Below are 71,097 nucleotides of genomic sequence, written 5' to 3' on the forward strand. Positions count from 1 at the left end.
GACAACAGAAATCTGCCCAGATTGAAAATGCCAGCCTAGTTCAAAACACAATTCCTGGTTAATAGCTTGTTGCATTTTGAGTTATTTCTACACTTGGGGCTTTTGAATTAAATGGCTAACTGGGAAATGTTACCATTTTGTATGTAAGTTGTAGGAATAAATGGGTACAGACTGCACACAGCTTTAAGTGAAGTATTTTTCTAATACATTTCCAATGTTTGATATCTGTAAGGATTTTCTTTAAGGAACATCAGGATGTAAGACAACATATGTATGAAAGCAACTGTTGGTTTAGAATGTTATTCTAACATGGAAACAAAATTTGTAACACCACACTATAAGGTTAAAAAGAAAATAGTATAATAAAGGAAATACAAAGGCTTTGGCATGGTTTTTACAATCAACAATGGTTAATTTTGATATGTAGTTGTGAACAACTTCAAAACACTTAAGTTTAAAACTCTTGCAAGCACTTTTAATTGATTAGGAATGAATTCTAGATGCACAAAATGATTGGACTGTGAACAGTAATACAACTATATCTAAGAACAATTAACTTCTGACCAAAAAAGAAATGTATGATTGCATGAAAATGTGTATAAAACATCTATAGAGTATTCTTGTCAAATATAAATGAAATTAACTTTATTATAGAAATCATTCTGAGGATTTCTAGGGAAGACAAATACTTACATTTTGACATAAAACAAATTGGATTATATCGAAGACACACTCTACCTTTTAGCTATCAACTTTTTCTTCCTTGAATTTATATCTTACCCTTTTTTGCACATAAACTTCATCTGTTAACAACCTTTGGAAAACCAACAGATATTTCTTACATAAATCTAGTGCATGTTGTTCCAGGTTTAATTATATGCAAAGGAGAATGACACAAACTTGGAACATCAGTCCATAAACTATGAACAGATGGGTAGAAATATTTGATATATCTTGATAAAACTCTTAAATTCGTGGCAAATCTTGTTGATCATGGTTTCCTTTTTTTTTTTTTCTTTAAACAGTTTCATGACCAACAGAGATCAAACATCCATCCAGTCTATGTTGTTCTTTTTTTCATTATAACATACAAATGCCCATTTACAAATAATACACCAAAATGAATAAAAGTTTGGATACCAAAACGAAGATTTGTTCCAAGTGATATGGTGCCTTCTGTATGCAAAGGTCCGTGTTTCAAGTCCATCCCCAGATGTCCAGTACAGGACACAGTTGCTGAATGAAGTGCTTCTAACAGCCATTTTCCTCTCCTGAATGCCCAACTGTTGTGTCCACATAGTCACTGACTCAATCAACACAATTTCCTTTTTTTTTTTTTTTTTTTTTTTTTACTGTAATCTTGGCCAATATTGAGACATATCAGGTTCACTTCCAGGAACTTGAACTGGAACTGACACCCCAGGGGAAATGAGTCCTATAAATGGATGGAAGAAATAGCTGTGTAGGTATTCAAGTCAGGCATGAAGTATGAGTTTATAAACTAATAAGAATCTCTAATACTTGCTGACATTTTTCATCTGTCATAAGCAAAAGCAGCACCTTTGGAAACTAGACAACATGTTGCTTATACACACCTCCTGAATTCCGAGTCCCTCCACCCACAAGAAAACCTCTATTTATATGTATGTTTGGAGCTGTACTCACATATAATCATCTCTGGAAGATGATGGTTGCAATGAAAGGCATAGAGGAACTAGGAGATGGCGACATCTCCAAAAGCACCCATAGTGAGCTCAGAGGGCCCTCGCTGTTGAGCTTCTGCTAATAATCTATCCTCAGAAAACTTAGTCTCACTGGGCACCAGTGGCTCATGCCTATAAACCTAGCTACTCAGGAGGCAGAGATCAAGAGGATTGCAGCTCAAAGCCAGTCCCAGGCAAAATAGTTCCCAAGACCCTATCTCAAAAAAAAAAAACCCTTCACCAAAAAGAGCTGGTGAAGTGGCTCAAAGTATAGGCCCTGAGTTCAAACCCCAGTACCGGGGGAAAAAAAAAAAAAGAAGAAGAAAGAAAACGTAAGTCTCAGGCCTCATCTTCATATATAACTTCTATGACACATTCAGGAAAATTTTTTGTCTGTATGATGTCTAGTTACTAACTACCCTAACTGAATTTCCCTTTTGGTCAGTTTTTCCTAGAAATGAGGGCACACAAGTCCAAGAGGTTTTTAAGTAAATTGTGAGTGCAGTTTGGGAGATAAGCTGGCAGAAGAAGCCGAAAAGGCCTCCCCCATGCAGCCCGCAGAGAGTGAAGCTCACCTGTGGAGGTGGCACCTGAGGTGCCCATGGGTTGACTGTTCATGTGTGTCTGCATGTGCGGGGGTGTGTAGGTGTCGTAACTCCTCCCGTTCACTGAAGGGCTGGTGGGCAGCATGCAGGAGTATGAAGAGGTCTGGCTGGGGACGGGGGGCTGCAGGAGAAAGGCAACGCTGTGGTTACTGAGAAGCACATCATACAACCACATGGCCAGGCTAGGCTCCCTCCTCCCCAGGACCTCTGCCAACAAGACTGGTCATTAACAATGCCTTCGTGAAAGGCACTGAACTTTCGTATGACAGATCTGAGACTGGGCTTCCACCTTCCACAGCCAGAGTAAGACTGTCTAGGCACCAAACATCTACAGCACTGTAAATTCAAACACATCCAGCTAGATGTTGGCACTGTCCATACATTAATAGTACTTTGTCCATTTTCTTCTTTTGCCTCTACCACATCATTAAAGAAACCGTAATGTGAGGGCCTCCATTAGAACACATCCCCTCTCCCTGCAAATCTGGATCAATTTGAGAACCCTGTGACCCCAAATCCCAGATCTCAAGCTTTAAGGCAGAGAGCAGTGGGAGGAACTCTTGGTGTAGGGACCTTGGGAACCCTTCACAGCTGGACTTATGAGATTAAAGATTCTTTTTAGAGGCAGATCCTAATGACCTCAGGTTAAAGTGGTCAGAAGTGTCAGTAAATATAACTCTCATCCACAGTCTGAGAATTAGCTGTGACTTCCTAATAAATTCAGAATCCCTGATTGAGTTTTATCCATAAAATTGGGTTGCTACCCTCTAAGTACTCAGGATGGTAATGTTGAGGAGATAAACCTTTCTAGTAACTAAATAAGAAATATGCAGAACCAGGGGCAAAACCCCTCTTGGAGCTCTCCTGGGGCAGCAAACCTGGGACGATTTAATAGAAGCCAGCAACAAGGGAGGTGACAGCACTACTGTGCAAATGGGAGAAATTTAACATCCCAGACCCCATGAGAGAAGGTTCAGAGGAAGACCCCACCCTTTACAAAATGGTTGAAGATTTTGTTCAACAGGATGAACAGATGGGCAGTTTTCCCCCAATTCCAAAATTCAAAGAGTAGTTTTCTCTGAACAGTAAAATTACTGGTTTGGTTTTCTTTGGATGCATGAACGTTTTTAACTGTATGAATGGCATAATCTTTAAGTCCATGTTTGAAAAAAATTGGTCCAACATACCTGCCTATGTATGGAAACAACCCTAATAAAACAGGAGTGTCTACTTAACCGTTTCAAATTATTCTCTCATATACATATTTTGTCATCTTCACAGAAACCTGGACATTGCTACTATGTATAAAACTGAACAAGACATTCAGTGGCCTTATTAAAGTTAAGTTCAAAGAGGCAAACAGGCCTAGAGGGCCCTGCCAGAATGTCAGCTTGCATTGGTTTCTAATTCCTACAACCATTTCTTCTAGGCAACCTGACTTCTGGAAAATTCCAAGGCAGTTATAGTAACACTAAGGAATGAGCTGTTAATCCCTTTATTTACATCAATTATAGTAAGGCCAAGAATACCCAGATGCAATGAAAATAAATGGAAATAATTCTTCTGAAGCTGCTTATCTAGCTGTTCCTATGTAGTCTGAAGACTGTGAAATAGTTATTTTGCTGTTTTCTGGATTCAAAGCCCAGCAAAAGATGTTCAGTGGAGAATAAACAATCTGGGTAACCCCAGAACTGTTTCCAGCAGGGGCTTATGCTGGCCAGTCCCATACCACACATCATCTCTAATTGTCATACAAATAGGAGACCTAGGAAAGCCACTAAAGAAGGCCCACTACAAGACAGATTGTTTTTTTCCCATCAAGAATCCATTCTCATTAGGCTTATGTCTATAACCTTAACTACTTGGGAGGCTGAGATCAGAAGGATCATAGTTTGAGGCCAGCCTGGGAGAGTAGTTTGCGAGACCCCATCTGCAAAGTAACCAGAGCAAATAGTGGAGGTGTTGCTCAAGCAATAGAGTGCCTGCTTTGCAAGCTTGAAGCCCTGAGTTCAAACCCTGTCCCATTAAAAAAAAAAAAAAAAGAATCTTCCAGCCCCAAAAGTCCAGTCCACCCCTCCTGTCCTAACAACTTACATTACTAAGCGCTAACCTCGTCTTAGATCTGGCAATGCAGAAGCTGCTCAGTACTCTAGGCAAAATTAAGGACGGGCAGGTTATTGCACTGGTGGGTAGCATCAAGCTTTCCAGGCTGCTAGGAATGCCACACACTTATCACTTATGGACAGTACACACTAAGTTTCCAGCTAATACTTCCTATTACATTTTTATTTTCAGATATAAAGAAGGCTGGTAGAGTGACTCAAGTGGTAGAGTGACTGCCTAGCAAGCATGAGGCCCCAGGTTCAAACCCCAATACCACCAAAAAAAAGAGAAAAAAACCTAGCTTTTCTACCATGGTAAGTGTATCTCACTGTGTAAATGCAAACCCCATTTCCAATTCCTTTTTCTTCCGCACTAGCTTATCACATACACCCTAAATAATGCCCAGAGCGCATTTGCAGTCTAGATTTATCAATACTAACATATTCACATAAACGCAGATTGCATAACACTAATCTCTCATTATCTCATAACACACCAGTATTATTTTCACCTTTTTGGCACAAGTTTCACTGGTGGTATCTGAAAAATGCCTCACCACCACATTATCAAGCAGAATAACTTGACAGAGCAGGTCTGATGTTTGTTTTTGAAAGGCATGAATCAATCAAGTGAAGAAGACTGGATTGACTGTCTCAGACTTGACTGGTCAAGCCAATCACTGAGGTGAGACCGGCTCCCAAGAGGCAAGCCCAAGCCATTATCCATTGCTCCCTTCTACCACCCCCTGCATCAGGCAGCTGGCCTCACTTACTTGCATAGGCAGGTTGTTGGCCATGGTGAAGCTGGGCATGGGTGGCAGAGCACTGTATGTGTTTGTGAGGGCGGTGTCTGTTCGGCCCAACATGGAGCCAGATGTGAAGGAGGAAACTGCAGGGAGAGAGAAACAGCAGGTCATCGTGGTGAGAGTCAGAGCCCAGGGCAAACAGGTTTAAGCACATTTCTTGGTAGTGGTAGTATTTCAAGTTACCAGGCGTGCTGGGCTGTGGGATGGGTTGGTAGACACTGGTGCTGAAACTACTGCTGATGGGGATGTGACTAGGGGTGTTGCTAGCCTGTCTTCTCTGATTCCTCAGTTTCTCTTCTCTTCTCCATTTGGCCCGTCGATTAGAAAACCATACCTGGAAATTGATGAAACAGGTTAGCCCTATGCCTGCTTTCCACCTAGCCCCGCCCCTGGCACCTCCACTGCCACCCTTCTGGCCCCCTGGCAGCAGAGTATCAGCAGACCGAACCTGATACTAGTTACATAAATGAAACGCCTTTGTTTCCAGAAAAGCCAAGTGTTCTGAATAACAAAGCATGAAACCACATGGCCCCTGGGTACCTGTATCCTTGCTTCAGGTAGATCTATTTTGGCTGCTAGTCTTTCCCGGGCAAACACATCTGGATAATGGGTTCTCTCAAACTCTGGAAAAGCAAGTTATTGTACACGTTGTGTCAGTACTACACAAAATACGTTGACCAAGCCCTGCATCAAGCTGGTTCCTGTCTCCTATACCACACCCACACCCATCACCTCCAACCAATTCCCTTTAAAACAACTTGACTATGTGTGTTGACTGTGCTTGGAAGAACTTTCCCACCAGAATCAAGTTCAGTTTTCTTTGGAATGACATTCAGTGACCTGAAATAGCCAAATCATCATTTTTCCTTTGTAAATCAGACTTTTAGTCTCTGAATTATTGTTGTATGGAAAGAAGAAGAAAACACGGAAACACACATACACTTATAAAAGATGCCCAGAGTGTGTGTGTGTGGGGGGGGAGACAAAAAGAAAAAAAGAAATCTTTTCAGTCCTCTATGTAAAGGGCCCTAGCTAAATTTAGCTCTTTGTACTGAAGATGTGGCATTTACGCTGATTTACTGCTTCTGTACTTTGAAAAATTCCTCACCTTTCTCCAGGGCCTCAATCTGCTCTTGGGTAAAGGATGTTCTATTTCTTTGCAGCTTCCGCTTCAGCTGAAGTCGCATTTGAGCCTCATCTGAATCTTCTCCGTTGGAACTGATGGAGTTGGTATTCTCTCCCCCTCCTTCCTGCTGCTGGCAGCCATCTGGAACAAAAAGAACAGGACACTAAGAGAAATTTGGACTCACTGGGAGCCTCAAAAAGGGGCCTAGTATAGTCTACACTCCAAGAGCAGGATGGTCTGAGTGTCACCTAAATATTCCCAAGGTAACTGTCAGCCTTCTTTTCATGAATGACAACATTGGTTACCTGACCACCTTCTCCTCTCTCTCGTTTTTTTATGAAGAGATTTGACAACATGCTCAGTAAGTGCCATTTCTTTGAATGACAAAGCAAGCACTAAAGTTTCCAATCAAAATGATCTTTCCTAAGTAACCCTGACTTCTCAAATGCCTTTCCCAGTTCCCTTCCTTCCAGAATGTATCTACCTATGGCCATGTTGGGAAAATAGAAGAGTGATGTTCAAGATTTCAGCTGATCGCTAATCAGTAATTCCTATCTAATCAATTAGATGTTGATAGGTTTGTAGAAAATGCTATTAAGAAACCAAACCAAGCTTGTAATCTTTTTAAAAAAATATTTATCTAGTTTTTATTTGAATTCTGCACAGTCAATTTCATTTTAAAGGTTGTGAATTTAGAAGTGCTTGCATTGTTCCGCAGTTTTATTCAACTATTGTATGAGTGTGCTTTGCCTTGACACCTATTACGAGCACAGCTGTAATTATATCATCACCAAGAACAGGCTATAATTGCTGAAAATGGAATTTTATATTTAGATAAAAGGACTGTCCATTCTTTGTAATGTGTTGCACCAGAGAAAAGTAAGATTTCTTTTAAATTTTTAACGTGTAATTTTAAAAAAGAAATAGTAGAGAGTTCACTAACTAGCTAAATATGCTATGCTGCAGCTGAATCCTTGGCATATCATTTAAGTGGTACATTTTTAATTAGGGCATTTCCACCACTTTTAATGTAATTTCTATCATTAAACAGGGGGAAAGTTTTATTGTTTTTCCTTTGCTGCCTGGAGGGTGAGATGTGCACTTGGGCTAGCTGTCTCTGCCTTGCACCTTGCCTGTGAGGCCACAGCCTATTGGAAGGGAAGGCCTCCTGGCTGGGTTTGGGACCACTGCCAAATGGGCCCTGGGTCCTGAGTCTCAAAGCCCCCAAGGGATATCAACAGGGACTGCTTCCCTTCAAGTCCTAGAAACTTGGCCAGTTGGGGGTGGGGGTGGGGTGGGGGTGGGAGTGGGGCGGGGGAGGGGCAGGGGCCTCTAGGAGGCCTCGGTGGGAATCGACTTGGCCAGGAATATCATTTATAACCAAGAGACAATAGGCAGTGCCTTCAAAGAGTTCAGGGAATTGTGACAGGATCTAGTGGGATCTTTTCAGGAACTTTGAAATGTTTTAAAACCCCAACTTTCTCCCCCATTTAAACAGGCGGATTCATCGGCACTGGCCACCATATGGGCCCTTGGAGATCTATTGAGATGACCACCAACACTTGAATAGCGAGAGACTGCTTTTCAACGCGACACAATGCTCCGCGAGTAAGGGAAACTATTAAACTCCTGGGGCAGGAGCGTTGGCAAACTTTCGTGGGCAGAATTTTGAGGCCACAATGAGCACGGACAACAAAAGGATTCTCTTGAGGCGTGCAGCGGGCCACATTGTGTTACAAGAAGCCCAGTCAACAGACTTTTCAGCGAAGTGTGTTAACCCCTCTGCTCTGCTATCATTAATCACTGTCCGAGGAGCGGGCGCCTCAGTGCTATTTAGGGCGCTTGGCTGGGGGGGGAGCCGAAAGGGGGGGCAGGGCAGGGGGTGGAGGGAGGCAGGGAGGGTGGGTGGGGACCAGGGCTGGGTGTATGAGGAGGACCGAAGGAGGGAGGATGAAGAGGGGGTAGAGAGGGAAGGGAGAGAGTGGGGGACGGGTGGAGGAGAAGCAAAGAGAGATGAAGTAAGGAAGAGGGCTCCAAAGAGATGGAGGACAGAGAAGAATGGGGAGAGGGGAAAAAAGATAGGAGAGTCCAACGAGATAGAGGAAAAGGAAGACGAGGGAGGGTGAATCAGTAAACAGACGCGGTTCGCCTTCCGACTGTCTTGCAGTGCTTCAGAAAGGCGGGGGAGGGGAGGGCCACGGGGCGGCACGCACAAGTGTGTGCTAATTTACTGCCCCAAGCTTCTGGATAACTTTTCACAGTGTTTTTCAGGGGAAGAAATAAAGAGTGATTCCCCTCCCCTTTATTTTCGGCTTGATGAATGAAGAAGATGAGAAACAGCACTTTGGGGCCAACTAGAAGGGTCCATGGGTTATGGCTTTTGGAAAACACAAAAATCAGCGACCATCCCACTTGGGGAGGCGGGGGCCGCTGGGGAGAACACGGTCCCCACCTCCCTGGGATGGTCACTCAAGCCTCAGCCTTCCAGAAGGACTCTCCCCATCCCTTTCTGGCTGATTAAACAAAACTGCGGCGGTGGGGGAGTCTCTCTCAGAACCCAGCAGACAGCATTCTCTGTTCTCCTTTGCTTCTTTCTCTGACAGTCATCTAATTTTAAAGCATGGAGATTTATATTTATATTCTCTTCTCCAACACATACAGCTCACACACACTTACACATGCATACACGTGTTATGCGCCTAGGACCTGCACTGGCTGGAGAACTGACATTTGGGGGAGAAAAGTCAACCGGACAGAGGAACTAGATTTTAAATTTTAAAAAAAGAGGAATTCGAGCCAACTAGAAGAAACCCGTGCCTGTAGGATTCCTCCACGCCCCTACAAAGCGAGTGTGCGCCCCTGAAAATCTGTTTGCTGCTTTCTAAAGGTAGTAACTGTTTGCAGCCAGGCAGTGAGAGTAGAGAGGGCTGGGCACCTTTTCTTCCCCGCCCCCCGCCCCCCGCCCCCCGCAGTGGATTTACCTTCCAACCCTTAAACCTTTTAACAAAATAAAACTAGAAGTCGGATCTCAATCCCCCAATGATAAACCTAAGTGGTAGACAATTAAGATATCTTCTTTAAAAGGCGCCCCCTCGGAGCCGCGCAAAGAAGGCGCCTTCAATGTGGCCGTCCACCTTCAGCCTAATCCGTGAGAAGGCGAGTGAAAGCGCCTCCCATTATCCCAGCCCCGGGACCATCTGACGCTGGGGATAGGATTTGTTTCCTGGAAGAAGGAGAAGAGAGGAGGGGTGGGGGGGGGAGACGCTGGGAAATAAAATCATTCCTTAGTTTCTTAGTGTCTAAATCAGTGAGGCGGAAAACAAGCAAGAAAAGATAGCAACCGGGTTGCGGCACCTTTTCAGCTCCGGAGCGCGGATCAAAACATTGTAGCATCTGTTGAAAGAGAGACTGACTAAATCCTATAGAGGGCCTGGGTATTATGGGGGTGGGGGCGAGGGGAGGAGATAAGAAAAAGTGTCTCCGTGATCCCTAAAACCACCAAATCGCTGGAGAATTGGGGCTGGATAGAGTTGTCTGTTGTTGTTGTCAGCCCACGTCGTCACGATTTTATTCACGGCCGCATGGCACTGATCAGATGGAAACCATATTTGTCTCCCTCTGAGACCTAACCTCGCCTTATGCTTTCGGAGTAATGGACTCTTTAAAACCTAACATCAGCTTCCCGGGACGGGAAAGGGGGCCAGAAAGGGGGCCAGGGAGGGAGAGGGACCTTCTTAGCGCCAAAAGACCGAAGGATTCCCCAGAACGCGAGCCGCAACTCGTCACCGACGCCCGCGGCCCCCACGCCCGCGGCTCTGCTAAGCTCGGTTCGCGCCACGGGTTCTCCCCATGCAACCCGGGCGGTGGCCGGGAGCCTGCGGAAGAATGCACTTGAGCTGGGGGCCATGGGGTGGGGAGAGGACGGCGTGGACGTGCGGGCAGTCGAAGACCCAGAAATCTCTAGCATCTAGGCGCCTAAAAGTTAAGTGCCTGGACTAGCGCCACCTCCTGCCCCAACTGTCACCACCAGGCCCCTGCGGTTATGTTCTCGATTCCCACCCTCCCCTTCTCTGGGACGAATTCTACCCAAATCGGGCGCCACCTCTGGTGGAAGCTACTGCCCCTCGACTTCTGTACCGGCTCCTGGAATCAGGAAGGGGGTGTCCAGTTCCCACGCCCCCAGCAAACGTGAGCCTTCGCGCAGGGAAGCCCTGGGGTAGAGGCTGTGTACTCTGCTCTCCCAGGCCTGGGCAACTGCACCCTGCGCCCTCCCCAGGAACTCTTGGTAGGGGAGGGGTCAGCAAGACTTCAGATTGCTGGGGGCCGAGGGATGGACATGGTGGACGGTCGCTAGTGCGAAGTTCAAGCGTCACTTGGATGTGTCCAATGCGCCCACGTGGGGATCCTACAGTTTCAGAGGTCAAGCGGGGTGGGGTAGTCTAGACCCCGCTGGGTCACTCACTGGTCGAGGCCGCGGGTTCGAGGCCCGCGAGGGCGGGGTCGCGCAGGGGAGCTGGGCCCTGAGCGTCAGGAGGCGTCTGCTCGCCAAGCGGCCGCGCTGGGAAACAAGAAGCGAGAGCTTTGCTCCCTATCTTCCCAGTGTCCGTCCTATATTGTTTTCTGCTCTTAAAACTGACATGTCTAATTGGCAATTGGTGCCGAATCGTGTCCAGAGGTCTCTTGTGGAACATTTCTACAGCTGTCTCCTTCAACTAGACGCTTATTCATGTCGCCTTAATGAGAAACAAAACGTTCTCTAATGAGCAATTACAGAGCGACAGGATTGTTCCCATAACAAATTCTTGCGAGTGACAGAAGCATCCTTTGTACCAGATATTTCGCATACTGTTACCGATTTTCCCTTCTCTAGCCTTGCTCGGTGGAGGCGCGGGACCCGCAGAGCCGATCCGAGCGCACGGACGCGCGGGCAGCCCAGTAGCCATCCCTGCGCGGCCACCCCCGGCCCAGAGCCCCCAGGCTCCGTCGTGCTCCCGGGAGTGAGACGCCACGTCCCATTATCCCGCATATTATCTCCTTGTCACGAGGACAACAAATACCGATTAATCTTCCGAGTAAACTGTTTCCTATTCTTGACCAAGCTACCTCGGTGCGAGGGGAAAGAGGAAAGCTAATGGACCCCCTTCCACCACCCGTTCCTCTTCATCCATCCCTTCTCACAGATCCTGCCTGGGACTTTGTAGGTCCATTCCTCCTTCCTGCCCCAATGCTGGTGGGCACCCTGCAGTCACCCCTTCTAACTAGTCACCACCTACAGAGAGTGAGAACTGGGGTCCCAAAAGGGTGAAGAGGGGATGAGTAAGGGTCTTGAGCCGTGATTTAGCTTGGAGACCACCACTTCCTGCTCCCTATCCTCCACTCGGCCCTGCATGGCTGTCTCAAAGTCACATAATTTGTCAATTACAGCGAAAAGCAAAATGATACAATTATGTTTACCTCGCAGTCTGTCAGTGTGTTAACTTGTCACACTTCTACAGCAAAGGGGCTCTCTGTGCATTTTAATGTCAACTTTGAATAGGGCACCATGCCGGCTTGCTCTTACTTACACACACACACACACACACACACACACCACCTTCATTCTACTCTTGACATACATAGCCCTCACATTCCCAAGATGGTTCAACAAACACCACCTACACCAAAAGCTACATACAACCAAGTCCATGTGGTCCAGGCCTTCCAAGGCAGTCCCCTACTATATCCTCTAGGCACAGAAGAGGGAAATGGTGGGGGTGAAGAGACAGGTATGGCGAACTGGGAGGATGGCGGCTTGGGTTTTACCTTGGGTAGGTTGTCCTGGCACCGAAGTCCCCGGATACCAACCAGGGCGGGTGCCCCAGCTTCCGGTCTGCCCGTTCAACATCCTTAGTTTATCATACATGCCGTCTGCGCCCATCTGTTGCTTTTCGCTAGCCAGGTTGCGAAGAACTCTGTTTATTGATGACACCTGCAAATCAAATCAAAAATCAAACCAAATGGCAGCATCTCCTGAAGACACAGTCACCGGTCTTAAGTCTCCATCTCAGTTTGCCCACCACTTTAAAGAATGGCTCTCAACACGTTAAAAACAAAAACAAAACTTCCAGCCGCCCTGACATAGTGAATGGATTTGCAGCTACATCATGGAAAGAATGGTAGCATCATTTTGGGCAAGGTAACTGAGTTGGGTTATAATGTGGGGCACTTGGGAGGAGAAAGGAGGTCTTTCACCTTTTCTAGGTGTCTCGAGTGACCTAACTCACAGGGTTCCTTTGCTTTGTTTAAAGATTTCCTGCTAAAAGATTTAGTTTAGAGATTTCTTTCATTTTATTTGGTTTTATACTAGAGCATATATGGATGTATGATGTCTGAAAGAAGGTTCAGGCAGGTGCCTTTGGGGAAGCTAGAATCTGGTTTTCATCTCATTTTCCTTCTTGATTCAAGTGCCTTTCTCCAGCACCTCTGCCCTGTGGTTTGCAGCATGCAAATGAAGTGACCAAATCCCCACATTTGACTCCCATTTTCCAGACGGTCAATATCCCCAAGTAGAGAGGAGACACGTGTGAATCTTGAATTGGAGAAGAGACAGTGACAGAGAGACACTGGGAGGGAGGAGAGAGAGAGGAGATGATAAAAGGTAATAAAGATGGGAGGAAGACAGCGTGGATCTTAGCACAGGGGAGACGAATGTTCTCAGTGAACTTACACTGGGTATGTTATCGTTGGTACAGACCCCCTCGGACAATAATCTGTCTCGGATTTCCCAAGCAAAGATGGACGGGCACTCCCGCTTATACTGGGCTATTTTGCTTACAACTTCTGGAGTCGCTACTCTCGGCTTACTACCACCGATTGCCCTGGGTCTGATGGAGCCAGTCTCGTAATACCTGCCCAGAATTTTACTCACACATCCGTTGGACACCTGCATAGGGGAAGTGGACAGAAAATCACATTATTAATAATTTCAAGACAAAAATAAAATTGTTTAAGTATGCATTAAACAATGACAAGCTTACGTTTTGATTGTCCAGCACCTGGACTTTTGCATCTGCATGGGTCTATAACACAAAAATATACCTTCAATGGTACGAGAACTTACTGTAGAGAGCTTTTTTTCTTAAAATTACAATTGGAGCCCTAAAAACTACAAATATGATGACACGTTCAAACATTTTGTACTAAAAAAAAGAATTCAAAAAAATTTTTTAAACTGTTTTTTCCTAAACACTGAAGATGCATCAAAACGAAGTCAGATTAATTGTTTTTGTGCTGACCTTGCTTAAAGTGGTATTGTGTTTTAAAGAGCAAAGGGGAAAAATAAACTGAACTTTAACTTTTTTTCTTAAAAATATGCCCAGATGAGCAAATGTGAGTTAGAGAGGGGTAAATAGCATTTGCCTTTAAAAATCTATATATATTCTTCATAAGTATGAAGAATGCAAACAAATCTCTCAAAATCCGAGATAAGCATGGGATGAGTAGGGAGATGTAACTCAGCTCCCTACAGTTCATAAACTGTTACCACAACGAATGTCTTTATCAAATGAAAACAGATTTTTTAAAAAAATCACACACAATTTTTTTCTTAGCAGATGAATTATCTCATGTAACTGGCTCAGGTTGAAAGAGGTAGGGAAGGATGGTAGAAGGAGAGGGGAAAGCTGGAAGGTAAGGGATTGGGGTGGGTGAGGGTGGGGATCCATAATTAGCAGCGTTTACAGTAAGAGATGTAGAGAGGGCGCTGATAGTGGAGGGCCGCGGGGGGCGGCGAATGGGGCGGCGCCGGGAGGATCACCTGCAGAATTCGTGAAATGTCGCACGGCCGGGCCCCGCTGTGAGCTAGCTCTACGATCTTCTGCCGGGTGGAGTCCGGCAGTGGCCGCCCGTTGACAAAGACACCACCGAGCTGATTCACTCCGCTGTGACCTGAGGAAAGGAAGAGGAGAGGAAAGAAGAAAGGAGAGGACAGAAGAACAGAGAAAAAGGAAGACGAGGAGAGCAAGAAGAAGAAAAAGGAGGGGGGAGGAGAAAGAAGAAGAAGAAAGAGGAGGAGGAGGAGGAGGAGGAGAAGGAGAAAGAAAGAGGAGGAGAAAGAAAAAAGAGAAAGGAGAACCACAATGCATCCTCAGCTCCCTGCCAACCTGTGCCAACTTCAGTGATCAGGTCCTTGGTATCTATCATAAAACCTAAGACAACAGGACCACCAGCGGTGCAAGGCACTGGGCAGCCCAGCCCCAAATACAGTCTGCTCCAGCCACCTGGACTGCTGAAGCTCCAGAGTGAGACCAGGATAAGGAACAAGAACACATGCCCCACTACGCCATCACCCAGCAGTGCCCCCAGCTCACTTCCCTTGTCATAAGCACGCCAGCCGCCTTGGACCCACAAGGTGCAAACAACTGATTCTAAAAGTCTCCTCCCAAAGACTCCCACTGAGTGTCTCCCCAAACCTGGCTTCTACAGTGCCCACACTGAAGTCTCTGCCTTGTTGGAACAGTGAAAGCAAATCCCACAGCCCTGCACAGCTCGGTTGGACTCTGAAGTCCGGAAACATTTGCGTCATGATCTTAAACTCTGGCGAGGGCGCTGGCACACACAGGGTTTTGGTTTTTTGTTTTGTTTTGTTTTTTAATAGAAGGAAAGGGCGAGGAGTAAAGTAGAACCAGAGAACAAATTTATAGCTAGTGAACCCCAGACTGGGTTTCAGCGCCACCACCGCAGGCATTAGGGTCAGAACCCGCGCCCAGCAGAGTGGTCCGCCTGCCGCAAGTGGGGCGGAGAGCCAGAGTCTTCGTACCCGCCACTTCCGCAGCTGAACTCCGCCCTCCCCATCAGCCAAGGACAGATATTAGCAAAAATCAAAACCAGAAAATGAAAAGAAAAGACCCCATCACAGTGTCCACCATCCCTCCTTTATCTTGTAACTCACAACCTCATCCCATTGTCTGGTCTTAGGGAAAAGGGCGAGGGAGTGAGCACCGCCCTGTATCCCCCCCTCCTCAGAAACCAAAGACACACAAATAAAGCCAGTTCCCAATTTCCTCTTCCTCAAAAATCTCCAACCTGCAGCCCGACTCTACAGGGCAGCCCTCCCAGGAGAAGACGTGGCTCCCTGCTCGGCTCTCCTCTCCTCTCCTCTCCTCTCTTCTCTCTTCTCCTTGGAGCCTCCTGATAAATTGACTCCAGGAGCCTCAGCTTCTTAGCAATAAATAAGCTCCAAATATAGAAGAGGGGGGAAAATATGACGAGCCTCTCTGACATTTGTCTTTAAAATAAAACTAGCTGCACGTCAAGTTTGAGCTTAATTTCTGGAAATAGGCGGAAGTCGCTCCGGATCATGCATGGAAGGCTAATTGAAAAGATCAGTCGGGGCGCTTGTGGCAGCCTTGTCACTTTGTGACAGTGCTCCGCTCCGGGAAATTGCATCGTCACGACAAACGGGACCGTGATAAAACGACCCTTTCCGTCCCTATTTGTAGATCACTCAGACGAGATTGAACTGCACTCGTTTCCCCTTCGAGGGGAGCCGCGTTTTCAGGGTAGCCCAGGGCTTGGGACTTGGGGGGGGCTCACCGAGGGAGGGGGCAGAGCCTCAACTCGATGAGAAGTGACAGGCGTTTGGGGATCTGGGCTCCAGCCGGAGCCAGCGCAAGCGAGGACATTGCGGGGGACACAGCTTCTCCAACAGAGCAAGGCCTACCTGCCTACCCCGTGCTTGCGGTCTCTCCTAAATTCCCTTTATTGCCTTGCTTTGCTTCCCAAGTCCCACCTAACCTCTCCAGCTACCGAGTCCCATCCCTGGGGAAAGGGGCTCTCCCAGAAAAAGAAAGGCTGTCCAAACTTCACACATAACATAGCCAGTGCAATTCCCAGCCTACGAATGTCAAGGCGGGAGAAGCCACCTAATCCTAAACCTCCCTTCTTCTCCCCCATCGCAAAAATAACGTGTTCGCCACCTCCGCAGCTACTGCGGACGGGTGCGGGCCCAGGAGACGCCAGGTCCAGGGCGCCTCTGCCAGCATCGAAATGGCAGCGAGGAAGCGCAGCTTTACATTCCCCTTCAGAGGTTAAGCCTCAATCATTGTGTCCCTTCCCTAGGGACGGCTGGCGCTCTCGCCCAGTGGCGATGATTATGCGCCTAGAATTCGACCGCGAAGCATCTAATAGGAAAACATATGGTGTCAATTTGGATGCTCCGCGCCTCGCGCACACCCGGGAATGAGCCGCACAAAGCCCTGCGGGCCGGCCCGCGACCCCGTGCCCCTATGGGCCCGCCAGCCAGGCCGCAGCGGCAATCGCTCAGGGCTGTGCGCCTTGGCCCACCGGAGAACCTGCGGCTGGGGAGGCTGAGCTCCAGGGGGACAACCCAGCCTCCCCAGTCCTGGCCAAAGGCATTCGCCTCGCCAAGGCGGGGCCTCCGGCCAAACCCCGGGGTCTGGCAGGTTCTGCACAGACTTGCCGCAAAGAAAGCTTGCACCTTTGTGCCCTTTCCTGAACTTCGCGCCCACCCACCCACCCACCTCTGCGGCACCAGGTGGCGACCAGCTTCTCCAGAACACATGGGTCTGGCACTGAAGACCCTCTTAAATTTGTGTGAGTGGTCAAGGGCTGGTTGCTAGAAGACCTAGGCCTCTCCACACTCTGAAAAACAGTTGTGCCCTTAAGCTCTGCGCAGACTCCAAACCTCAACTGGGCCTAGTTTCACTGGGCCTTCAGGCTACTAGGCCTGAATTCCAGGCCTAGTCGTGTCACACACCAGCACCCACAGACTGAGCCAGAAAGGTGGGTCAGGCCAGGGCGCCTGGGCAGAGGAAAGAAGGGAGGCACAAACACTGGACAATCAAAGGCACCGTGGGCCTGGGACAACCAGAACCTACGCAGCTGCAGGGCTTTTCCAATTGCTGGGGCAGCCTCCATGCTCTACCTTCACCCAGTGAGCCCTACTCTCTCCCTCGCCCTGTAACAGCTCCACCACGCGGTCTTCACCCCCCACCCCGCTACAGGCCTGGGCATTCGGCTCCCCTTCCCTCCTAGGCCCATAGCTGGGGTGGGGAGGGGAGGAGCTGCCCGAAGAGTAACTAGGGGAGGGAAGCCCCCCCTCCATACCCCCTTCCTCCCTACCCTCACCCCCCGCCCCGCGCCCTGTCGGTGGAGACGTTTCAGTCTTGGCTAAACCCAAAGGGGCCTCCTCCTTCTCCGCGCAACCAGGAGAAGCAGTCGCCCCGCCCTGTGCAGCCCAGCCCCTCTCCCTGGGGTCAGAGCCCGGGCAGGGGCGGGGAGGGGGGTGTGAGTTACAGGATTTGGGGGGATGGGGTTTCTCTACCGCTGCAAGGAAGACTCCGGCGGGCTGTTCTGTAGGGCCCAGCCCCCGAGCTTCTAGGATCGAGTACAGCAGAACCCCTCTTGGGCTATTACTTGGCGCCGGGGGGGACAGGGGGTGCAGCCGCCGCAGGTGCCCGGGCCTTTTTCCTCCGGCCAGGCGACCTGGCCAGCGCGGGTGCCCAGAGCCTCTGCGCCCTCCCCTGACCCGTGGTTCCTCGCTGCTTCCAGCCCGAAGTCAGCAAAAGACCTGAAGCACTTACTGTTCTGCATGGTGGCGCTGGCTGGGGGCCGCGGGGTCCCACGGGGTTCGAATATGGGGCTCTGTTAGCAAGAAAACAGGAGTTAATCCCGGGCGCTGCCTAACTCCCACCAAGGAGGACCTGGGGCCTGGACAAGAGAATCCTCCCTTTTTTAAAGAAAGTGATCCAGTCAACCGCTTGGGGCGATCTGAGGGTCATCTAGCTCTACCCTCCAGTGCAAGCAAAATCAACCCTTTGGGCTTCAAATAAGGTATTACAATATTCCCAATCAGTTTATATCCAACCATTTAGTAGTTAACCCTTTAATCGGAAGAAATGATGACCCGGTTTTGATTTTTTCCATCTGAACTACAGTGAAGTATCCTGAAATAGTTTGTTGCAGTTCTTTTAGGTTTTGAAACCCAAAAGCAACATCGCAGAACTTGCCTGAAATCTGTGATGTCTGTCCACTCTTAGAATAAAAGGCCTCACACATCTGCGCGCCCCTAGTTAAAGTCTTCCCCCTAAGACAAAACAGAGGGAGAGAAAGGTTTGTCAATGTGGCTCAGAAGCACAGGAAGATGAGCTCTGTGAGGCCCTCTCAGTGCAAGACATGCATTTAGGGCTCATTCTGCCATGAAACCCTAAGTCCCCGCATGGCACCCACGCTTCCAGGGCCCCTCCCACAGCAATCTCAACTCTTTGGGAAAGGCTGCTCTGGCCTGGCTTGGGAGAGTTGGAGAATCTGCCCAGTTGGAGTCCCACTTTGCAAAAATCAAGAACCAGGGAAAAGGGAAAGGATAACTAGGGAACCACCAGTGGAAAAAGGAACAGAGTCAGGAACTGGGATAAGGAAAAGCCTAATACCTGAAGTTTAGAGGTAAGAGACTGCCAAAAACTTAGTGGTGCCCAAGGGCAGGTTGGACAGTCTGGGGGAGCTGCCTCCTTTGGAAAGGAATTTCACCCCCTCCGTTGTCCAAAGGCTCCTAGAACTTGTCTGGTTATTCCTTTAGCCTTCATTCCCCCCAAAACCTTCCCAGTCAACACCCCCCTCTCTATCTCCCAGACCTTCTGGGACTTTGCAAGTGGTGAGCCCAACTTTTTTCCCCAAACCTCATTTATTGTGATTAACTTCTCTTTTGGCGTTTAGATCTTCCCCCCTTTCACTGTACTGTGACACACGCTATCTACCTCGCCTCACTGCTTTAAAAAGTATGAACAGGAGGGGGTGAGCGTGGTCGACAAAGCCTACAGACAGTGAACAATGGCTTCTATTCTCTGGCTTTCCCCGAACCCAAAGAGCAAAACCAAGACTCCCTAACCAGCAACATAGCTTCCAACCAAACCTACCAACAACTCACCAACTCACAAAGGGAACAGGACTCTTCCCATTTTGTAAGTCCTGACCCAGTGCAGGTCCCCCAAGGCTCATCCTCCACCACCCCCTCCCTACCTTCCCCTAAAATGAAGGTTCTTGGGAGGTGAAGAAAATAGAAAAGTAATTTCTTGTTACAAATATCTGGAGGTAATTGTGTTACTGGTGTGAGTTGTTAGGGGCTGTAAAAAGATACAAGGGCACCGTGGGGCGCTCAATTGGGAAGGGAGAGTTACAATAAAGAGCTCATTCAAGAGGTTTGCTCCCCAAAAAAGAGGTAAAATAAAATAGTCACAGCATCTCTCTCATCATCATCATCATTCTTTTTTCCTGTTTTGTCTGTGATGGTTATTAATTTTGCCTGTCTGCAAGCAAAGCCTCCTAACAAGTACATTTTCCCCTCAAGGCCTTTTATGATCTAATTTTTAACTAGCAGGGAGGCAACTTAAATCCATTAAAATGAACCTAAGATGAGAACTTTTTCTCAGCATCAATTGTGACCTAGTAAATACTGGCCACAGCAGAGGGTTGGCTCTTTAACACCTCCCTCCTGTCTCTCAGTCCCCAACTCCACAGCCATGCCGGGAGCAGGCAGAACTCCCAACTCCAACGGGAATATCCCTCCCTCCTATGTGAGACTCAAGCAGCAAAAGGTAGCAGGTGGGGAGAGAGGGAGTGGAATTCTGCTCGGAGGGGTAAAACTTCCTGAACTGCACTCTGAAACCCACCCTGCACACAATCACAATCGCATGCCCCATCGAAGCTAGTACCTTCCTGATGCCATTTTTTAAAATTGCCTAGCTTATCCCTGAAAGGCCTAGCTGATTAATTTTCCAAGCAGCTGGGAAGGTGATAGCATTTCAAGTTCCGGTTCTGCTCCATTCCCACCCCCCACTCGGCTAAGAAGCTATCTAATTACTTAAGTAATCGTTAACACTTAGTGCAAAAGCAACCCTGGAAGCCCGGCACACCGACTCCCGGAAGCAGTGCTGTTCTCAGAGAGGCCAGACCCCAGGCCTCAGTCCAAGGCCCCCAGCCCCGCCTGGACCTTTGTAAGGCCTTGGCGGAGCCACAGACCCACATCTAGAATGAGGGAGTCTTCAGAAGTCTTAACGTCCACAGACCACTGGACCACTGCCCCCTCCCCCCATAACCTCAGCTTTCAAATACTGCTGTTGTTTTAACGACTCAATTCTCAAAATTCATTCCCAAACTCCTTAGCTGGAGTGAAGGGGAGAACTCACTTATGGCCCTCCTGACCCCCCCTCCCACCGCCATCGAGTAATTAGCAATTAGGATGACAAAATTTTACTCTCTAGGGCCAAATAAGATAACAACAAATCAAACTGCCTTCAGACATATGCAAAGGTCACCAACTATTAAAAAAAAAAAAAGTCATGTCAACGGCAACAGCTATTATTTCTCCTCGGTAAACTTGCCAGGCTTTTGAGCGCTTTGCTTTTTATTCCATTTTCTGCTCCTACCCCCTCTTCCACCTTCCCAAGTTCTACTTAAACATCCAAAATGGCTTAGAAAGTTTGAGAGAGCATGCGGGAAAGAGAAAGAAAGAAAATCACGTTCACTTTGTTTTTAAACTTTCCAGAAATCATCATGACTGAAGGGCCAGGTTTTAGCACTCGAAAAAGAAAGCATTTCCACTTGAAATTCAACTCCGTTTCCTCCAATTACACTTGCTAAAATTCAGGGCTATTATGGCGCAAGGAGACTGAGAAAAATCTGCACAGGGAAAGAGGCAACAACTTTACGAACTTTGAAAAGGCACCTTTCCTCCTGGGGTCTTAGAATCCAAAAGCTCTTAAACTACTCAGACTAATTAGTTGGGAGAGGATGTGATCAGACGAGAAAAAAAAACCAATGCTTTCATATAGATTTTTTTTTAAGGCCACACAAAGAAAAAATCAGGGAATTCAGAGTACAAAAAAAAAGCAAACTATCTAGCTCGAAACTTGTTGAAATGGCAGTACCCAAAGACAAGGACAAATACCCACCGATTGCTGGGGCGCCGAGGGACAGGGTACACCCTAACTTTGGCAGGGCGGGGAGGGGGGGCGGGGAGAGGGTTGGGGAAAGCCCCGGTAGCGGAGAGTTTGCAAGTCCGAGCTCGGCGCTCAAGTTGAGCTGGAGGCGACAGCCTGGGGGCTTGATGGCAGCTGACAGTCCTCCAGCTCGGCTCCGAGCTCCCTCGGAGCGCGCGTCCCACGGCCTCGGCCTGGTGGCTTCCTTCCCGGCTGGCTCGCGCTCGCTCGCGGCTTTTCTCTGTCGCCAGCCTCGCCGATGGAATCCGTTCCGGCCGGCGGCGGGCGTGATGCCCCCTTGGCGCTCGAGTGCCACGGGCTCTTCGGTGCTAGAGCCGAAAGCCGCACAAAGCCTGAGGGCGGGAGGGCAGCGGCGCGGCGATCCGGCTCCCTCGGCGCTCCCTCGCCGCGCCCGCTCTCTGCGCGTTCGCTGGGCCCCCGGCTGGACAAAGCAGCGGCGGTAGCTGGTCTCTGCGGCCGTCTCCTGGCCTTGGGTACCACAGAGCCTCTTGATCCTCTCCCGCCGGCCGGGAGCATTCGGCGATGCTGGGGCCGAGAGCCGCGCCTGGAGCCTCGGTTCTTCCTGCGAGCTCAACCCGCACTGGCGCTGGTGCTGAGCCGGTCGCCCGGCCCGATTCCTGCGTGGCTCCCGCTCGCGGGCAGTCGCCCTCCGACACGGGCTTTCGCTGGAAGTAGAAAGTTTGGGCTCCTGCGTGGAAACTTCTCTGGCCCAACTCTCCCGGCGTAGCAGTGGGGGAGGGGACCGGCGAGAGGGGAGGAAGGAAGGGGGGAGGTAGAGGGAGACCTGCCTGAATATTGCAATCAAAATAAAGCGAGAAGAAAGAAGCGGACTCACCTTGATGAGGCATCCTCGCTCGTTGTCAAAGCTCCTGTCAAGAGTTTTGTTTGGTTGGGGTTTTTTTGGTTTTTGGTTTTTGGGGGGTTTGTTTTTCTGTTGTTGTTACTTAAAGACCACAACGGTTTGAAATGACGGTGTTTTAAAGGAGTTGCTCGTATGAGTTTGGTCCACGCACGCTGCTGGGTTGGTGTGTAAGAGCAATTCTCAGATCCCTGGGAAGGAGACAGAGATTGACAATAAAATGGACTGTCAGCGGCTGGAGAGAGAGAGATAAAGAGTGTGGGTGAGGGAAGTGGCTGCAGCCAGCACACCTATGCTGATTGGTGATGGCTCAAGTGTGTTAATGTGTGTGTGCCGGCGCCCGGCCTCGCCTCCACCGCTCCTCACTGGCCCATTAGCGAAGCCTGACCTCTGTCATCATCCTCCAGCAAAACACTTCCTCCTGCGCCTGAACCAGAGCGGGAAATGAGGCCGAGCCACGGTTCGCTTTTCAAACCCACTAATCACTCCGCAACATGCAAATGCACCGCTCGCTCCCACACAAAATATTGCTTTATGCAAAGCAGCGCCGGGGCCTCGCGCCAGCCGATTGGATGCTCCCTCTCCCTGCCTGGTGCAATTGGTCCGTTTGTTTGAATATGAATACACTTGTTTTCGGCTCCGCGGGTGGGTCCCGGCTCCTCTCCCCGGCGCTGGGCCCCCGCTCCCGGGCTCTGGCGCTCGCCTACATCTCCCAGTTCCGCGCGCACCGGGAGCAAACACCTCCAGCATTGCGGCCGTGAACTTGATCGGTCGAGTGGAGGCCTCTGGGCTGGGAGTCGAGCTCCCCCTGGGTCACCCCAAGCTGGGCTCAGGACTCCCAGCCCACGGAGGTAGCAAGTTTCTGCAGCTCTGCTCTGTCCTTTCTTGCCAAATCCAGTGCACTGTGGCCTCCTGCCCCGCCCCCGTCCACCTTCCCCTCCAGAGCCTACCCCATCCTGGCCTTGGTCTCAGGACACACAGCACCCAAGCCCACCTGGCCTCTAGGAATAGACAAGGGGCGGGAGCCTCCCTGGGTCCTGGCTGCCCCACTCCAGCCGCGGTGGCTCAGCGAAGCCTAGGCCCGAAGGAGGCCTTCAGGCCCAGAACTCAGCGACATCGGCGGCCTCCCCAGCCCAGGCCTCCCTGGCCTGCCCGTCTCCCCTCCCCACCCCCGCTCCCCTCGCCCTTTCTTCTCTTCTTTCTCCTTTCGGAAGCCGCGGTGCGCAGCGAAGCGGAGGCGCAGCCCGGGCTGGAGAGGCCCGAGTAAACACGCCACTTACTTTGTGTACAGAGGATTCTTGTGAAAAGCCCTGAAGAGTCCTCACCAAACACTCACCAACTTCTCCCACGTGCCATTTGTTGACTAAGTGCGGCTGCTTTTCCAGGCGCCGGAAAGGAGGGGAAGCGAGGGGAAGATAAGAGAGGAGGGGGAGTGGTGGAAGCCTGGGGGGTGGGGGGCGACCAATGCTGGGAGAGATTCTGCTGTGTGTGTCCCCGCCGGCGCTCTTGGTATATCTGCGTGTGTCACCGGTTATCTGGGTGGTGCGGTGTCCGCACCACGACTCCCTCTCCTGGGACAGTCCAGTCCACGGAGGTTGCTCCCGTTCAGCTGTTGCCAGAAAACCAGGGAGGAAAGTAAGTAAATGGCTTTTCTCTTCTGACCACACACCAGAAGTCCATTTGTTGAATGCCGGACGATTAGGATACACCTCAGTACACTCCAAAGGCGTCCCTCGGAGCCCGCAGTTTAGGTGACAGAGGAGAGAGCGGCTGCCTTGAGCTGCACTGTCCGGAGCTCCTTTGAAGCGTGTGGGCCTTGGAGCGGGAAGATGAAGGCCTGGGATTGGGGGACACACCCCAGAAACTGGCAAAGGGAAATGGGGTTGGGAAAGCTGAGGAAAGGAGGACGAAAATGAAGCTGCCGCCTGGGACACTTGGCTCTTCCTGACTTAGGACAAGTGCTGAAAGTCAGAGCTCATCAATAAAGTCTGAGCATCCTGATCTGGCCTCTGACAGGCCATGCCACCGAAGCCCCTTGGGAGCCTTAACGGTGCGGACGCTGCAGACTGCCTAGGGCCTCTGGGCCTGGTGTGTGCCTCGCACGCTTGGCCCTGCCTGGGACCCAGCAACGCAGCTACCAAGGAGCCTTGGCAGAGTTCCGGGGGAGCAGAGGCCTCCCCCGCCCGAGCCAGAGTTGGATTCGCACAACCGGGCGGCCTGGAGAGGGTGGCCGGCTCTTGTCCTTTCTGGAGGCCCAGGAGCACTCGCGTAGAGCGGGGAGGAAACCCGGGGCCAGAGGCGAAGGAGGTGGTACGGTGCCGGGTCCGCGGCCTCCTGGATGAGATTTCGTAGGACCGCGACTTTCGGAGGATCCGTGGAAGTGGGGCAGTTGGGTCCCGATGCCAGACCAGCGACAGTCTGCGTGCTCTTCCTCTCCCTTTTTGCTTCTCAAGCGAGCGTTAAAGAAGCATGAGCGGAGAAGGGGGAAAAAGGTCCAGTGACTCTGTCCGAACAGGAGGCGAATATCATTTTTACAACCTCTCAATTAGCAACCGAGTGGATTAGCACCTTCTTAAGCTTTGCCTAAGAAAGAAGCAGCCATAATCTTTTTGCTATTTTCCCCTAGGGCACTGGCTCTTTGAATCAGCTCCTTCTCCCACCCCCCAACCCCCACCTCATCTCGGAGAAAAGTTTTAACAAAAAATCAGAAGAGGCGAGGAGCGGGGAGTGAATACCACTGACGTCATTGGGTGGGATGTGGGCTCAGGGAAAGACTCTTGGAAACTCCTCTGCACAAACAAGAAACAAAAAGGACTTGGCTGCTTCCAATGTGTCAATATTTGGGGGAGGGGGTGAGCTCAGCCCCCGAAGGAGGCAGAGTTTTCAAAGTTTAAGGAGAAAGGGGTGAGAGCGAGATTTCCTTGCTCTTTCTGGGTTGGTCTCTAGGAGGAGGGGAAGCTGTTCTGCCCTGTGAGGATCCTCACTCCCAGTTTCAACTACCTGCTGTGGGTGCGACTTGACCTGGGAGAAGGGGGGCGGGGGTTGCGGCTGGGACGGAGGTGCCGGGCGCCCTGTCCAGAGGTGTCCACAAAATTGAGATCATTTGCAGGTCGCCATTTTAATTGCGGCTTCCAACTCGACCGAGGCCCACTTGCTGCCCTCCAAGGCCGGGGTGGAGGTGGGGGGAGTTACGCTTTAGGTTTCTTTCTCGCCTTTCCCCTCCACTCTGCGTTTTCTTCTCCCCTCTCCGCCCCCTGGCGCTGGAGAAGGATCTCTCTTCCGCCAGCCACAGTATTCCAGCTGGGGCCGCCGAGTTGTCCCACCCGGTAACCTGGGGCTGTCGGTGCTGAGAAATCACGCTGAGGACTGTGGTTCGCCAGAGTGCTCAGAGCCTCTGACCAGTATTGAGGCATGTTGTGAGGTCCCCCGCAGCACCTCGCCCCCAACAGTCCCTGGCATTCGCCTGTGCCCACACCATCAGGTCTCCGTCCCGAGGGCGGCCTCTGGCGAGGCAAGGAAGTGTCCAGCTCCCGGGAAGAATATGCATTCGGCTTCCAGCTTCGGAAACAAGTGTCCCACCCGGTGTTCCAACACCTCTCAACTTCTGCTTTCCCTGGGCCCAGCCGAAGCGCTATGCTGGCGCACTGGGAAGGGTGAAGACGTATTTCTTTGGAGGAAGAAAGTCTCAAGAGACACCTGCGTCACTTTGCAGAGCCCCAACGTCTTTCTCTGCAGGCCTGGGAAGTTGGGCTCCCTGGATTGAGGAGCTGACAAATGGGTCAAAGGATCACGAAAGGCAAAGGCCTCCCACCCCAGCTGCTTAGTTCTGAGTGTCTCCCCTTCTTGGGGCCTTTCTCCCTCTCATTTCTCCAGCAACCTGCCGGGCTCCCGCTCACCCCGCAGCCTCGCTAAACCCAGAGCGTAGGGAAGCCGAGGAGAGCCTGCCCAGCGGCGCCTCCAAGCTGTGGCCACGCTTGGCTGGAGGAAGCCACCGTGCCCTCGCCTTTCCTCGCCTCCTGCCAAATGGTTAGTGCGTCAGGGCGCTCTGGGTTGGTTTCTCCTCCATTGATACTGGGCAGTAAACGTCTCTCTCTCTCTCTCTCTCTCTCTCTCTCTCTCTCTCTCTCTCTCTCTCTCTCTCTCTCTCTCTTCCTCCCCCAACCTCCCGAAAAATGCTTAAAACCGACATTGTCCAGCTAGGTCTCCTAGCGAAGAGATTTCTTGCAGCGGGAGGGTCGAAGTCCCTAGACTGCCTCCCAGGCTGTACGTGCTGTTGTCTACATAGGAGCCAGATTTAAAGCTCCTAACGTGTACTGCTGCACTCCCGGATTCTTGCAAATAGGGTTCCTAGGAAAGTTCGCTGTCCATTTCACCTGGGAACAATCCCTCATCTCTCCTTCCACTATAACTTCCACCCCCAAAAGCCACGAATTCAGCTTCAAAGGAAAAGCTAGCCAAGACCACCTTAGTCCCTTCTCCCTAAGGATCCCTTCTTTAAATAGCTGCCAGTTCTAAAGGCCAGGGACCAAGTCCGGCAAATTGTCCTGTCCAGAAGTTAGAAACACCCCAGCCGGGAACTGGGGGCTTTGAAATTGGGGAGGAGGAGGAGGAGGAGGAGGGAGCAAATGTCATGGCTGGCTCGCTCCAGCAGCCGGGGAACCGGAGCTAAGCGCATCCTGACGGGCTTTTAAAATGACATTGATTGGGACAAGCTGTTCCCAACCCCAGTAAGAGTTAATCTGCCTGTTAATCAAAGCACTAAGGGGCTCAATGCGAGTTTTATTAGCAACTGGAGAACAGAGGCGGCAGCGAGGGATCAAAAGCTGGGATCCCAGATATTTTGTCAGAGTGCTCTCTTCCCAAAAAAAATGTATTTTCAATTAGAGAACAATTCAGCGGTTTTCATCATTTCCTAACTCCTCTCACAAATGGTGACTTACAAACCTGGCTAGCAAAGGAAAGCCTAGGAGCGGTGTGTGTGTGTGTGCGCGCGCGGGGCGGGGTGGGGGGGGCAGGAGAGCCGGGGAACCCAAGGGCTGATAAGGAGTTGTGGGTTGCCTCATCCAAGTTCGGTCCAGGGACAATTTAGGAACCCTCAAGCCTGGGGCCCTAAGCCTCTGGATCCTCCCAAGAGGAAAAAGAATGATAAATGAAGCAACAAAGAATACCACCAATATCAGCCTCCATCCCTCCTGGTCAGTCCCCCACCCCCACAGCCGTGAGTGGAGTTCGATCCCCGGCATGCGGCGGCCGAGGGAACCGCAAAGTTTGCCGGGCCTATAGGACTGTCCTTCCCTCTCCCCCGCGCTATCCCCCTCTGCTCCGCGGGACCTCGGCTTGCCTTTCAAATTCATAAATAAATAAACTCTTGGGCCTGAAAAATTCGAATAGTAATTCCTATAATAATCCAAATTATACGAGAAGATGTGGGGGAGACAAGCCAACCACATATACCCTTTGATCAAGGAGGGCACTGGCGTGAGAAGGCAGCTAAGGAGGTCCCTGGCTCGCCCAGGGCGCCGGGCGAGGACTCTGGTCAGAGGTAATTTATGTCACCGCGTTTTCTCGCAGTGACAGCCGAATAAACACAATCTCCAATAAACATCTCTAATGAGGGGGGAGGCCCGAGGATGGCTGGGTTTGATTTATGACTGGAGGAGAAGGTCCATTTCCCACTGCAAAGCAGGCAACCTGCTCATCGCCCCGGCTCCGGGGAAAGGAAACCGCGGAAGAGGACTCTCGTCCAGGTAAGGTACGAGGCCGGTGGCCACTTCGCTCGTTGCCTCGCTTCCGGGCCGGGTGGGCAGAGAGGCTACCGCCTCTCAGAGTTGGAAGGGGATCCCAGGCACCTGTCATAGGTGTCCGAGATCCAAGCGTCCTCCAAAAGTGTCGCCAGAAGGTCTAGAGAGGGGGCGCCAGGAGCGCGAATGGGAGTGGGGGAGGGCGAGCCCGGCCTGGGCTAGAGGCCTCCCCAGCCTCCAGGGTGGGGTGCTCCCGTGCCCTTCCTAGGCTGGCCTGGGCGCCTCCATTAGCTCAGGGTTGGGATCCCGGGACTTTCGCCCTGCGGAACCATGAGTTAAAGTTTGAGGCCATCCCTTCCTTGAGCCACTTCGGGAAACTTCAACACCGGACTACGGCCATCCCGGAGAGGGAGGGTGGCAGGGCGACGCTCCGCCCGGCAGTCAGCAGCCGAGCTCCCCAGGCGCCCGCACGCTTCCCGCCGAGGCCGAGAGCGCTGCACCGGCCGTAACCCGAGCCCGCGTTCTAGCTCAGTGAGAATCGCTAATTATTAGGTCTTCCGAAGTGAGGCTCAAATCACACGCTGGGGGCTTTTACACGCTGCCCAGCTCTGAGGGCCGCATTCTTTCGTCCTCCGCTCATTTCGGGGAAACGAACTCCATCTCTCAGACTTTGTTACGGTCCAACCATCTACAGTTTGCAACCGCAGGAAACTTCTGTTACACCTCGTCCGCCTTTCGGCAGGGGTGCTTCCGCGGGCTTTCGGCGAAGCTAGAGTTGAATGTCAGGAATTGCTCTGCGGGAAAGATCTGGGTGCAAACTGCATCCCCACCTCCCGCATTTCTCACGATCGCAAGCGACTTCCTTAGACAGCAGCGACAGACACCCCCTCGCTCCCACCCTCGGATCATGGCCAGACTGGAAGTCCAATCTTGGGACTAGAACGTTTTGCTACTTTTGCAGAAAAACATGCTCCGCAAAGACAAGTCCTCCTCCACCCACTTCCTCTCCCGCCCTGGGTAACTCCCTTCCATTTTTGTATACCTCCTTTTAAAAGCAAAACTCAAGCCCGGGGGTCACTTGGGGGGGCTACGACTTGGGGGGATACCCGTCGCCGGCAACAGAGAGGCGCCGCGGGCTGCGGGGTGGGTCGGGGCCGGAGCCTGGGCGGTTACCTGGGAGCAGAGGGCGGGGTGGCAGGTGAGCCTGGCCGCGCGGGTTCCCACACTTCTCACCGCCGCTCGGCAGGGGAAGTGGCAGATCTGACAGCCTCGTTCTACGCGAGGACCTGCCCCAGAGTTTAAATGTCAAAGATAAGAAAAGAGGGTGCTCAGGCAGGCGCTAACTTTCCTTAATATCCACGCCAGCGCCGTCCTCATTGGCTGCCCGGCCCTCGTGACGTCATGGCGACCAGAGTTGGGTTCAGCTCCGCTGCAGACTAGCCTTCCAGCGCGGCGGGAGCCTCCCTCTCCCCACCCAGGGTCTGACCCGCTGCATCCCCTACTCTGGCTTTCCCTTGTCTGGCCGGTGACTGCACGCGCCCGGCCAAGGCCAGTCTTGTCTTCCTTTAGGGAGTAGATCCCCCCACCCCCCGGTAAACTGAACCTGTTCCGTGCGCCCGGATCCCATGGTCCTTGTCCCGAGGCTGGTCAGCTATCTCTCTGAGTAACTATCCTGTCCCCTCCTGGATTCTCTAAGGAGTCACTTCATCAGAGGGACACGAAGGACATGATGGGTTTGAAAGGGACTTTCCGGCAGCACTGGTTTCTGGAGGAGTTCGAAGCGTGAAGGGTAACTCAACCTGGACCCCGCGCCCAAAGGTCACCAGCTGGGCACAGACAGGGGCTCTGGAGAGAGGACAAGCAGTCCCTTCCCACAAAGTAGGCCAAATCGAAGCCCACTAAGTTTTCATGAGGGAAATCCCTATGGGATCTGCCTGGACTAAAACTGAAAGTCTCCAGCTGCGTAGAAAGTGTGGGTGATTGCATTTATCTTTGATGTGAGGGTTAATTGTGTTTTGTGGTCTAGAGGAGAAAAATGGGGGAATCGCACGTTCTGAGGTCAAGCTTTTGGCCTGCAGGTGCTCAGTAAATGACCGAAATTGGGGCGAGGTCCGCAGCATGCTGACCTCGCGGTCTTCGCACCCTTTGTGGTCTTCGAGACGGCTTAGAGAGCTGAGCCAGTCCATCTTGGAAAGGATACCCTGTCGCTCCCTCCCTTCCCCTCAAGAGAGGGGGCTGCTCAACTTCCAATCTCCTCCCCTCCGCTTGCATCCGGCTTTTGAATTTGGAAGTGACTGAAGTCGGGCCTGGAGGGGAAGGGGGCGCTTGTGGAATTAGTGGGAGGGGAAAGGAAGGGGCGTGGAATTGCCTTTAAGCAACTTCTGGGACACTATGCCCGGGTGGAACCAAACTTGCATATGTTGAGGCCAGGAGAGGGGCGTTTGGACAGCAGGAGGGTCCCGGGGTCAGATTCTGCGCTCATTGGTCGGGTGGGGGCAGCGAGGGGAAAGCCTTGTACAGATGGCACCACAGTGCAAGGTCGAGAGGTTTCCACTCTGCCCCCAGCACACCTTGACAGGTGTGGAACTTCGCAACGACTGGGGGTAGGCTCCAGGCAGTCAGCCTGCCCTCCTCTTGACCTGGCCAGCTCAGATTTTTTGTCTTGCTCCAAGAGTGGAGCCCGAGGTAGGAGTGGGGTGGAGAGGCTAAAGGGAGACTGTTGGAGAGGTGTGTGGGGGGAGTTGTTATTATTTACAAATGTTCCTCCCCCCGGTTCTTTTCTTTAGCCCAACTCCTTGGTCAGGGGCAAGGAGCATCTACTCCCCACTGGCCACTCTAACCTGGGTCTGGACCCTGGTGGTCCGGTCGCCCCAAGTCCTGTTCGGCTGGGAAATGACGCTCACTCCTTTGCTTTGGTTTCTTCGCCGCCATTGGCCATCTCTCCTGACCTAGTTTCTCGGTAAGCCCCTAGCTCCACTCCAGGACCTGGTCCAGCCCGGGCCCCAAATATCCTGAGGTCTATTCTATCCACCAGTTTCTTTGGGGTGGGGGCAACAAGTAGGCCACAGGCCTGGGTAGGCCTTCTCCGCTCTGCAGTTTCTGTCCGAGCCTCTTCCCTCACCCTCCCCTTGTCCCAACCGGAGGCAGCCTAGAGGGCTGCTCGGGGCTTGTTTGGAGTCTAGGCCATTAAGTGTGCGCGGATCCCTGCAACCCAGCAGGGTGCTCAAGAGCGACGCTGGAAACGCCACGGCCGCCGCCTGCTTATCTGCCTGTCAATAAAGGGCGCGCTCAGGCCGAGCCGCAGCTCAGGCTGCCGAGGCGAGGCCAGACCTCGGCCCTTCCGAGCTCCAGGCCAACGCAGGAGCCGCTCTCAAGTCGCCCCCGGCACTGACGGTGGGGCAGGAGGGAGCCGGTGCTGGGGTCGCCACCCCCGCTAGTTTAAGTTTAGCGGTAGCCTAAGCTTGACTCTCTGGATAGCTGGTGACCTTGGAGAACTCTGGAGACCCCAGCCGAAGCCGAATGGTGAGACCTTGCCTTAGGGGCAGTCAGGCAAGCCCTGTGTAGTGCCCAATCACCCAATCCTGGGCAGAGGCAGCCCCTCTAGGCTACATCGGCACACCAGGTGGGCCCAAAGACACCGCAGGTAGCTCGGGAGGCATGGTCAACGACTCAAGTGCCCCGGATGCCAAATGCTACTGGAGGAAGACTGTAGATAGGGTGCAAAGGGAAAGAAACTTTTTTTCCAAGCTTCCCCCAAGTCCGGGCTAGTCCACACTGCAATTCTCTGACAATTAGGGCAGCCCAAGCTCTGATTCTCCACAGCAGGAGTGAGAGAGCTCGGCAGCCGCCCATCTGTGGAGGCTCCTGGGCCAGCCCCAGCCCAGGACTGCCAGGAAGCCCAGAGCTTCCCCTCTAGGCAGCAGAAGTGAGACGTGGAGAGGGGGTGGAGAAAGGGGGCAAAGGAAAGAGTAGAATTCGTCTTGTGTGTTGGGAGGGTGAGAGGATGGACATGGGTCCTTGACTTGAATTATGGTTGAGATCTCTTGTTCCTGTCCAAGGTATGTTCCCCCACCCCCTCCTCCTTGTCTGTCTCTCTCCCCTAAGCTACTTTATACAAATAAAGCATCTTCCAGATTAATGGAGCCCCTCCCACTGGATCTGGGTTACAGAGTGAGTGACAAATATTGACTCAATATTTGTCTTTTCATTGAGAATAGGCAGTGACTCTCCCAACAATTGAAAAGTAGAAATAGACTTTTCCACTTAAACATTCCAATTTCATTTTACTAAGTCTGGACAATGCATTCTGTTACCTTCTATTTTAAAAAGTAGTATGCCTGGGCAGGTGCTAATTCCTAAAGGGGCTTAACAAAGGGTTTCCATTATGAAAATTAACAGGAGGAGAGTGAAAAGTCCCCACATATTTGGAAAAAAATACTGTGTATACTTTTGGGTCATTTCAAATAGCTAGACAAGCCAGTAATGCTAAGATCCTGGAAGGAATCAAATGAACTGGAGAGCATTTGTGGTTCTTGCTCTTCTTCCTTCTCCTCCACTTCCTCTTCTTTAAACAGCAAACTTGTTTTAACAAGATTTTTATTTTAAGTCAAAACTGGAAGAATATTTTGTGAATTCAAGCATCAAAAAAGAGAATAGTTAGCAAAGATAATATTTTCCATCTCTTCACCCTCATCTAAAGGACCAATTATATGCAATTCTGTAGTTTCTCTGCTACTCAATTACTTTCCTGCTCTCATACAAAGAAATGTCTTCAGTTTCTTCTGTCTGTCCTACCACACCATGAAAAGTTTTCTAAAACCTCTGAGAAAATCTGCAATCCTGCCAGTTTTCTTTTCTACTAAGAAAATCTCTACTACAATCAATTCAAGAAAACTCTGCTGTCTTCTCCTTTTAAACATTTTCATATTAAGTCACTTTGCGGCACCATGTTAGATTTCTTTCTCTTCCTTGTCCTGGTAGAGATGGAGACATTAGCTGAATTCCCTGGGGGTGATTGGATGCAATTCACTGAAAGTAGACAGGCACGTCCTGGATGTTAGAAATTCACTTTTTCTCAACGTGACAAGGCCGGCTTCGATCTACAATTGTATTTGAATGGGCAATGAGCGGAAAGATCTCTCATCATTAAGTCTGCTTCTACGTTAGCAAAATAAGGAGAGCCTTCATTTGCACACAAATGCTCATAAAACTCGGGTTCTCTGCAACCCTTTAATGAAAAGGGTTGGCTGCATAATTTAAACTGGAGGTGAAGCGAAGACAGAGAGAAGGAAGATGGGGGGTTTCAACTGCACACTCCCTTTCCCCCAAAAGGTCCATGTGATCGAGTTGACTTTTTTACTTTAAATCTTAAATAAGATGTGAGTTGTAACAAGAGGATTGGCACTTACTCCGTGACCCTTATAATTGGATTAAATATAGACTGAGACTTACAAAAACACACCAAGATTGACACCTGCCAACTGGACTTCCTTATGATTGATTGTGATGCTTCGTGCTGGCAACAATAATGAAATAAATTGTACGGATAAAACAGCACATTTGTCATTTCCGTGCCATGAGTGAGGAAGTCAACGAGTTAGGCAAGCTGTTAGCTGACAGGCGTGAGCGGGAGGCAAGCTAAAGAGATAAATAAGGATTCCAGGCATTGACAGGACAAATTATAACTTGTCACAACCTTTTTAAATTCAGAAGTTTTCAATTAACATATATATTGCTGTTACATATAAGATAAAGGGGTGCGGAGGTAAACACTAGCGGGGTGCAGGGATTCCACCCACCCCACAATCAGCGCCAAAGGCTTGGAAACCGGAACCTCTCTAGCTGCTTTTGAGGGTGATCACCAGTCCTGGCAAGCCAGGAGGGCACCCTCTGGTCAAGCTGCATGACCTGTTGGCCGGCCCTGGGCTCAGTAATGAGGTTAGGAGTTTGTGGGGGCTGAAGGGCGGCTCCTTCTTTTACTCAGACCCGCAGTTCAGGGTTCCAGGAGCACCCTGTCCGCACAGAAGCTAAGCTCCCATTTCGACAGAGAGCCTGGGCAAGGCCTGTGCCCAGGTCTGGCCCCAGAAGCCTTGCTCTCTGTCCACGTTTGGAGGTGTATGGAGCAAGAGGCCCAGAGCAGAGGGTTCCCCCTTTCACACTCCAAAATCTCCTTCTCAGGAGAGATTCTGAGCTTCTGGACCCAAAGTCTTAGCAAGGACCATGTCCTGAGGCCAGGCTTCCACCGCTGAAACCTGATGTGGCCCAAGGACCTCCTGGCTCTGGCCTCTTCTGATTTCCAGGCCCAGTGCCACCCTGGAGGAGGTCACAGAACTAGCTCTTTGTCCCACCCAAGAAGAGCTGCGAGTCCTTCCTCAGCCCTTGGTTACTGGACATAGTTTTAGGAGCTCTTCCTTGGTCTATGGGACTTGGGAAGAGAGGACACGCGGTCCCCTCCCCCCACCTCTGCTGTGGAGTTACCCCGTAGGGCTACAAGTTAGGCAGGACTTGGTGTGGTCTAGACTTGGTGGATGTCAGCAAAAACTTCTGTGGGTGGAGTTTGACAAGCTTGTAAGGGAATGTAAATTCAGTAACCATCCCCATGCCAAAGGAGGCTAACTTCTTAGTTTTAAAGCTTATCCCCATCCCAAACTGAAATACGGGTTTTGAGGTGCTTCTCTGAATGCTGGTCCCAGCCTCCTGCCAAACTCCAGCTAGAATGGAAAGGTCTGAGGCTGTGGCCAGTAGGCCTGGTCATGGTTGGGCAAGGGAGCTCGAGGCCGAAGGAAGGCAAAAGGACACCGATCCCGGCAGAAGGGGCAGTGGTACAGGCACAGCCCAAGTCATGAGGCCGCCCAAAGCCAAAAGCAGGAGTCCGGGAGGACTCCTCACTTCTTCTGGTGCTGCTGTCCGCTTCAGCTGTCCCTGATACCTAGCCAGGCGAAGCAGTGCTCAGGGAGCCCGCGCCTTCTGGTCCTTATAGGGAAGAGACCAGTCTTGCTGGCGAGGCCACAACAGGTCACTACAAACACTCCCAAAAAAGCCGCGTCCACCCCAAGCCCCACAGCTTCGAGTCTTAACCTCCCACAGCCTGCCACCAAATTAAACACCACGAAGGCTCTGATTCCTTGCAAAGATGGAGCCCAGGAAGAAAGGGAGGGAGGACAAAAAAGAAAGAAAGAAAGAAAGAAGATGAAAAAAGAAAACCCAAGTTACATGGAATTAGTTGGAAGCGACCGAATTCCCCAGCGACCGCAGCCATTAACATTATAATCTCAAACGCCATTTTTTATGTAACACTATTGTTAGTAAATCAACTCCTTAGGTCCTCCGAGACGCTGACCCCTGGCAATTCAGTGAAAGTGTAATTATCTCCCCAATCTTGGACAGATTTAAGAGATTACATTTCAACTAAATCTGTATCAATGCAATTCCCTCTTCCCCCAGCCTGCAGGTGCTAGGCACGGGAAATGGCGTCAGGCCCCAGCAGAACGCTTCACAAAGAGGAAAGGGCTTGCTGCGTACAGGGCCAAAAGAAATGAAGCCCCACATAAAATTACACCTATTTTTTTTTTTTGCCACGAAACCTGGTTCTTATATAGCAAAGTTAAACAAAGCAGCTATGCTAAATTAGCGTTACATAAAGGCGAGTTTAATGCTCGGTTACAGTCAACTGGTGTATCTCTGATGGCTAATTGTCTATCAAAATTAAAGAGAAAAGAACAAATGATTCGTTATAAGAAGGTGTTAAAAGCTTCAACAAAAGGACATTTCACAAATATAATATCGGCAGCTCAGGGATTGCCCGCGGGGTTGTTCAGGCCCCGGCCCTGCTCAGCTATGAGAAGTGGGGAGAAGCGGAGTGCTATTTGCCTGGCAAGAGCTCATTTCCTCCCAAATGAGTATAATAAAAACCTGAGAGGCGATGTTAGTGTAAAGATCGGGATTAATCCTAATCCGCACGATTGGACGTGGGCTTCAAAGGCGACCCCCTTACTCTCTCTGCCCAGGCTGGGAGTGGAGGGCGCTTTGCCATCCCCCCCAGGGACATCGCATCCAACTCGCCACTGCCCGGTGTTCAAGGACAAGAGGGAGCTAGCACCGAGCACCGGGCCTCAGTTTCAACAAAGGAGAGCGGGTTGCGGCGATCCTGGCTCTTCCCGGCTTTTACTGGGCTGGAAGGACACCATTCCGAGTCTCTCAGTGATCTCGGAGGTCCCGGCACAATCCCGCACGTGCCTCTCCGACGCTCAGCCGCGGCCTGAGGGTGGGGGGAGTGCTGAACAACCAGCCCACACCCCCACCCCCGCCTCAGGCTAGGAAGGACACAGAATATAATGTGACGGCCCCCTTCCCTAAAGCGACACCAGATCCAGAAACTCCTGGCATATTTGTTGTTCAAAGTTAATTAAACCTGAAATCAACTAAAACGCGCGCGCCAGGCGCACGGAGGCCGATTTTCCGACCGGTGTAGCCTGTCCGCAGCGCCAGAGATGCGGCGAGGGCCGCCGAGGTTCGCTCAATCCAGCGAAGTCTCTGTAAAACAATCTGAGGCTGGGGAATAAAAGCCAAAACCAAATCAGGCAGCAAGAGTAACAAACCGTCCGGAAAATGGATCCACGGAGCCGCAAGAATGTACTTTTTTTTTTTTATCTTTGACAACTTGTGTCCTAAAGAAAGTGTATTGAAGATAATTGAAATGATTACAATTCATTGCTGCCTGACTTTGAATATGAACAGTCACATAATGACATCTCGCCATACAACAACAGTTTAATTTCCATTATCCGACTTCGGAATCCTTGCGCCAGCCGCCGGGGCAACGCAGCGCTAATGCAGAAATCTTGGCTCCCGCCTGCATTATTCATTTCAGGGGCGTGCGGGTGGGGTAGGAGTGGAGAGTGGGTGCCCCCGACACACACACACACACACACACACACACACACACACACACACACACACGTTTTGAAAATTCCAAGGACCAACGGACACCGAGGAGCCCAGAACCGTGAGAATCGCCATCAAGGGGCCACTTTGCCCGACGGGGCTGCGGGTGACCGCGAGTTCTAGGGGTCTTCTTATCCTCCAGGGTTCTCAGACCCTCACTAGACGCATCCTTCAGCTCCTGCCCTAGTCGGGTGGGCTCCAGGGAGGGCCGAGGCTGGGGTCCTCTCGCGGGACACCCCTCCTTCCTTCATCCTTTCCTCTTCTTTCCAGCCCTCATGTCCTTTCCTTCTTTGAACTTCAGAGCTCCCAGGCTCGTGTGCAGGGCCGGACGGGTTTAGCTCCGGGGGTCCCTTCTCGGATTTGCCAGTTGCTCTGCCTTGACCCTGTTCCAGCCCCCGCCAGCCCCACCCCGCGGCATCCCCCACTCTCCGACCACCTAGAAAGAGCTAAGAAAGAGTGGCTTTGCATGGGGCGGACGCTGGCGCTCACCTTAGGGCACGGCCTCAGGGGAGCCTCAAGGCCGTGGGGGAGGGGGGAAGTGCGCGCTGGGCCAAGGCCTCTGCAGTGCGCGGGCGCTGGTTGGGCCCGGCGCCCCCTCCCCAGGCACGCTGTCTTGGGGACAGACCCTCACCCCCTCCAAGGAACTACCGCCTCTTTAAAAAAAGACCATCTGGTAATTGTCTTTCTTTAGATCTTCCCTTAATTATGCTTTTAATTAAAGATGGTTCAAGGCACCGGACCACATGAAGGGTAGTAATTACAAATTACATTACAAACCCGACAGATGTAGTGGGATCTGCTGGGAAAAAGGTACTGGAATAAAAATTTGACTAAACTTTGGGATAAATTAATCGGCGGCTTGGAGAACAGAAGCACAGTTCTGATTATGTAGACTCCAGCCAGGATTTAAGTTTTGTGTCATGATTGTTTTCATATTTCTTTGACGTCTATTGATTTGGAGGCAGCTGCAAGCCTTTGTCACAGGAGAGAAGAGCAGTCACAATATATTAGCTTGATGGCATAACTCGAGCCTGAGAGGCGAGCGGAGCCAGAGTGACGGGGGCGCACGTGACCCCTTGCCCGCAGCCTTTGGGCCCAGCCCTCACTTCTAACTTGTTCTAACAGGAATAATGGAGTGTTACTACAATTGCACGGTCAGAAGGTTCTTTTCTTTCTAGAACGAGACGCGACTGGCAGGAGTTCCGTGGCGGAAGTGTCTCCACGCCCCGCACCCCGCGGCCAGGGCGCCCACGCCGGGCTCAGTGGCCATTTCAGGCCCCGGCTCCTGGACTGCGACGGACGCTGGGTTGGAAGAAGTTCCGGAGATCCGATCTTGGCCTCCAGGCCCCTGGCCAAGTTCTCGCTCCCGCCCCTTTTTTGGGGGGACGGGGGGAAGGGGCTCTCGCCCGGGACGAGCGGCTGTAGGACTCCGGACCCGGAAGGCGACTGCCAGGCGGTGCGCGGCCGGCCGCTCGTCCGCAGCGTGACGCAGATTGTGGGCCTAGAAGGGAGGAAACTGGATCATTTCCTTCGCTAATCGTCGCCCCAGTTTCTCTTCCCCTCACCCCCACCGCGTCCCCGCCATCGCCCAGCCTCGAACACGCTTCCAAGCCGGAGTCTGACTCACTTTGAGCCTCTGGCTGCACTTTATGGAAGAACTATACGTGCCCATCACTCACCCATCTATTTGCCTCGGGGGAGCCAGCATGGACAATTAAACACACCCGCTTGGGGTGAGATGATCGAGACTTTCTCCGAACCACAGGCGTTCGGAAATTGACGCAACCCTAATTTTAGCACCTTGCTGTAGATGAGCGTTCTTCGCAAAGGTGTGTGATCCACGCCTGATCTAAACCGAGAGAAAGAAACAGGGCTGTCGTTGCAGAAGACGCAGCCTTCTTGACACTTCTTGCTTCCCGGGGAAGGAAAGTTTTTCTTTTGATTCGTCCTCTCACTGTGCTTCTCTTTTCCTTCCGTTACAGTTTCTGAGAGGAATGTAAATATTTTGACTGGACCTCTGCATGGGGCTTTTTTAACACCAGGCACAATCATCTGTGAATACTGTAGTCCATAGTTTCAAAACTTGGGTGTAAGAGTCTGTGTTACTGAGGAATCCCACAGAATTGATGGCGACCTCTTAACTCCTCACTTGTGCAATAAAGTGAAGAATTCCCTAGAGAGTGTCCAAATTTTAAGACTGCTACTTTCCTGTTGTTGTCAATGAACAAAAAGCAATGGAAAAACTATACGTGCCCATCATTCACCCATCTATTTGCCTCGGGGGAGCCAGCATGGACAATTAAACCTTTGATGAGGTTGTGGCAAGATCAAATCTCACTGTTTCCCTCTTCCACCCTTTCCTGCTAAGTCTTAGGTATAGGAAGTATGTAAAAGTCATAGAAATAACACTTTTAAAAATTAAAAATCCTGTCTGGCTCCTCTGTGTATTTGAAGTGTGAATTTCTTTTCCTGTTTTGGTACTTATACAAAGCAGATATGTTCAAACAGATAGGCAAAGTTCAGATAAACTAAAATTCAGAAGAAAATAGTGCTAAGGTTTCCATACTTTCTGTGTCCAACACAAACTGCATAACATTTTTTCCATCTAAAATGAAGCATAATGCATCACTCACTCAATTTGTGTTTTTAAAAACTAAATGTTCCCCAATATTGATGTATCCATGTTTTCACAGTCTGAAAATATTTCTAAATACAGCTATGACATAAAAATATTAACTGCAACTCTTTTGTTGGCATTAGTGACCGTACCTTATTCTTGATTTTTAAATACCCTCGCTGTTCATGCTGATTGTGGCCAATCTAGGTTCTAGATGGCTTGTTTAGGAAGATTATGTATTCTGTGTTTATTTATATCCAGTTCTTGTGTAATGTAATGAGTATTTTAAATAAAACATCTTGTTCACCTCTAAATCACTTTTAAAAAAATTAAATACCCTATATTTATGACAAATAAAGCTGATAACTTTTGTTTCCTCTATAACAATTTAAAATGTATAAAACACAACAATGAGAATTTAACAGTCCTATATGATGCCGAAAAAATGCTTCAGAGTAGAAAAAAAGGACAATGTTGTTAGAACTGTCTGTAATATTACTTGTGGTCCTAATTTCTTTTTAAGGTAAAGAATCTGAATTCTTCAGCTAATATTATTCAGTTTTCTCATCTTATATTTCTAATGGAATTCTGACCAGTGCTCTGTCTTCCTTTACTGTCTTCCCATAGCTAATGAGTGCACTATGGAAGTTCAGTAAATATAAATTACTGCTCTAAAGAGTAAGAGATGGCTATTTTGTGTCTCAGTGTTCTTTCCCCACAATCTGTTCAAAAATCTTTTTTTTTTTAAACAAATCCCATTGTAGCTATTTCCCCTCAATTCCATGATGAAAGTGAATGGCAAATGCCATTCAATTTAGAGGAACTCAAGCACAAGAATATAAAGGTTTTCGTCAAAGTCTCCTTCAAATCTATTTTTGGACCTGGAAACAGAACTAGACTGGAGGCAAAATCAGTACACATCTCTGATTCTATATGAGGCTACTTGAAGCAGGTGGTTTTGGGGGTTCATCTTAGAAACAGAAAACATGCATGGAAGTATGTGTTCTTTAGAGATTGACAGCTCCAGCAGATCCCAGGGGGATACAACAACTCATGCTTGTAGCACCTCAGCTTGCAGACCAAGAAGACTCCCCCCACTACCTCTCTGTTTTCTTTTTCTTCCCCCACCCCACCCCCACCTAGCCTTTTCTGTGTTTGTCAGCTAAACCAGAGAGCAGCCTCCAACATCTTGCCTTTAGGGATTTCCTCTGACTTTGTCACATTCCCTGGAGAAATTTGAAATCCTGGAGTCGATGGAGGGATTACAGAGAGCCACAAACATTATTCTCCCTCTAATCCATCTGGGGCAGATGCAGTATTGATAACAACCTTTCTGTTACTTGACAGTTTCAGACCATTCAAATGAGAACAAATGATAGGAATTTGGTGGTGGAGGTGGGACAGGAAGGACAATTGGTAGAGTCTTTTTTTTCTAGGCACATGGTAGAGTCTTTCGACTTCTGTTCTTTCAATACAAACTCTATTCCAAAATCATGGAATCAAGTGCAAAATTAAATACTTCTCACTCAGTTCTCTTGAAGTGATTTATTTTCTCTTTTAGTTATGGGAGTGCACTTTGATTGGGGAGTTGACACATTTATGTCCCAAGAAACTTACTTTGTTCCTAGCACTAGACAGCGCTCAGTTGTTTGAATTTTGTGGCTTCAGTTTGCTTGGCTCTCCCTTCTTGAAGCTACTCTGTTAAGCAATAAGGAAGCCTATTTGCATTAGATAATAAGAATCAGGGACAAGACAGACACAATGCTGATTAAATAAGGGCTCAGATCCCACTTTGAGAGCTCCCTGATAACCACAGCCACAATCATATTGGGAGGTCAAGCAAAAATCTGAAGATAAAATCAATGTCAGTTTTCTGTTGTGGCAACAGACAGGCCCATCAAAATCATATTAGTAAATCCTGTCATCAGGCACCTCACTGTCATTGATGAATTCAGTTATGCTGTGGGTCAAATATCTCCTCACCTATAAGAGAATGTTTATAGCATCCGTCACTCCGGCACAGACTTGCACAGAAAATATGCTAACAATTATAGTGCCCAGCAGCAGACCGGGCTGCTTTGTATGGTAAGGTGAACGGAGATGTTGGGGATGTCCAAGTAGAATCTGGAGTGTGGAAAGGGCTAAACTATTAGGCATGAAGGAGGGGTTAGGAAAGTCAGGAGTTAGTTACTCCCCAATTAGAGCTTTATGGGGATCACTCCAGGAATATTCATTTTATCTGTTGGTTAATTTACTAAATAATTTTAATATGATTTTTTTTAGTATAATTATGAATTCATATGGTTCAGGATTCTAAAGTTTAAAATATATTTTGTGAATGTTTTCCTTCCTACTCTTTCATCCTGCTGCCCAATTCTTACCCTACAGAAGCAACCTGTATTAATAATTTCTTGTGTATGGAGGAGTTTTAAAAATACAAAACCTAAGGTCTACTTAATGAGGCTCTTTGAGATGGTGGCTTTAATAAGTGTGTTTTAATTTTTTTCCAGCCAGGTATGCTGGTGCGTGTTTATAATCCCAGCACTTGGGAGACTGAGGCAGCAGGATCGAGTGTTAGAGGCCAGCCTGGGCTACAGGCTCAAAAAAATAAAGCAAAACAAAACAAAACAAAGTCTTTTCATATAATTTTGCTGGGTTGGGAACTTCATTGACTTTTAGACTCCCTTCAAACAGTGAGATTCTGTGGAAAGCTATATTGTATGTAATAGCATTTGTTCCATCCATTCCTATAATTTATGTAAAGTCGTTCCTAAACCAGTCCTATAATTTATGTAACTCAGCTAGTAAATAGAGTCAGTAATTTTGAGGCTATACCTCATATCACATCTAACAGCAAAATGCACCCATACTTTGACAGAATTGTTACAAACTGTTTTGAAATAATTTTGAATTTTGATAGAAATGAATTATTGTTTTTTATGATTTAAACTTTGTTACGTCTATGGGTTGGATTGCAGCTGGTGTGTTGATATAATGTAGACTTTTTTAGTCAAGTGAATACTTATTAATGCTTACTTTCCAGGTTTTTTTTTTTTTTTTTAAAGTTTGGCACCATTGGTATTTGAACTTAGGACCTCACACTTGCTAGGCAGGTGCTCTTACTGCTTGAGCCACTCCACCAGGTCAAACATTTTTCAAGCCCTTGAAGAGTCTGTAGATTTTAGGTACTATCCTTGGGGTACCTGTTTTAGTTGTAACTGTAATAAAGACTTCTAGTAGCAATTCAGTGGGTTAAAGAAGATGGAAGTGTATTTCTCTCTTATCAATGTCTTGTGTTTCAGGGACTTTTTTGTTTTTTTTGTTTTTGCTTTTGTTTTTGTTTTTTTTGGCAAAACCCTGGTTTGAACTCAGGGTCTACACCCTGAGCCACTCCACCAGCCCTTTTTTGTGATTGGGTTTTTCAAGATAAGATCTCACAAGCTATTTCCACCAGCTGGGTTCCAACCACAATCTTTCTGTAGCAAGGATTACAGGTGTGAGTCATGGGTGCCTGACTCAGGGAAATTTTTGATGTGATCAAAAATGTAAGAACCTGTATTTCTTAGGTCATTACTTTTTTTCTAGGCCACAGATGGAAAAAGAGTGAGGAGGCATGTCTGTGGTCTGTAGGTCTCCTTTGGAACCGTCACACATCCCTTATATTCTCATTCCTTTCTCTAGAACATAGTCCCCTGGCCAAGACAGGCTACAAGTAAAAGTGATCAACCCACCTGCAAAGAGAAGAAAAGATAACAGATTGTGGTGAGCAACCAGCAGCATCTGAAATAATGTATAATGCAGTTTAGGGACTGTCACAGTAATCCAGTTAAGAGCTAGTGATGGTGGCAGTGATAGTTGTGAGAGAGGCTAGGTAGAGTTTAAAGTTTTTTCTAATGGATTGGACAGGATGTGAAAGAAAGCCAAGTCAAAGATGCTTTCAAGGTCTTGGCCTGAGAAACTGGAAAGAATGGATTTGCCATTTATAGAGATAGGAAGACTATTGAGGAGGTATAGGATAAATAATGAATTTGGTATTGGACAAATTGGATTTGAGATGACTATTGAATGCTAAGTAGAAATGTCATATAAGGGTTGGATATATGAGTTCTTCTGTGAGACTGAAGTAAATCAGCAAGGGAGTCAAGAGAAGTGGTCTAAGGGACATGCCAATGTTTAGGGGTTGGGAGATGAGGAGAAACCAGTTAACAAGATTGAATGGAGCATCCAGCAAGGCAGGAACATAACCAAGGAAAGGTGGTGCACAAGAGGCTAGTGGGGAAAGGAATTTAGGAGGGAGGCTATGATCGATTGCCAATCTATTATTGTAAAATCTCAAATGCTGTAAACAGGTCAGGTTGGATGAGGACTGAAAATTGACTGTTGGATTTATCAATGTGGAGGTTATTGGTGAATAAAAGGAAAAAAAAAAACAGAAGAAAAAAAACAAATAAATAAAATTTGATAGACACTGCCAAGTTGTCCCCTCCCCAAATCATATACCAATTTACACTTCCCCAGCAGTATGAGTGCCCCTTTTGTTCCAGACCATATCCATTTGCCTCTTCTGGAGGTCTGCAAAGAAGCAATCTGTTGGACAGAGGAAGAGGGAAAGGAGAGTATGTGTACATTGAATACACTTGACACCCTGTTGAGTCCTGGGCTTGTTCTGCTGATCTGGTTGCTTTGGGGGGGGTCCCCCTTCTCTCTGGGAACCTTGGGGATCTCAGCTGAGAGACTGTTGGTGAGGGGCACTAGGGCACTCTCCTTCAGTTTGGCTTAATGTCTGCTTGTCAGTCCACTGCTACCCAGGCACAACATGTCCTGATGGCTGATAATACACATTTTGTGTGTTCTAGCTGGTTCTCGGTCGTAAAGTCAAGTGTTTATTTGTTCACATCAGTGACAGTCTTCAGGCTCTGGGAGCTCACCTTGATCTTTAATTGTAATCACAAAATCAGAGCCCCACTGTCATCTCAATGGCCTTCTCAGACTCCAAATTTTAGAAGGCCTATTGGCCGTGTTCCAGATGTGTAGGACATGTGGACACTTCCATGGAAAAGCAACCTTCCCATCGCCTTCCCCTGATTTAAAATAAAGTACAGAGGAAGAGAAAGCCGTGTTCCCTGAGGCTCTGGACCCTGCAGAGCACCAATAATTTGCATAAACCATGGTACCCACTTTTGGTTTTAAGGCCACTTAATGGGCTTCATTTCTTAATCCCAAACCACAGATTAATCTTTCCAGAATGAGTCCATGGAGGAGAACAGCTACACATTTATTCCGAGGGCTATCAGCAGTTGAAAACAATGTGCAATTCATTGTAATAGGTAGAAAAACCCAAGAAAAATGAGTCTTTCCATGTGTATGGTAGACATTTCCAAGGGCAACTCACTTTTCTCTTCATTTTTTTTTTTAAAGAAGAGTGTTTCAGTTTTTATAAAAATTGACACATTTAAAGTAAAAATGAGACCAGAGATGGTAGTTCACCCTGTAATCCCAGCACTCAGGAGGCTGCTGCAGAGGATTGTGAGTAGGAGGCCAGCTTGGGCTACATAGCAAAACCTTGTCTCAAAATAAATGAATAAATAATAATTTAAATTAAAAAGTCAAATAATGCAGAAAAACATAATGAAAAAAGTTTTTAAATAAATTTTTGTTAGGATATATTGAAGAAGGTTTTTGTTTTGTTTTGTTTTAAACCATGACATATGAGATCCTATAGTCTAGAAAAAGAAAACTTTGCATTTTGGTGGAACTAATTTCCAGAAACATTCTATCCATTTACGCATATATATGAGCCATACTCTTTTTAACAGCCTTTTTCCCAATAAAAATGCAATTACCATCCCCTTGTCACATTGTTGATACATGTATGTATTATATATGTATATATTTATTTAAATATTCTTTGGGTAGCATTGGGGATTGAAACCAAAGCCTTTTGAATAATAGGCAAGCCCTCTACCACAGAGCTATACCCCAGCCCTACGATGCTGTAATGTCGCTAAACATTTTATTCTTTTAGTGCATCACTGTTGAATTAGCCAGCTCTGATAAGGAGGGACAGTTAGGATTTTTCCAAGTTTTTTTAAGTTGTGTGTGTGATTGCAAACAATATTGCTAGAACTACCTTCACAGCTTCCATTTTCCTTGTTATATGTTCTAGAAAGTAAAACTAAAGGATTGAAAGAGTTTATACTATTTAAAGTGTCTTATTTTATTGATATTTTGAATTTATTTTTGAGATGAGGTCTTGCTCTGTTGTCCTTGCTGGCTTCAAACTCTTGGATGTAAGCACTCCTTCTGCCTCATCCCCTGAGTAGCTGGGATTATAGATACATGCCACTGTGCCCAGCTCCTAAACTATTCTAGAAAGACATAGAACTGCAGTTCCATAGCAAATTATGAGAGTACCTATCTCTCCATATAGTAGCAGACATGGCAAAATAGCATTAATATTTATGTTTCCAATTTGATAGATGAAATTATATTGATTTTAATTTGCACTTTTTTTGTAGGACTGGAGGACCTGCTTTGCAAATGCTCTACCACTTGAGCCACACCTCCAGTCCATTTTGCTCTGGTTATTTTGGAGATGAGTGTCTCATGAACTATTTGCCTGGGCTGGTCTTGAACCCTGATCTTCCCAATCTCAGCTTCCCAAGTAGCTAGGATTATAGGCGTGAGCCACTGGCACCTGGCTGGATTTCTTTATTAATGAAATTTGACCCTTTTATCATATCAAGAGCAAGTTTGTATCCTTTGCTCATTAAAATAAAAAAAAGGAGTAAAGCCCAAGAGTTGTGGAAGCCTTAGGGTAACTCAGGAATTCCCTGTCAGAAAAACATGATCCTTTGTATAAATTCTTCAGCCTTGATTTAGGAGAGTTGTAATGAGCCAGGTAAATATATAAGGCAGGGTTCATGCTAACTGTATGTGAAGTCAGTGATAGAACTTGTCCTTCAGTTAGTATCAAAGTACAGTGTGCTCTGAATTCTCAATGTGCATTTAATAAGTTTTTAAAAAGTGATTACTCTTATTCTATTGTGTGTGTGTGTGTGTGTGTGTGTGTGTGTGTGTGTGTATGTGTTGGGTATTTTTGAGACAGGGTTTGGAGAACTATTTGCCTGGGCTTGTCTTGAACCTCAATCCTCCTGATCATTGCCTCTTGAGTAGCTAGGATTGTAGGCATGAGCCACCAGCACCCAGCATTACTGTTACTTTAAAATAAGTAATAGAACACAATGGAATTTTATGCAGCCATGAAGAAGAACGAAATGTTATCATTCGCTGGTAAATGGATGGAATTGGAGAACATCATTCTGAATGAGGTTAGCCTGGCCCAAAAGACCAAAAATCGTATGTTCTCCCTCATATGTGGACATTAGATCAAGGGCAAACACAACAAGGGGATTGGACTTTGAGTACATGATAAAAGCTTTAGCACACAGGGAGGTGTGAGGATAGGTAAGACACCTAAAAAATTAGTTAGCATTTGTTGCCCTCAACGCTGAGAAACTAAAGCAGATACCTTAAAAGCAACTGAGGCCAATAGAAAAAGGGGACCAGGAACTAGAGAAAAGGTGAGATCAAAAAGAATTAACCTAGAAGGTAACACACACGCACAGAAAATTAATGTAAGTCAATGCCCTGTATAGCTATCCTTATCTCAAACAGCAACAACCCTTGTCCCTTCCTGTTATTGCTTATACTCTCTCTTCAACAAAACTAGAAATAAGGGCAAAATAGTTTCTGCTGGGTATTGAGGGGGTAGGGGGGAGAGGGAGGGGGCGGAGTGGATGGTAAGGGAGGGGGTGGGGGCAGGGGGAGAAATGACCCAAGCTTTGTATGCACATATGAATAATAATAAAAATAAATAAATAAAATAAAATAAGAAATAGATGCACGTTGTTGAAAGATAAGTCTTCCCTTTCTTGTACCACCTAGTTCCCCTCTCAAAGGCAACCATTCTTGTCTTATATATGTGCCTAGAAATACTGTGCATATTCACGTAATTATATTCTCTCTCTCTGTCATCCTTCCTCCTCATGGAAATGAAAAGATACCATTCACTTAATACTATATCTTTTACCTAACACTATATCTTAGAGACTCATTATTCCATTCCACTGTCTTGCTGTGCCAAATTTATTTACTGATTTAAAAAGTCTTTTGCTGTTACAAATCAAAGTGGCAATGAATGTTCTTACACATGAGTCATTTTTTCATGAGTGTGGGTGTATATTTGTTGGGCAAATTGTCAAGAAGTGGAATCACTGAGTCACAGGGCTTCCTTTTTTCTTTTCTTTCTTACTTTTTTTTTTGGCAACACTGGGGTTTGAACTCAGGGCCTCATACTTGCTAGTCAGACACTTTTTCACTTGAGCCCTTTTTGTGTTGTTTTTTTTTTTTTTGAGATAAGGTCCCATGAACTATTTGCCTGGGACTGGCTTGGAAACACCATCCTCTTGATCTCTGCCTCCTAAGTAGCTAGGATTACAGGTGTGAGCCACCAGTGCCTGGCTAGAGCTTATGTATTTTTAATCTTAAAAGAAAATCTGGCTACGTGATTAAGTACAACTATTTTATAGCTCTTATTTAAACATATCAGCAGTGTCTCTGTTGGAAGGAACTCCAAAGTTTCTTTCTGGAAATGTCACAGCTAGGTGCAAACTATAAATCCTTGGAATGTATGAACAAGGTATCAGACTTGGAGACGTGGGTCTCACCTGTCAAAAGTAATGTCACAGTAAACCCACAAACCTTGGAGGGTTTGAAGTGTTTCCTACTCATGCTGTCAACATTGCACAATGTAGGTGACACTACCTGTTTTTGTTTTTTTAATACTTTTGAGGCGGAATCTCACTGTATATCCCAGGCTGGCTTCAAACTCTCAATCCTCCTGCCTCAGAGTCCTGAGTGCTGAGATTGCAGACATGTGTCATCATGCCCAGCCGCTATTTATAATTAATTAAGCTAAATAATATGGAATTACATGGGAGTCTATAGATTAAAGTCATTTTTAGCCTCAAAATGGCAATTTTTCATTCACATTTTGTTAACATTTCAACTAATATTAAGTTTATTTCTTGGTATCTTAGGGACAGTTCCTTAGGGAACTGCTGAAGTTTTATAGGGAAAGTGTATCTGGGACCTGGGAAGCAGAGAGATGGGCATGAAGACGGAAAAGACAGACATGAGTATCCTAAGACAAGGGTGTAGGAGACCACGGGGAAGGGAATGGACAGGTCTCTGAAGACAAAACTGTGCAGAAAGGAACGATGTCTCATTTCTATAAATTTTCATGAACTGAGTGGGTCTCCCAGCTCCCTGTGTGAAGCAGAAAACTTCAGCAGCAAGAATAATTGGGACAGGAATGACCCACATCCCCAAATATATGCATCTGGATTAGGGTTGTGACCTTAAAAGAGAAGCTGATGGGGATTGGAATTTTGGTACATTTTGGGACTTGGTGCTGAAACATTAGTTGACCTTAGGGCCTAAATCTGCCCCATTGGCACACACTTTAAAATGGCCTTGAATTTCATTAGGTTAATTGCTAAGGGGATGGTTATAGGGTTTTCGCCACTCTTGGAGAAAAGTTATTCTAGAACACTGGGATAAATACACAGTGAGAGAAATTGTGGGTTTTTAAAAAATTATAGATACAACATAGCAACACTACAGTTCAGAAATTAAGGGGAAACCCCCCCTATAATCACTACCCTAGCAAAACAGCTCAGAGTGTTTACCTAATGCTTCTGCTCCTTGACAATTTGCTTTCATATTTTTACACTGTTGCAGTCTCAAGCTTTTCCACTTTACATCTCAGTTTTGCTAATTATCATCTGAAGTGCCTGCATGCAGCCCGTGGAGTGCTTGAACTATAATTCGCCTATTTATTCCTCCATTCTCAGATATTCCAGGTTACTTCCAATTTTATGCTGTTGGAGGGTAAGGGGGAAAGCATGTTTTTGATCTCTGGGCCTGAAAAAAGGGTCACATGTTAGTTTTTTTTCTTAAGGTAAGTTGCTCTGACACATAGCTTCCTTCTGTCAGCAGAGAATATTTTACTAGAACTAAAGAAGATTCTATACTATAGAATAGCAAAGCTCTGACAGCAGTTTTTGGTGAATAATGAGTTGACAGCAACACGAGCTATTATTATTACTGGTCAGGGCTCTTGGTCATCCATACCAGAAAGAGACCCACAAAAAGAATCTATTGGGAAGGTGTTGAATCACCCACAGAGAATTAGGATCAACAAAGGGAGACTGGCAACAGAACTGTAGCCCTACTTGAGCTGTAGGACTTGTCTGGTTTCTGGACACTTCTGCTGATGTCACCGCCATCTACATCCCTGGGCCTGGTTGGCAGTACTGATCCTTACCAGGAATAATTCTAGATAGCCCTTGCTGTCTAGAATTCTAGATCTGAAGGGAGGAGGTTCTGAACCTAACTTATGGTTCCTAAATCATACAATTATAGTGGGAGACAGAGCCCTGCCTCCCACCAAGACTCTTACTTCAGGGAGAGCAGTCCCAAATGGGAAGGCTGTCCCAGTGCTGGAGGGTGGAGGGAGTGGATTGGTAAGTTTTCATTTGCTCAGACTCCTCCTCAGGCACAAGACGGCTCCGTTAATACAGGGGATTTCAACCCAGCTCAGTGCCTGAAGGTGAAAATGGGACAAACAGTAAGTCCCCTATACCAGCAAAAGTGCCCCTGGGAAACCTTCTGTTGCCATTTTCCCCCTCTCAAAGAGTCTCAAAAACTCAACTTGAGACTATGACTCACATCAGGAGAGGATTACTTTGTTTCCTTGGCTATTGAGTCCTGGTATAATTAGCTAAATGTCTCTTCCCTTCTGCATTCTTAAAATAGGAATTAAAGATGGAGATGGGGTCCGGAGTGGGGGTGGGGAAAAACCCAACACTACCTATATTTCTTATGAAAGGTCACTAACAGTTAGGAAATTTAACTCAAACCCAAACATGAACAGTATTTATTTAAGCTAGGAAATACACAAATCAAGGAAAATTGATTGCAACTTAATTGCATAATTTACTTAAGCTCTCCTATGGTTTCTCTTTATTTAGGATGAAATCCAGAATCTTTTCCCTGACCTATAAGACCCTGCATGATCTTGACTCCTGCCATCTCATCCAGGTACTGTTCTCTACTCTCAAGCCCAGTTTTAGCTTTCTTCTTGATCCTTCTGTTCTTGTCATGCTGCTCCTTCTTCCTGGAAGCCCAAACATCACTGGCCCATCTATCACTGTACTTCTGGTCTCAGCTAAAACATTCGCTTTAGGGAAACTGCCTTCCCTGACCCCAGACCAGGTTTGGTACCCTGTTATGTATTCCCTCCCATAGCAACTTGCCTTTTGGATCACTCTTTATGCCTGTTACACCTGTGAATTCTATGAGCATGGAGACTTTGATCAAACTTTGCACTGTTTCTCCACTACCTGGAACAGTACCTGGAAGAGAGCTGGCACTCAATAAACAAGAGAGAACAAACCAAGTGAAAGGATGAAAGAGTTATAGTTTTGCCTGTGCCTACATTAACCATGCCCCAAAGTGTGCAGGCTACTTTGTTTTTCTTTTTGCACAGTTTTAGATTTAAAGAAGAGTTGCAAAGATTGTAGAGTTCTTATAAATGCTTCATTCAGCTTCCTCTAATGTTAACTAGTCTGTCTTAACACAGCACATTGAACCAAAACTAAGTCTAATTATAGTTTTCTTGGTCTTCTATCATTATTTACTGTCCTCTGTCAGTCTGTCTTTCATGACTTTGATACTGTTCAGAAATCCTGTAGAGGTCAGCTATTTTATGAAATGTCACTTGACTTGGGTTAATCGTATTGTCACATGATTTCTAGGGCTACAAATTTAGGAGACGAATACCATGGGATGCCTTTCAAATCTCACCAAATCAGAGGATTACATGATGCTGACGTGTCAAGTACCTGGCTTATTCGGTGTCTACCAGATTTTGCCAGGTAAAGTTACAACTTTTCTCTTTCCCTACTTTAGTTGGCAGAAGCAAGTCACTAAGTTTAGTTTCTACTTTGGGAGAGGAGCTTCAGTTTTATCTCCTGGAGAAAAGAGAATCAAACAATTTGTAGACACAGGTTGAAACCACCATAGTAATTTATTTTGTGGGAGAAACTTCAAGGTTATGCAACCATCCTGACTTTTTAAAAATAAATTTAAAAATTAGGATATATTCATTATGCAGGGGAGATTCATAGTGACATTTCTGATTACCCCATTGTCTCTCCCCTCAGAACCCTCCTCCCCACTAAAAGCAGTTGCAAGAGGTTCTTAGTTCTGTTTCATATAAGTATATGAAGTCCATCTCCCATATACCATCACCTTCACCCTCTCCCTCCCACTAGTACCCCCTCTACTGTACCTATTCTACAGTTCTGTTTTTCACTATTAATATTTAATTTGATATTAAAAGGGGTGTCTCAGTGTATGCCTACTGTGGGTATACTTTACTTTGGTCAGTTCAACCCCTTCCATTACTCTCCCTTACCCCTTTACCTCCCACTCCCCATTTTCCAACAGCTTTTAATTCACATCCTTCTATCCTCTACATTCACATCTTATTAAAGTTTCACCAACAAATATTAACACTGATCAGTTAATCAATGGCCTTCTATGTAGCAACTATTGTTCTTGTTTGTATAAAGAATATAAATTCATGCTTATAAAGACTTATGAGGGCTGAGCATGGTGTTGCTAACCCATAATCCCAGCTATTTGGGAGGCAGAGATAGGGAAGATTGAGGTTTGAGGCCAAGCAGGGCAAAAAGTTAGCAAGACCCCATCTCAACCAGAAAAGCTGCATGTGGCAGTGCACATCTGTCGTTCCAGCTGCACAGGAGACATAAGTAGGAAGATTGTGCTCCAGGCCAGCCCTGGAGGTGGAAGTAAGGGAGGGGAAACAGGACTCTACCTGAAAAATAACTAAAGGAAAAAGGACTGGGATGTGGCTAGAGTGGCAGAGCACCTGCCTAACAAGTGCAGGGCCCTAAGTTCAAACTACAGCACCACCAATAAACAAACAAACAAATACATGCACACTTTTGGAATTTGCAGTTTGGTTTTCATAGCAACAGAACCATTATTTTTATGGTAAAGAGTACCCATCCTGGAAGAATGAAAATTAAGGATTTTCTCCCTTTTTCTAGTCCTGAGTTTGAAGTCAAACCATAATATTTAAATTATCAGAATATTTCTAATTTTCCAGCTCAGATAGTTCTTAGGAAAATTAAGACAGGAGAGTTAAAATAACAGAAGAGACGACATCAATAGAGTAGGGGTGGTTAAGTTCTAAGGCAGAATCATTAAGACATAGAGAAGCTTGTTGTGTTTTCAGTTTCCCTGGCAAATTTCATAGTTTGTAAAGTCTTGATGTTGCTTAAAATACAAAGTCACTCTCCCTCTGCCTGTCCTCTTTGACATTTTGAAATGCCTTTCATTGTCAACTCTCCCAAGAGGGACCAGTTTGGTGAGAGGAGGGAGGCACAGGAACTTCATAAATGGCGAAGTGCCTACGAGAGGGATAGGTTGGTATTTATTATTTTTCTAATTGCTTAGTTTTTTTTTTTTTTAAGGCCCAAATTTGGCCACATGGCATTGATTTGCTTGTTGGAGCAAAAGTGGGAAATAATTTTGTCTCCATCTGCTAGGGACACCAAAAACATGCCGACTCCTTACTACAAGTGTAATCTCCATGGGATGTGGGATAGAAAAAAGTGGAAACCACACAAGAAAGAACCCGAGTTCTACATTTTAATGACTGGCAGGGGCTCTGGAATAGCTTCAAAACAAAGAAAAAAACCTATTATGCCTGAACATTGAAGTGGGATGGTTACGTATTTGGAAGATAAAAAATGTGCAGATAAGGAGACGTTCAAAGGATCAAGGGAAAAGTTCTTTTGGAGCTAATTTTTTAAAAACAAAATTAAAATACTTTCTCTCCCCCAGGAACAACACTATGGAATCTTGACTCTGCTGTACCTTGCATTCCAGATGACTTGTAAAGCAATGATTTATTGGTTCCCGAGCCAGTGAGCTTGGGAGCAGTTCAATAAGACAGTGTGGTGTGTGGGTCCTGAATCATTATTCTATCTGGCAACCTTATGACAGCTGCTGAATCTTGGAGGGGCCGCGAGGAGATGATGTTGATTTATAGAGGGAGTGGAGTTTTGTCAATGAAAATATAACTGTGTTTCTTCCAGGCTCAGACAACTACAGGAAACCAAACTGGCCTTCTGATGATTTAACAGAGACCAAAATTGGAAAAGGGAGTATTGCCTTGCATTTTATGAAAACCTTGTTCTTTTGTTCGTGGTTTCACTGTAACTCTATAGACATACTTTCTACAAGATAATTGGCACAAGCTACTCCTGGATACTTTATAACATTCTATAATTTTTTTTTGGTGTACTGCAGTTTGATTTCAGGACATTGCATTTGCCAAGCAGATAGTCTACTACTTGAGCCACACCCCCAGCCCTTTTTGCTTTAGTTATTTTTCAAATAGGGTCTCACATTGAAGCCCAGGCCAGTTTGGACTGCATTCTTCCTATTTACACCTCCCATGTAGCTGCGATGACAGGCATTCGCCATCATGCCCAGCTCTTTTTGTTGAGATGGGGTCTCAATAACTTTTTGCCCAGGCTGGCTTGGAACTACAATCTTCCCGATCTCCTCCTCCTGAGTAGCTAGGATTATAGGCATGACTCACCACGCCTGGCTATAGTTCATAACATTCTATATGATGTAAGTGGTGTTCTTGTGGGTATAATGCACACTATACATATTTTTCCAAAAAATAGGTTTGTAGTTTCTGAGCAATCATATTACAGTCTATACATTTATTATTCACATAGTTTTACTTGCTCTTTATAACAACCATGTGATAAGCACATTTAGAATGGTGAAGAAACTGAGTGTCATAGGCTTTAAGTAACTTGGATAAGGCTAACCAGGTAGTCACAGAGCTAGTAGCAGGTACAGTGGAACATGGTCCCTTGTCCTGTCTTCTCCCTGTACTGGCTCCTCTGCATACGTCTTCATGCTGCCAGCTTCCTATGACCTGTTGTACAATAAGAGAGATACACATATCACAGAGTTTGGCTGGATCAACAAAAGCAATTCTATTTTCTCTACATTAAGCATTGAAAAATTAAAAGCTATTCAGGCTTAAATCTAAGATAGACATGTAATAAGCCATGAGGATCTTAGGTAGAGCCCTCAGGAAAAGGTTTAAAACCTGTGAGACAGACACATGAATAAATAGTCAAACCTATCATAAGAATAATTCTGCCTAGGATTTGGAAAGGAGTTGCTCAGAGAAGATTGGCAATGATTCTGCAACAGACTCGAGTCCAGAAGTTCAAAACCAGAGCTAGGAGAGCTATGTGTGGGGCATAGTAGCTTGGGAGAAGATTCAATAAGTAGATTTTCACATCCTTGTAGCAGATCTTAAACTCCAAATGTTGTAACTTGGACTGCAATTTTAAAAAAATCCTACTATTGGGTATGTATATCCCAAATCTATATAATGGATTGGGTATTAATGACCTCTTATTTGGTAAATTAATGTCAGTAGAACTAATCTTCAAGACACCAATTTCATTTTAATTAAGCCTGAAGTCTGAAGTTGCTTGTAAGTAGAAATAATGAAAAGATTGAAGCAATTTCAGTCAAACAGTTCTCAATAAGAATAGCAGTAAGTGATGTAATCAAATGCCAATAAGAACGGAAATTGCAGCTCATTTTAGAACAAGCTGAGGATGTCTTGTGGTACAGGGCACTGTGCAGTTCAGTATTTGTTATGTTGGCCTTCCAAGCATTTCCTAATGTCCAAAATTCTGTATTGAAGGCCTTTACTAAAGATGAATCTGAGATACCGATATAACACATGACTTGTTTTTAAAAATGTGAACATTTAGCATCCCACAGTAATAAAGTAGATATCAGGGATCAGCCACGCAGGTTCCAGAGGTTGGAGCTATGGCTCAAGTGGTAGAGCACCTAACTAGCAAGGATGAAGCCCTGAGTTCAAACCTCACTATTGCCCAAAACAAACAAACAAAAACAGGACCGAAAATCACTCTCTGACTTTATGCTGTATGTTGTGGTAGCATAAAGCATTTGCTTCTTGCTCCTGGTTTAGATTCTTTTCCTTAGGGACTTGCCAGTCCCTAGCAGGGTGCGAGTGAAATTCCTGAATGCTAGTCACAGGCCACCTGACCCTCCGACTGTACTTCTTTGGGAAGTAGAAGGACCAAGATGGACCAAGACCTTTGTTAAGCTTCATGGGGGAACAAAGAGAACATAGGACCAATCATGTCAACTCTGGGACCTTGCTTTCTCCTCTTGCACAAATATTAAAGAATGGAAGAGGTTATTAGAGGCAAATGCAGCATTGAATTGTGCTGAATGGTTGGGGTAGTTCTAAAGTCACTCAGTAGATGAGAACATAAGCATTTCAGCAGAAAAGGAAAATGCATCCCGTTGTCTTCACGTTTTTTTCTTTGAGCCCTTCTTGCGTCTCTATCACCAGGATTTATTGAGTATTTGTGGTTAGCACTAAGTGAGAAGCAGGATGGGCCCTCGATTCAAAAGTGAGGTTTGCAGAGCTGCACAGTGCCCTGTAATCTAAGATATCCTCAGCCTGTTCTAAAATGTCACTCAAAGCCGGCACAACACCATACTGCTGGCCTTGGTGCTTTGGAAGGGAAAATGGACTCAAAACAAAGATTCCCATTAAATCCAAAACCATGGAAATATCCCAGAAAACCTCATTTTGAGCAAGGTTTAATGTTAAAGTCTTTTTTCCTGCTCCCTGAGACTTGCACAGATTGTTTCCCATTGTCCTACCATAGTGGAACATCATGGTTCTTCTTGTCCTTCGTGAATAATAATGGGTGAGCTAGCTGTGTCTCCAATTGGTTCTGATTCTGCATTTTCAGCAGCATAAAGAAAAGCATCTTGATCCTTTTATAGAAATGCAGTCCCCTGAGGTTGTCCCTTAAAAGCTGTTTTGATCCATGGATGTGTCTCTGCCAAATTATTTAAGTCCCAGAGTACCACTATGCATTTTCTTGTGGACAGAGAATTTTAGGATCATCCCATCTGGCCCCATAATAAAGCCATTTATTTCTCCTTGAGATCGAAGATTCATTTATTTGTTCCTTGTTTCTCTTTCACAATTATCTCTATTACTACCTATAATCTGCCCAATCTTTTCACTAAAATCTTTTGATTAAAGCCAACTAGCTCATGTTGAAAGTGAGAGGAAGATTAACCAGGCACACAACTATCACCCTTGCATTAAGAAGGCCAGCTTTCAGTGGGTTAGGGCTTGAGAGATTTTTTTGATGGGAAGAGTGAATGCTGACCTGACACTAACATTTAGTACTGTTTAGGGACAAAAAAATTACAAAGTACACACACTCAAAATATGGTAGGGCTGAGTAATATATGGTAGTTCCTTACAGCTGACCAAAGGCCAGATTTAACGGCAAATGAGGTTAAAGGATTTCTTGTGGATTTTCAATTATTTTCCCAATTGTTGCATTGGGCAGCATTTCAGAAGACTGGAACCAAAGAACCTTACCAATAACAATAAAAACAGTAGCAGCTGTCAATCATTTAGCTGTCTCATTTGCATGTATCAGCTCATTTTATTCTTCCCATACCCTTTAGTGTAGACATCATTATGCTCATTTTATAAGAAAGTCTGAAGGATTTACTCAAGGGAACCCAGCTGGTAAGTAGCATGGCAAGGATTTGAACTTGAATGTGAATGCACAATTCATTCTTTTTTGGTTTTGGCAGTGCTGGGTTTGAACTCAGGACCTGGTGCTTGCTAGATGCCCAATTTATTTTATGCGTGGGATTGTGTTTGGCATTGTAGATTATGAGACAAGCACGAACACTTTTCTTGCCCTTGAATTAACTGTCTGACTTGGGATAGATAGTACCCCAGGAACTCCTATAGAGCAATGAACAATCATATGCAATTCAACCCCTCACTACTTAATCCCCTGTTACCAGTTAATATATATATATTTTTACATTTGATAATCCCTGTTCAAGTTATGAGTGTGGCTTCTGTCTCCTGATTGGATCTGTGCCAGGCAGTGCATACACTCACAGGAGCTCAGCCATGACACAGGCAAGGCGTGTGGGGGCCAGTGTTTAGAGCCTGAGGCCACTGCTTATTAGCTGTCAAACCTTGGGCAAATCACTCATCACCAAATTCTCATCTAAAAGATATAAATAGTATCTACCTCAAAGGAGTGTTGGTGAAAGTGAACTAGTGAGAGGAAGGTGGCTTGTAAACAGCGAGATCTTTAACAACAAAAACAACATCAAGAATATTGAAAGCTCAAAAGCAGCATGATTGAAATTCAAATCCAGTGCAAGGAAGAGGAGTGCACCCACCACCTGTTTCAATACTAACCTTTTTTGTGGTGTGAGTGGGAGCAGGGGTCTTGCTATGTAGCCCGGGCTGGCCCTCAACTCTGGGATATCAGTTGTATGTCACCCTTTTTATCCCAGCTTGTTTTGGGACCCACCAACCTAGTCCCCTGTTTCAATTCTTGTGTGCCTCCTTGTCTTTGAAAATACCCTGTGATGGAGTGCTTATTGTTAAGTGGTTTTGTGGATGTTTTGGTATTTTTGACCAGATGATAAGCTTCTGAAGGAAGAAAATGACACATGTTATTTCCTGTGCTTCCACTTTCTGGAATGTCATATACACATTAATTTATATGCAGTGGGTGATTTTTTAGTGGGGTTTTCTGTTTAAGGGCTCCTTTCCCAATTATCTCCCCCATTAAGGTGTTATGGTGAGTAAATTCTACCATTTAAATGTTTTCAAAGAAATACTACTTCTTTTTTGGGGGGAGAGGGTGATACTAGAATTTGAACTCAGAGCTTCATGCTTGTTAGGCAAACTCTCTATCACTGAGCACATCCTCAACCCTCTATAGATAACCTTTTTTTTTTCCAAATGAATTTACTCCTGTAAAGGACTAACAAGAGAAACTACTGTTAATCATTCACAACTTAGTGTGAATTAATCTATCAGATAAATTTTCACCAAGAAATAACCAGATGGCATGAGACATCTGGGCTGGCAAATATGTAGGAAGCTAGAGGAGGAAGACAAGAAGTAGGCAGAGCACAACTTAAATTTTCTAACTTTAATGAGAGCCAGCACTGTCCATTGGATGTCTAGAATAACAAATGACAAATGCATTATAAATATTCTCTTATCTCACAGATGTAGGAATTTTAGCAGAATTTACCTGCAGCCAGTAGGTTTGGGTGATGGTCTAATATAGGTTATCTACATTACAGGCTCTGTAATTAGCTAGATATGTGTGAATTTCAACTCTGCCATTAGCTAGTCGTATAGAGGTTAGGCAAGTAATTTTTCTCTCTTTGATTCTGTTTTATCTGTGAAATGGGGACAATAATGGTAGCTGCACTTAACACTTCAGTGAGGACTTCGAGAGATAATGCATGGAAATGATTAGTACAGAACCTAACAGGAAATGCTATTAATATTATGCATTCAATTTATTTTTTCTGTGCTGGGAATTGAAGCCAGGTCTCACAGGAGCTAGACAAGTGCTCTACCACTGAATTTCACCTCCATGCCTGTTGTTGCATCACCCAGAAATAAGCCATAGAAAATACAGTTCATTGTACTGTTAGGAATCCTGTGACAATCAGAATGCAAACTAAGGTGGTCAGCCTGATGACAGTATTAGATATGGAAAATTTCCCTAAAAAGGGTGACAAGTCACTAGAAATGCTTTTTAAAATAAACTTTTTATTTGGGGAGAATTTTAAATCTACAGAAAAATTGCAAAGATAGTTTAGTGAGTTCCCATATACCTTCTCTCAGCTCCTGAGGTATTTAATTAATTTATTGTTATTGTTTTATTCATTTATTTATTTATTGGTGGTACTGGGGTTTGAGCTCAGGGCTTCCCATTTGCTTGGCAGGTGCTCTACCACTTGAGCCATGCCTCCAGTCCCTGATTTAAGGAACTGCTGAACAAAGACCACGCCAAGGGTAGAAAAATAAACATTTATCAGAAGCACAGACTGCTGGGCTGTCTCTCGGGTTCAGAGTGCAGCAGCTTGGCTGGAATGGGTAATGGGCTTTATAGGAGGGGCCACACCACAAGGGAGGGAGGGTGTTCCTCCCAGAGAACAGCCAGGCTGCTGGCCTCGGCTTATCTGTGATAGAATGGGTCAACGTGCATAGCTAGTTGAGAAGCAGGAAGTTCCTGTGACTTTGCAAGGAGGGAAACAATCAGGGGAGTTTTGCAGGTAGTCATAAATCAGGGGGCTCTGGTTTCAGTGTTAGCCTCAGGACTCTCTGCCCGCTGCAAGAATTCCAGGGACCTAATGTTCCAGCCTTTTGTTGGTATTATGGGCACCAATCTAACTAACTGCTTCCTACTGGATAGGGGCGTCGATAAAAGGGGGGGTTCGGCTGGAATTTGGAAGTTTGTGAGGTCCCTGGGAGCAAAGGCAGACGGTTTTTCCCAGGCTTCATTTGCAGACAAGGCCAGTTGTTGGTAGGCTGGAGAAGGTTGTAGTAGCATCTGGTAGAAAGTCTGTCTGCTGAGCTCCCTTAGGTGATCCTGGAGGCATCTAAAAGGGCAAGGGATGATAAGGAGTAGGGAGAAAATGGCTGCCAAAGGTCACAACTGACAGAGCAGGACTTTGATATATCAAAGGTAAGGAAGATAGAAGATTGGCATCCCTTAGTTGGACAGAAGGTGGAGTTAAGTAGAGTATGTGGGTAAAATCAACCTGCCAGTCTTCTCCAGGTATAGAGCCCTGGAACTGGTGGGCCGAGAATGTTGGGGGTGGTTTGAGACCACCCTGAGGAGAGACCTGGGCACAGGTGGGTGAGGAGGAAGGAATGTGTAAAGGGAAAACCCAGTAAATGGCATGAGAGTGGGCCAGTAACTTTTGGCTGGTGGAGGAGACCGTCCATCTCCACCATGGATATCTGTGAAGGATAAAGCTTGCCCGAAAAGTCAGGTAGCACTGAGTAGGTGATTGAGGCCTACCTGCTACTTGGACGGTTACCCTGGGCTCCTCTGAAGTGATCTTGAAGGGGGCCAAGGTCCCAGGGCTGTTTCAGTCTTCTCCCGCCAGGCCCAAGAGGTCTGAGAGGACTTCACTCTGTTGAGAGTGGGAATAGGAGACTGACCTACCTTGCAGAGACAAAGAGGGGCAGTCAATCCTCCAGTGTCCATTTTGACCACATTGTGGACAGGGTCCTGGTGGCGGACCACTTGCCATTGCAATGGCAGAAATTGTCAAGATCTATAAGTGTGTGAAAGTCAAAAGTACCATTTTCAGGCCATTGGGATTGATTGTCTAGCCTGTACTGAGGCCAAACAGTGTTGCAGTAATAAATAAGTCGCTTAGGTTTTATATAGTGTTGGAGACCAAGGTTCCTGAGGGAGCAGAGAAGGCAACCCAGGGGTGTGGACACATCTAATTTAGAGTGTGTGGTCCCCATAATGTAGTTGGAAGAAGAGAGAGAGAGAGAGAGAGAGAGAGAGGGAGAGAGAGAGAGAGGTATGTGCCTTGGTGAGTTCACTTGCCAGGCCAATATAGATCTAGGTCAAGATCTAACCTCCTTATGTGACTCAGGCAAGGAGAGCAGAATTGTCCAGTTGCCGTTTGGTCAAAATAAGCTGGAGCTCTCACCTTAGGCAGAGGAAAAGAAGACAGAGAAGGAAAGAGAGAGAGAGAGAAAGAGAGAGAGTGAGAGGGAGGAGGAAGTGGCATCTGAACGGGTTCCCAAGAGTGGGCGTCCTGGCCTGGTTCACTGTCATAGAGAATGCCCAACTGGTTAGCCAGGCGTCCCTGTGCTAAGTGGAGGGGCGCCCCAGTGGGCATAGGAGGAGTACCTGGCATAGCACTATAACTTCCGAGACTGAGAGAGGGGAGAGAGAGAGAGAGAGAGAGAGAGAGAGAGAGAGAGAGAGCAGGCAGCCCCAAGAAGGGTGATATTACTGAGTCTGAGGAGAGGAGTAGGTCAGGTGGAGGGCAGAGGAAGAGAGGCTAGTGATGAATGGGAGAGCCAGCAAGGCAGAAAGGTCTGATATTCACAGTCCATAGGCACATGGGGTCAGTTCAGCAGTCTGGGTCCTGCAAGAGGGCAGGACACAAAAGCCAAGGGACTAGCCCAGGGCAGGGGCATCCTGTTAACCTCTCCCAGGTTTTAGCACCAGATGTAAATCATAAATCAGGGGGGTCTGGTTTTGGTGTTAACCTCGGGGCTCTCTGCCCACCCCAAGAATGCCTGAGACCTAACACCTGAAGTCACTTTAAAAATGTGTTCAGGTAGAAAAATACTCTCATCACTCTGATAGTGTAGCTTTTCCTTTTATCCACACCTTTTTCCAGTTCTTATTACTGACACCTCTCATGGTAGACAGAAATTTGGTTTCATTTCTTTATTCCCAACAGTAATTTCAATATCCACACCCTATCAGAGTCACACAGTGGGCAGAGAATATGCCTCTTATCTTTGTTTTTAGGCTCTGTCATGTTATTCCTTCTGACTAGACAAGACACCAGCAGAGACTTGAAGGTGTGAAGCTGGGATATTTGGGAAGGGAGGAAAATCAGCTTAGGTTGGTGGTCAGCCATCTTGAACTTGAATGGCCCAATCAGTCTTCTGTAACAATAATTAAGTAAGAAGATCTCAGAAGAATTTGTTAGGAGGCCATATCAATAGCATGATGTGTTTACAATCTTATGCTACATTTTCATGCACTATCTACAAAGGATAAGGGTGAGATTCTAGTTTTTTTTTTTCATTAATTCCTTTATTTAAGCACTGGGTTCCCAAACTTGGCTGCACATAGATCTTCTGATGCCCAGGTCTCACCCACAGAAACAAAGTAGGCATCTGGGTTGGGGCCCAGTCACCAGTGGTTTGGTTTTTCTTTTTTTTTTAAGCCCCTAATATAGTTGTGGTATTCAGCCACATTTGCAAAACACTTCTTTAGAGAGTATTTTGAGATCCTAAATGTGTGGTTCCAAACCCCAACATTGTTTCAATGAACCCACCCATTTCTCCATGCAATGCTGATTGCCTGTCATTACAAAGACTGACCACTGTAATATCACCTGCACCACAGGAAACCTTCAGATGCTGCTGCAGAAGTTGAAAACCGGAAATGCAGTTGGTTTGCAGAGTGACACCCTCCTGGAAGAGAAGGGAATTGCAACATGAAAAAGGAGCTGAGAAGTATACCCACACATGTGGGTATACTTACTCTAGAAGATGTCACTTATATTATTATATGTATTTTAAACCAGTGTGGTCGATGTGGTCCTCAACCCCTGATTCACCTTCATACCCTCTGCTTTCAAGTTCATTGAAGAAATATTTTGGCGGAAAACATTGGCAGTTGATTGTCCACATCATAAGAGAAACCTCTCACCAGGTACTTGCCCAGGTGAGAGGATGTGGTTTAGAAAAAAGAGGTGATGAATAAAGTCATGCACTTTCTCTGCTGTATCATATGAAAGCAGCCCAAGGAAAGGATCAATGGGATTTAGGACATGCATCAAACCACTGTTTTTTTGGTACCTAATCTTCTCTTTTCTTCTTCTTTCTTTCTATCCCCATCCTTCTTTCCCTCCTTCCCTCCCTCCTTCCCTCCTTCTTTCTTTCTTTCCTTCCTCCCTTCCTTCCTTCCATCCTTCTTCCCTTCCTCCTTCCCCTTCTCTCCCTCTGTCTCTCCCTCCCTCTCTCTCTCTCTCTCTCTCTCTCTCATTATAAGCAACTGTTCTAACACTGAGCTACATGCCCAGTCATTCCCATTTTTTTAACTAGGAGAAAACAGGAGGTTGGCTTGGGATTTTGACTTCCTTTATTCCATGTCTCCTGCTTTTCTTCTTTCAGACTTTTCCAGCTTCAATTTCCAGGTGACCTTTTGCTCTTGCTCAGGGCTACCTTCCTCCATCTTTATACTCTCTGTTATAGGACTGGGGGCATGGCTTAAGTGATGGAATACCTGCCTAGCAAGTATGAGGGCCTGAATTCAAACCCCAGTACTGCCAAGGAAAAAAAGGAAAGCTTATCCTCTGTTTTATCAGTGGTCATTAGGAGTCAGGATTCTCCTGTTCCAGTCCAGTTCTCCTCATTTTCCAGATCTAAAAAATAATGGGACTCCTGAAACCACCCATCTCATAGGATGATAAGGAGGACAAATGAAATAATGTCTGTGATAGGGCTTTGTAAGTATAAATCTATTCCCTGTCTGGCTGCTTACCTTCCAGCCTATGGGGAAAAAAAGAAAGCTGTTAAAATATTCAATCTTAATCTTCATTCTGTGTTTCAAAACTGACAGAGTAAAGCAAGAAAGAGAGATATTATGCCAATGCTGAGAAAACCAATATGCCCAACTTATTTTTCTTTTACTTTTAAAAGTATTTTATTTTCAAATTACCATACAATAATAATAATCCAAAAGGATTTCATTGTGACAATTCTGTATGTGTGCAGTGTATTTTGAACAAGTTCACACTCTCCATTATATTCCCATTCTTCACTTTATTCTTCCCTTTTTTTCAAATAGTGTTTGATGGATTTCATTATATATATATAGTTCCTCTAGAGAGTTCCTCTTTTCCATTCATGTCCCATTATTAATATTATTATCATATTAATCATCATCATTTTAGATCTAGGTTCCAAAAATGAGCAAGGGTATGTGATTTTTGGCTTTTTGAACTTGGCTTGTCATGCTCAACATGGTGTTCTCTAGTTCTATCCACTTGACAAATGGCATAATTTTATTTTTCTTTATGGCTGAGTAATATTTATACACATATATAAAACCATACTTTCTTTATACACTCATTGTACCCAGATTATTTTTTCCAGATTATTTTAAATGTTAGATTAGATATTAAAAACCAAAGTGAAAAATTCACATTGGAAACCTTCATTCAGAATTTCATGATTATTAATTTCAGAATTGGAGTAAAATGTAGCTTTTATGAATTCATCTTCAAATATGGGTTTATAAGAACAAGACGTGAATGCTTTGGCATCAGTTTCTACATTCTTTCCACTGTTCTCTAACTTCTCTATTATACAAGCAGTTATGACCTACAGAGATGTTGTTGAAGCACTTAGCACATGAAGACCATCAACATAAGACATTTTTGAATGTTTGTATGCAATTGATGAAGGTCAATTACCACTAGCGTCTTCCTCTCTTTGTTTGGGCTAGGTTCCTTCAAGATCACTTTACAGTCAGCAAGATCTGACTAGAACACTTCCCATATCTAGCCACTGTGTGTCTTGATTTATTGCATTCAACCTTCACATTAAGACCATAAGGTAGATGTGGTAGGCTGAAAATAACCTACCCAAATAGCTACATCCTAATTCCTGGAACCTATAGATATTGCTTTATAGGCCAAAAAAGGTCTTTGCAGACCCAGAGATTGTCTTGTATTACACAGGTGGGTCTTAAATGCAAACATATGCATTTGGTGGAGGAGGAGATAATATGAGCATAAAGGGACTGTGGCCTGTTGACACTTTAATTTCAGTCCCATGAAATTGACTTTGGATTTCTAGCCTACGGAACTGTGAGAGAATAAATTTCTGTTGTTTTAAGCTATAATTTGGTAATATTTTTATAGCAGTCAGAGGAAACCACTACAGCATCTTTTAATGTTATCATTGTAGCCATTTATACAAGGGGAAACCAAATTTGAGAAAAGCCAAAAAAACTAGACTAAAATCACAAGCAGCAAAGTCAAAACTGAAGCCTGGAACTCCAGAGTCAACACAGTTGGCCAGTCTACCTGATCCGTACCAGCCTATAACCACTGTGGTGAACCTGCTGTGGTCATGCCCAGTACCACTTCTTTCTTTTCAAGTAGCCAGTTTTGAAGACAATGGATACAGGCTATGCCTCTTCTTTCACACAGCATTTGGTTACTAGAGAAATTTCACTATTACCTCATTTTCCTCCCTATCTCCTATGGTCTGAATGTTTGTGTCCTGCCAAAATTCCTGTGGTGAAACCTAATCATTAATGCGATGATATTAGCAGGTGGGATCCTTGGGAGGTGATTAGATCATGAAGGTTGAATCCTCAAGAATGGGATTATAACAGAGACCCAGAGACCGTGGTATGGAGGTGCACACCTGTCACCTTAGCACTCAGGAGGCTGAGTCAGAAGATCATCAGTTAGAGGCCAGCCTGTGCTAGGCAAGGTCCTGGAGAGAGAGAGAGAGAGGGAGAGAGAGAGAGAGAGAGAGAACCTTACACTGCCTCCTTCCACACTTCAAGGACACAGAGAGAATGTGCTATCCATGATTCAGAAAATGGATTCTAATCAGACACAGAATCGACTAGTACCTGGACCTTGGTGTTCCCAGCCTTCAGATTGTAAGAAATAAATTTCTATTATTTATAAACCTCTAAATCCATGGTATTTTAATATAGCAGTCCTAATGAATTAAGACACCACTCTCCTTCAGTTTCCAGAAAAGCATTTCGAGCTTTTAGACATATTTAGAATGTTTGGGGTGACACTGGATCCTGAGTTGGCAGAAACTCCCACCTCTGGTTACATCGTTGGATTTGATTATCATTTATTGTTGAGAGCTGTGATTAGTTATACACATGGGTCTGAATCATCTCTTGGCCTAAACTACCATTCTGGCTACTTCTTAGGTGAGGGCATTAGTGCAATTGTTATGCACAGATGTAAATTTGTGCATTTGATTATATGCACACCAACCACTGCTTGGAAATAAAGGTCCCAATAATAGTGAATAACTGTGCTCGGTCCTCTACATACATCCTCACTTTCTCACAAAAATCTTCTGAAATAGTACTGTCTCTTACAGATTAAATGTTTTTTCAAGATCACCAAGGGACAGGGTATTTAAACTCAGGTTTGTCTTGCCAGACTCATACTTCCAATCAGTCAACTTTTCTGCATTTTTATCTTGCTTCTTTACATGAGATGTCTGTAACACTTACGTGCACTCATGTGTACATGTGTGTAAAGGTTGGGAGCTATCAGGTAATTAATATAAAAATATTGAAGGCCAAAATTTGGGTTTATCATTATGATTTAGTGGAAGGCTTTGACACATTACTTGGTATTCTCTATATTTTCATAAAGTGGATGATACAGTTTCAACCTCAAAAATAAAGATTTCCTTAGATCAAATTCACTTCCAATCACTGAACATTTACTTAGTTAAAACTTTGGAGCGATTTCTCAGTACTTCACCTAGGGGAAATGGCTTTGAAAGTCCATGGAAAGAAAACAAGGCATTTCTCCTCCATGAATAACTATGTGAAATCATCTTAGAAAGGCCTGCTTTATTACAAGGAATAGATACCTATTAAGCCAGCAGGAGCAAAGAGAGATAATGCATGAGACAGCACAGGTAAGCATAGGTATCTACCTAAATCCAGAACAAAGCCCTGTTCATCACATCTCCAGCTCCTAGATCAATCCCTAGTTCAAAGTCAGGGTTTCACAGACATTTTGTAAATGAAAGAATGAACGAATCCTAAATGTTTAGGGTCTAGAACCCAATTTGCTCAGCTCTGGCAAGGTGTCCATAACCTGGCCCAACCAGTTTGGGCCAGATGCAGGGCTATATAGGTCCCTGGTAGGAGGCAGGGATGTGGTTCTCCATGAATGAATACTGTGACTGACAAGACAGCCTCAAAGTGTCTGTTAAAGAAGTCAGGATACCTTGCCATGTGGAGCTGCAGTGTCCCCTTTTCACATGTAACAACATGTCCTTGTTAGGGAAAGCACTATTAAATTAGGAGCAAGGTGGAGGGGATTGAACAGAAAAGTCATTTTGATCATATTTTGACTTTACATTCTAGAATATTAGAACCAAAGAAATATTCTAAAAACATGAAGGAAATACTTTTTCATTTTTGGAACTCACCAACCCTGTTGAAATTTCTGTTTACCATTCAGTAGGGACAATGTTGTCAGAGAATGCTATTGTCTGAATGTTTGTGTCCCTTCAAATTCATATGCTGAAACCTAATGGCTTTTGGGAGGTAATAAGATCGTAAGTGTAGAACCTGAACGAATGAGATAGACACCCTTATAAAAGAGGTCCCAGAGAGCTGCCCTGCCTCTTCCAGTGTGTCAGAATACAGTGAGAAGGTGTCATTTAAATGAAAGTAGGACCTCACCAGACATGGAATCTTCTGGCATCTTGAACTTCACAGCTTCCGTAACTGTGAGAAACAAATTCTACTGCTTTTAAGCTATATAGCTTATGGTATTTTTGTTACAGCGACCTCAATGCATTAACACACTGCTTTATAAGGCAAAGAATGAAGACAGGGTCAGCGCTTGGGACAGAAAAACCTATCTGACAGTTTGCAGAAGTGGTCATATTTGAAAAGAACACCTGAACTTGAACTCTATTGGGGAGAGGCCAAACTTCTAAGATGATATCAGACCCTTCCCAGTTTGGCCACTGCCTGCTCTCTTGGCTCGTCTGTCTGTGTCTACTTCCCCTCCCCACCTCAGCATGGTTACCAACGCCACTACCACACTGAATGTAAGTGTATTTGGTGGTTCTAGGACAGGTTGCAACATTGCTAATATTCAGTCTCTGAACTCACAGGTGACACAGGACATAGGAATGGGGATACTTCTAGGGTACTCCTGCTCTGTGAGTAGTAAAACAGAGCTGGAAACTCAGGAATCTGCCTAACATCCTCTAGCAAATCTAGTACTTTAACTATAGTGGATTCTGTTGTCTGCAACAAAAACACTTATTAATGCATTCATCCCTTGGTATCCACAGGGGATTGGCTGCAGGGCTGCCTACACATACCAAAATCTGAGAAGTCCCTTGTATAAAATGGCCTAGTATTGGCATATAACTTACTACATCCTCCTGTATACTTTAAATCATGTCCAGATTACTTAGAACACCTAGTAGGCTATAGATAGTTGTTATACTGTAATGACAAGAAAAAAAAATTTGTATACATGATCAGTATAGATGCATTTTTTTCAAATATTTTCTATCATTGGTTGGTTTGATTTTTTTCTGTTTTATTTATTTATTTATTGGTGGTACTGGGGTTTGAACTCAGGACCTCATGCTTGCTAGGCAGGTACTCTACCACTTGAGCCACTCCACCAGCCCTCATTGGTTGGTTTAAATCCACAGATTTGGAACATGTAAGTATGGAAGGTTGACCATACTACACTCCAGCACAGGTTCTAGGTCTTAATAAGCTTCAGGTTTTGAATATCTGGATGTAGTAGGTACTCAATAAATGGATGAATAGGTGGGAATGGAGTCTCAAAGAGCAGTCTCTAATTCTCTAGGTTCCAAGGCAGGAATGGGAAAATCCTTGGTGACAATAACAGGGATAGAGTTTGAAGGGCCAGGGGCTGAGTGGTAAGGGCACAAGGGACCCCAAAGAAAGCTGAGGCAAAGCAACCTTCACAACCGCCAGACAGAGCACGGGGGCAACTTTCATTACAGTGTAAGGTCATGCTGTGCCTACACACACCATGTTGATTCAGTATCTCCAGCAGAAAAATATCTGGTTAATTTCAAAGAAAATAGCTAAAGCTAATGCCCATCGTTGTGCTGACTAAACACGCAGTGAACTGACAGAATCGTGTTGAATGGCTGGGCTAGTGGCACATCAATACACATTCCCAGAGATCCAGCCAAGTAGAAGGGTGTGAATTGGAGATGTGATTGGGTCTGAGGAGGGCCCTGCAGGGCCCAGGAGGTTGAGCAAGGCTTGATCTGATGGTAGGGGAAAAAAGGAAATGTGTCTTTCTCATTTTGTTGTTTCTTTCCTTTCTGTTTTCTCTGCCAAGTAGATTAGCAGGTACTGCTGTTCAGTGTAGATAATATATTGTAGATATAGCCACATAGATCTAATCACCCTATTTCATGATACTAGCCATTGAATTCTTTGCTCCACCTACCTCCGAAGCTCAGATGGGCTCAGGACAGGTGAGCCTAACAAAGGACAGTGGGGAGCCCCTGAACACCAGCCTTTAGTGGGTGTCTCAGGTCTCTACAGCCACTATCAACACTTTCTATCTACAGATTTCAGTTGAGATTTCAATTTATTAGGGATATTTTTGAGAACAAATTACCTTCACTGTGAACAATATCAGCTTTAACAAAAAGCTAACTTACATATAATAGGTTGGACAGGTGTAAATTTAATTTTGATCTGTATCCTTCTCTCATCTATCATCCCCAGAAAGCTGTCTGTCACAACTCTGGAAGATTCAGGGCCAAGGCATATTTCGATCCTGGCATCACAGTGGCAGAGAGAAAGGGAGAAAATGTGGTGGGAATTGCGGAGGGGGAGCTCAGCTGGCTCCAGAAGTCTTCCGGAGCTCAAGGTTTCTTCGTCTGGGAAGCAGATCAGAATCAACTGTGGAACTTTCTCAAAATACGCAAACCCACAACCCCTTTCCCAAGCCTTGTATGCACATATGAATAATAAAAGAAAAAAAAAAAAAGAGATCCTGTAGGGTTGAGGTGGGGTTTGAAAAGTCCCATGAGTATTTTTTGTTTTATCTTTGGCAGTACTGGTATTAAACTCAAGGACTTGTGCTTGCTAGGCAGGTGCTCTACCACTTGAGCCACACCTCAGCCCTTTTTTGCTTCAGTTATTTTTGGGACAGGAGCTTGCATTTTTTGCCAGGAGCTGGCCTTGGACCACAATTTTACCTTTGCCTCTTCAAGTAACTGGAACCATAGGCTGTGGCACTAAGCCTAGATTATTGGTTGAGATGGAGGTCTCACTAAATTTTTGTCTGGACTGGCCTCGTACCTCCATCCTCCATGTCTCCACCTCTTGAGTAGCTGGGATGATAGATGTGAACCAGTACACCTGGCTCTCATGAAAATTTTTGATATGCCCCTGCTGATTGAGAATCACTGATTAGTGAAAAGATCTCAGGCCTGATTCGGATGGGGAGATGAGGAGGAGAGTCCAGTTGGTTATGCAATTTGGAGGAAGCGGTTGCATTGTGAGATCAGTCTAGCAGGGCCTCCAGGAGCAGATAGACTGTAGAGAACAGAGCCTTAGGCAGCCTTAGAGAAGGTCGCTGAGCTCTGGCTCCTAATGGGATTCAGATTGAGTCCCTTGCTCTCTTGCAGAAATCCAAAGTATTGGTATGAACCCTGGGACTCGGGGTCCTTGGTCTTGTCCCTCCCACATGGGATCTGGCTAATCACACGGGAGACTCTGGTCACTGTAGCTGGGGCCCTGTAGCTACGCTAAAGAGTATTTAAGATTTCTGTGATGAGGATGGGGAGGGGAGATCACCAATACCCACTTTGACCTTGTCAGAAATGGCTGGGAACTTGAGAGAACTTACAGGTCAGACCCACTTGGGAAGGTGAAGGTGAAAGATGTAAGATCAGGGTTGACACTAGTTGTGAATGGCGGGCCCAGGATGGCTTGGCTCCTGCCCTAGTCAGTGTGGGCATTCTTACAAACA

General features: G+C 46.3%; 1 protein-coding gene and 1 long non-coding RNA gene across 6 annotated transcripts; one reads left to right on the forward strand and one right to left on the reverse strand.

Moving 5' to 3' along the window:
- Positions 1-381: 381 nt before the first annotated feature.
- On the reverse strand, positions 382-22,695 carry Pax6 (paired box 6). 5 transcript variants are annotated; one of them, XM_074043656.1, is made up of 14 exons: positions 22,583-22,695; positions 22,171-22,385; positions 18,351-18,427; positions 17,925-17,985; positions 15,053-15,171; positions 14,138-14,268; positions 13,049-13,264; positions 12,145-12,310; positions 6,325-6,483; positions 5,757-5,839; positions 5,400-5,550; positions 5,184-5,299; positions 2,279-2,429; positions 382-1,435 (listed from the first exon to the last, which is right to left on the reverse strand). In XM_074043656.1, the coding sequence occupies exons 1-14, from the start codon at positions 22,592-22,594 to the stop codon at positions 1,350-1,352; spliced, it is 1,743 nt and encodes a 580-aa protein (XP_073899757.1). In that variant the 5' UTR covers positions 22,595-22,695; the 3' UTR covers positions 382-1,349. The 5 variants fall into 5 exon arrangements, with proteins under 5 accessions (XP_073899757.1, XP_020019188.1, XP_020019182.1 ...); XM_020163599.2 differs by lacking the exons at positions 15,053-15,171; positions 22,171-22,385; positions 22,583-22,695 and adding an exon at positions 13,359-13,400 and having other exon boundaries at positions 13,250-13,264; positions 18,351-18,429; XM_020163593.2 differs by lacking the exons at positions 15,053-15,171; positions 22,171-22,385; positions 22,583-22,695 and adding an exon at positions 13,359-13,400 and having other exon boundaries at positions 18,351-18,429.
- Positions 22,696-27,252: 4,557 nt separating this feature from the next.
- On the forward strand, positions 27,253-51,491 carry LOC141411496 (uncharacterized). The gene is made up of 3 exons (XR_012436287.1): positions 27,253-27,941; positions 50,592-50,661; positions 51,378-51,491. It is a non-coding gene; the product is annotated as an uncharacterized lncRNA (long non-coding RNA).
- The last annotated feature ends 19,606 nt before the right edge of the window (positions 51,492-71,097 follow it).

This window comes from Castor canadensis, chromosome 1 (genome assembly GCF_047511655.1).
Source record: "Castor canadensis chromosome 1, mCasCan1.hap1v2, whole genome shotgun sequence".
NCBI lineage: Eukaryota > Metazoa > Chordata > Mammalia > Rodentia > Castoridae > Castor > Castor canadensis.

Coding starts and splice junctions, on each gene's coding strand:
- Pax6 (XM_074043656.1), bottom strand. Junction 18,428..22,170: donor AGCGAGGATGCCTCATCAAG/GTGAGTCCGCTT, acceptor GTTTTGTCTTAG/GGGGAAGACTTTAACTAGGG. Junction 2,430..5,183: donor CCAACAACCTGCCTATGCAA/GTAAGTGAGGCC, acceptor TTTCTCCTGCAG/CCCCCCGTCCCCAGCCAGAC.